Consider the following 72,089-nt stretch of genomic DNA (forward strand, 5'->3'; position numbering starts at 1 on the left):
ACTGATTGTGTTTTAAAGCAAATATATTCAGTGGCAGCATTGGTACTGTCGAATTTACAAATTATGAATTACTGAAAAGTAGAAAATAAAACAACTAAATAGCGGCGTATGATACGCCGCGGGTCGGCTCGTACATTTAAATTTAACGTTTTGATCATCTGTATGGTCAGGCACATTGATCAAAGGCAAGCAGCCGATAGGCGTGGTGTCCGGAAACTGTATAACCGGCTCCTACTGGAAGCGGCCCAAGTGTGAGGACAAGGGGAAAACGTACCACGGCGGGGAAACTACAATGTCCCTTGTCTCAGGTGAGAAAATTCTGAATCGGGTGGGTGGGGGTGGGGGGGCTTATATATGTATATGTATATATATATATATATATATATATATATATATATATATATATATATATATATATATATATATATATATATATATATATATATATATATATATATATATATATATATATATATATATATATATATATATATATATATGGTTATATCAAGTGAGGTTATACAAGACATTCTGGAGTAGGGGGGAGCATGTATACAGGGCCGGCGCTACCTATAAGGCGAACAAGGCGGTCGCCTAGGGCGCTGTCCGTAGTGGGCGCTAAAATGGGTTGGAAAAACAAATTGAAAGTTTTGAGGGGGGTGCAAATCGAAAGTTTGAAGGGGGGGGGGTGCAAATCGAAGGTTCGCTACGCCTCTGATAATACGGGGGCACAAAAAATATTGCGGGGGTGGGGTTGTTATTTGTTTATTTATTTTTTTTTGTTTATTTTATTTATTTATCTAACTATCTAGAAATGCTACTACCGGTTGAAACGTTTGGACGTGTGTTTATTGCTTTTGTCAACTGGAACCGGAAATTGCCGGCCTTGATATTTGCAATGGCTAAAGAAAAGGACACAACGCTCACCTATTACACGGACGAGAATGACGGGGCGGGCACGTTCCTTTTCACAAGTAATTTGGAATGGGTCAATGTAAGTGTGTGGTTTTGTGTGGGTGGATGTGTGCGAGGATTTTGTATCTGTGTGGTTGTAGCTGTGTGAGTGTGTGGCTAGGTTATTTGATGTGTGGGAGTTTTCTCAAGACGTTCCTGAGTCAACTCAGCTCTAATGGGTACCTAACTTCCGTTATGGAAATTAAACCTGGCTCAGCATAGTGTCGGTTTCACTATACATTCATATCCCGATATTAAGAAACTCGACTTAATGCTCTATCGATGGTTACATCTGAATGGGGGGTCTATTTATTTTTTTAAAGAATTGTTACATGTTAGTGTCTTAAACTTTATATTGCACTTGCCATCGAGACCCGTTCTGTGTGATTTATAGTCCGATATATTTTATGTTCTTTGGAGCGTTCATGTCACAACGATAAACACTTGTCCCAGTTGCATATTGAACGTTGTGTTTCTACATTCGAATAGGCCTTTACTATTATTATCCTGCTTTAAATAAAATAAGTGTATACGTTTAATGAATCTAGTATATTATTTTCAACAAAATTCGTATCTAGAAGTTCTCCATAGGTTGCTGAAGATACTGATCTCATAGCCTCCGAAAAAATATGTTGCGGACAGAGAGAGAAAGAGAGAGAGAGAGAGAGAGAGAGAGAGAGAGAGAGAGAGAGGAAGAGAAAGAGAGAGACAGAGAGAGAAAAAAAAGAGACAGGGAGTGAGAGAAAGAGAGAGAGAGAAAGAGAGAGAGGGAGAGAAAGAGAGAGAGAGAAAGAGAGAGAAAGAGAAAGAGGGAGAGAAAGAGAGAGACAGAGAGAGAGAAAGAGAGAAAGAGAGAGAGAAAGAGAGAAAGAGAGAAAGAGAGAAAGAGAGAGAAAGAGAGAGAGAGAGAGAGAAAAGAGAAAGAGTAAAAGAGAGCGAAAAGCAGAGAAAAAGAGAGGAAGAGAAAGAGAGAGAGATAAAGAGAGAAAGATAAAAGAGAGATAGAAAATAAAAGTGCGCACAAGAGCTTTTAAATACGCTTGTAAGTTATAACTTCATTTCCTCTGCCGTAGCTTGGGGAAATAGTCCAACGAGCTCTGTATGGGGAATGTTACAAGATTGAGTCCGATCGGCCCATCCAGGTAATGTTCGTTGAGAGGTCAGCCTGCTTCGTTGGTGGTGACGATGAACATGCTGGTGAGGTCGGAGATCCGGCAACATGTTTGATTATACCGAACGCTTTGTTTTACGATATGTATGTATTCAGGTAGGTTGCTGGGTTGGTGGGGTTGGTGGGGATGGGGGGTACTGATTGGCTGAGTTGATAAATGGATGAAATGATGGGTAAATGGATCGAAAGTTTTTAATATACCGTGAAGCGGGTGTTGTGGATAAATTAATGGATAATGGATAATTAAATATTGGGTGATAAAACCGAAATAGTTTTATAGTGTACAGGTAAAAGACTGGATAGAGTAATGGATAACGTTTGGTGAATTAATTAAATGCGTAAATAAAAATACGGATCTTAAGATAAATTTATGAATATTCGAAAAGATTTAGCGACCAAAAGATAAAATAGTACATTTTTGTAGTTGGTAAAATTGTACTGAATTGAAAGGACAAATACATTGACGGGAATTGAGGATGAATAAATTGAATGAAAATTAGTACTACAACATTACAATAGAAGTTTTTAAAAGAGGCATTTCTTACTCGAAGTGTGATATTTGTAGGCTATATATATATATATATATATATATATATATATATATATATATATATATATATATATATATATGTGTGTGTGTGTATGTGTGTGTGTGTGTGTTTGTGTGTGTGTGTATATATATATATATATATATATATATATATATATATATATATATATATATATATATATATATATATATATATATATATATGTATTCTCCTGAAGTACACCAGACACGACCAGGACTAAATCCACACACTACATGACACTAGTCATTGAGGAACCATACTTGGATATTTTGAGGTTCGATGATCAACCGATACAGCTAGATGAGAAGTAGGTCCCGTGTTTGTTTCAAACGTTTCATGTAGGTAAAGAATCAATTAACTGTGACAAAAAGTGTGGCTCAGTGCACGGTTTAATGTGATTAAAAAAAACAACTTATCAGTACTAATATTTCGCTCAATTATGCAGGCTGTAGCGTTAGGCTGCTATCCCGAAAGTCTCGAGTTCGAATACGAGTCTAAGTCAGTAGAACGCACCTGAGTCCACTCAGTTATGATGGGTACCTAACTCATATGTTGGGAAGTAAACTCGGCTATGCAAAATGCTGACCACACCTTCTCTTAATTAGCCGAGGTCAAGAAACATATGAACTCTACTTCATCTGCATTTTTTCTTTACTTACGCAAACATTGTTAAGTTTATTTTGGTGCACAATTCTTCTTTTTCTAACCCCCCCCCCCCCCCCACTCCTTTTGTCCAACGCACAATTCAAATTTCGTCCTTGTGAGGTAGAAACAAAATTGAAAACACTCATCTTGAGCTGCATTAAAAGATATATTTTCAAGCGAAGTTAAGAAATCAGAACATTATTCGGCTTTGCAGGCTTATTTAACTATTCTCTACATCTTTTATGAGAAACCAACATGAACTGTTCAAGACACAGCCTCTATTAAAATAGTCTTGGAAATTTCATAACAAAAGGGGGGGGGGGGGTTGGAGCTTTTTTGCCATGACGAATAACCACAATTGAGGGGTAGGTCGATAGCATAGCCACGGGAGCCAGATGACGACAACCTTACACCAACGGCGTAGCGAGGTCGGGTGTCACCCGGTGCGGCACTTAAAGGTGTCACCACCTAGAGGCGTAGCGACCCTTCCCGGGGACAAACTTTCAAGTTTTCGATTTGCACCCCCCCCCCCTCAAACTTTCGATTCTGACCCCCCCCCTCAAGTTTTTCTCTATATATTTTGCTATTTTTTGCCTTAGTGTCACCTCCCTAAATGGTGTCACCCGGTGCGGCCCGCACCCCCTCTCTACGCCTCTGCCTTACACCCAATTTAAACAACCCCTTATTTTGGTACAGCATTCCGTGGAAGTACGTGTTCGGTATGATGGCGTGGAAAGTGGGATCTGTGAAAGTCACCAGCGGCACCCACTCCCTGCAGGGGATCCGCTTGTTCTACTTCGGCTGCTACCTCTATGGCTACAACCAGGGTTATGGCTACATGCATCCTGCAGGCTTCATGGCGTCATCTATAGATGTTAGTAAACGGTGTTTTCACTACAGTTGTGTCTCATGTATATGTATATATATATATATATATATATATATATATATATATATATATATATATATATATATATATATATATATATATATATGTATATATATATGAATATATATATATATATTTATATATATATACATACACATATATATATATATATATATATATATATATATATATATATATATATATATATATATATATATATATATATATATATATATATATATATATAATTGTTATACAGGTAGACACTTGTGAAGTTACCAACGCTGATATGGTACGGGGTGACATCATTGACAACGATTGTGATGGACGAGTGGATGAAGAATATTTAGATGGCTGGGGTAAGTGGGCGTGGCTTATTAGTATATTGATTAGGTGGGCGTGTTCTTTTAGTGGATCGATTAGGTGGGCGTGTTCTATTATTGGATCGTTTAGGTGGGCGTGTTCTATTAGTGGATCGATTAGGTTGCCGTGTTCTATTTGTGGATCAATTACGTGTGTACAATATTTCACATCTTTCTTATACATTAATTGCATGATTTCTAATATAGTGAAGCTATGTTTTCTTCCTCTAGACAATGACCACGATGGGTATATCGATGAGGACCTCGCTAAACCAAATAGAGGTACGTCCTAACTAGACCGTAATTATGGCAGAATTAGTTAGCAGAGTTGTAGTGTTTTATGTTAAAACAACTTGTAATATCCATTTTAGAATGTGAAGTGAATATACATCTTACACTATAAGCAAACAATTTAAAAAATTAAAATTACAAAATAGAAGAAGAATCAACTACATTTTTAATAGAGCCTCTGCTTACAAATAGGTCACCTAAGCTATTTCTCTTTTTCGTACTTGCCAGCTAGTATTTTTCAAACCAAATGTGAATATTTTTTAATTTAATATTTTAAAAAATAATTAGAATAGCAAAAAATGATAATTATAGACTAAAAGATGGCTGGCTTAGAGAAGAATATAGCATCATTAAAAAAAATTTTTCTTATAGAAGCGTACAGTTTTTTATTTTTTAATGGAATTCGTAACAAGTTGTCGTAAACTTAGTTAAAATATGAATATAAATACTAATAGCCTTAGACCTAAAATATTTTAGTTGATTATATTGTTAGATATACTTTCATAATCATTGTAATTTGGGTACAATTTTTTTTATTCTTGAAGTCAGGTCTAGAAACAAATAGCCGTCATGTTCGTTTTTTTTAAAACGGTTATCATGTCCAAAACAATTAATTTAGTTCGAAAATGTATATCTCTTCCTGGCTAATGTGATTTCGAATTTAATGAAAAAAGACCGAGACTTATAAGTGCTATTACATTATAAACCTAGTGTAATAGTGTGATTAGTGTAATTATGTGATTGGTGTAATATTGTGATTAGTATAGCAGTGTGATTAAGTATAAATTTGTTATTAGTGTGATTAGTGTAATAGCGCGATTAGTGTAATTATGTAATTATTGTAAGCGTCTGATTAGTGTAATACTCTGATTTGTTTAATAGTGCGATTTGCATAAGAGTGTGATTAAGTATAATTGTGTTATTAGTGTGACTATTGTAATCGTGTAAGAATTGTAATCATGTGATTAGTGTAATATTGTGATTAGTGTAATTAATGTAATTAGTGTGGTTTTTTATTAGTGTAATTGTGTTATTAGTGTAATAGTGTGATCAGTTTATCATATGATTCTTGTACTACCACGACATAAAATGCTGATGTAGCGTGTTTGTCTTGTACTACCACGACATAAAATGCTGATGTAGCGTGTTTGTCTTGTACTTCCACGACATAAAATGCTGATGTAGCGTGTTTTGTTGCAGTCAATGGCGGCTGGCAAGCCTGGCGTGCTTGGACGTGTACACAGAACTGCAAGAGTACAGACATGGAGCGTGTCAGGTTTTGGCCGTCCAAAGTGTCGAATTTGTTATGTATCTTGTGCTATGGCCGTCCAAATTGTTTCTTGTGTCATGGTCGTCAAAATTGTTGTATCTTCTGTCATTGCCGTCCAAATTTTCGAATTTCGTGTTATATATCGTGTGTCATGGCCGTCCAAATTGTCAAATCTCGTGTTATGTACCTTGTATCATGGCCGTCTAAACTCTTGTACATTGTGTCCGAATTGTCGTATTCCGTATTATGGCTGTCCAAACTTCTATCTTGTGTCATGTAGCGTTTTTTTTTCATAGCCGTGCAACTATTTTATGACCGTCCAAACCGTTTTATCACGTGATAGCTACTCAGTCAAACCTCGCGCTCCTTGGGGCAGATGAAGTAGAGTACCCTTGCTTCTATGACCTCGGTACACGAAGATATAGCGTGATCAGCACTAAAAAAACAACCGCCTTCACTTTCCCCAATATAAGTCAGGTACCCTTTAGAGCTGTGTGATACGGGATTCAAACTCGAACCTTTCAAGTTAGCAGTCGAGTGCTCTACACTTTGTCACAGCCTCCATAGAAATTCCTCACAACTTTTACCCTCTCCCCACCCTCCCCCGATCTCTTCGGTTTCTCTTCTGGGGGAAGTACCACGCCGCATTGCGTTCATCAATCCCCCTCCATCCACCCCCCCCCCCCTCACCCACAGGCGAAGTAGAAAATCTGCCGCTATTTAGTGACGGGTGAAGGCTACCTGAAAGACACAGTTGTCCGAATGGGGTGGGTGGGTACACACTGTTGCGCATGCCTGAAGCAGTGTTTCTTCCAGACTTTTTTCTCCGGGGTGGGGGGGGGGGCACTTGAAATTTTCGTGGGGGCGGTAGACTTTCTTCGGGGGGGGGGGCGGACCACTTTTAAAAGTATATATTTTCTATATAAATTATATAAATTTCATTTCGTTCGGTGTGGGGGGGGGGGGGGGCGGTAGATTTTTTTCGGGGGTGGGCTTCGCACCCCCAGAAGAGATGCCTGGAAGAAACTGTGGCCTGAAGAGCGAGGGAGGGGGAGGGAGGAGGGTTAGAGAGTCGGCTTGCGTGCGTGGTGTCCCGCATGGTTGGGCGGCGTAGAGAATTATATATAGATATAATTGATATTAGAAAATATATAATCTAACTAGTTTTCCATTCCATCAGGAAAATAAGTTTAAAGTGAACCCCCCAACAAAGTGTTAAGTTACCGTCATCCCTTTTAAATAAAAAAATAACTCAAAGAAACCAAATTAAGATATCATGTTACTTGAAGCTAATCACATTTGATTCTCATCTGCTAAATCTAAAGAGATAATTGAAATGTACCAGCATAACATGTTGAAATTATATGTAGTTAAACTTACGGTATGTGGTAACCATAGCAACTGTTGATCGGTTCCCCCCACAGGCGCTGCGTCAACCCCCGTCCCGTCAACTTTGGGTCAAATTGTCTAGGGAAGGAGAACGAAACTAAGTCGTCGAATTGTTGGGTTAGGAAAAGATGTCCTACAAGTAAAATTTTGTTGGTTAAAATACTAGTTGAAGTTAACTAGCGCTCATGATAGCTGTTAAACTGTGTGTTGTTAACAGTTGCATGCTAATAGTTTCATGTTAGAAGTCTTATGTTAACAGTTTAATGTTAACAGTTTAATGTTAACAGTTTAATGTTAACAGTTTAATTTTAACAGTTTAATGTTAACAGTTTAATGTTAACAGTTTAATGTTAACAGTTTAATTTTAACAGTTTAATGTTAAAAGTTTAATGTTAACAGTTTAATGTTAACAGTTTTCTGTTTAAAGTTTAGCGTTAACAGTTTAATGTTAACAGTTTAATGTTAACAGTTTAATGTTAACAGTTTAATGTTAACAGTTTAATAATAACAGTTTAATGTTAACAATTTAATGTTAACAGTTTAATGATAACAGTTTAATGTTAACAGTTTAATGTTAACAGTTTAATGTTAACAGTTTAATGTTAACAGTTTAATGTTAACAGTTTTCTGTTTAAAGTTTAGCGTTAACAGTTTAATTTTAAAAGTTCAATGCAAAAACAAAATGCATGGTAACAGTTTTATATTAACAGTTAACAGTTTATGGTTTAAAGTTTGATGTTTAGATTTTAATGTTAGCATTGTAATTTTAGCTATTCCAATTGCAACAGTTGAAGATTCTAATGTTAACCGTGTAATGTTAAAATTTAACTGTCAAAAGTACACTGTTCAGTTATTTAAGGTTAACTGTTAAACGTTAACTGATTAGCTGTTTAACGTTAACAGTTTAGCTGTTTAAAGCTTGACAGTTAACGACAGCTAAACTGTTAACGATAGACAAGTTAACGGTTTAGCTGTTTAAAGTTAAATGTTTTGCTCTCAAACGTTAACGCTTTAGCGATCTTAAATGAACTAAATATATTTCTAATGTTCACAGTTTATCAGTGTACCGTTAACTATTTTGCTGTCTAAAGTCAACAGTTTAACTGTCTATCGTTAAGTGTTAAATCTCTAAACTTACACTTTAGCAGTCCGTTGTTGTTTAGCTGTCTTAAGTAACAGTTTTGCTGTCTAACGTTAAATGTCTATCTTTGGCTGTTTATCTTTCTAAAGCTAAGTGTTTAGCTATCTAAAGTTAACAGTTTATCTGTGCACCATTAACAATTGTCATGTCTAAAGTTAACATTGAAGCTGTCTAGCATCAACTGTGTAACTGTGTAGGCTAATGTTTACAAACATCACCAGCATGTCCTAAGATGAGTTACGGAGCCGAGTGTGCCCACACCTGCTCCAACTGCGTCAACGACTGCAACAAGTTCAACGGCTCCTGCTTAAAGAGATGCATCCCAGGATATCAGGATCTGGAGGAGGGGTGCACGACCCGTGAGCAGTTCTATGTTGTTTTAGATGTATTCGTGGTTTTAAGGAGGGGTTTGTTTTATGAGGGGTGCTCTGTTCGAGAGTAGTTGATGTTTTGTTTGAAGTATTCGTAATTTAAAGGGGGAGTTATTGTTTGAGGCTTTCATGATTTAAAGGAAGAATTTGTGTTTGAGGATTGTAGGATTTGGGGTAGTTGTGTTAGAGGCATTTGGGATTTAAAGGAGGCATTTGTGTTATAGGATTTTAGGATTTCGGGAAGTTGTGTTAGAGGATTTTAGAATTTAGGGAAAATGTGTTAGAGAATGTTGAGGATTTGGGGAAGTTGCCTTAGATGCTTTTAACGAATAGTAAGAAAAGTGTAGGATACGCTAACAGAAAAGTAAAGAAAAAGTTTATAATCCTCGTTAGACCTAGCGATCCATTGGGCAACAGAAGTAGAATTCATTTTTTTTTTACCACGGCATATCCCGAGGTCACAGAAACAAGTGAACTCAACTTCACTTGCCCTATAGACCGTCAGGTTTCAAAAGGGAACTTATATGAAGGGAACATGTGGTCGGCTTTTTACCCAGTCGACTAGTCGACTTTTCTATCCCTAACATAATTTCGGTAACCATGTGGACTGGGTGGGCTAAGGGGCGCTCTATTGACTTGCACTGGGAACTCGAGACTTCTGGTTAACAACATAGCACTCTACCTTTTAGGCCACGCCGTCCCATACGTGAACAGATAAGTCAGAGGCGTAGCGAGGGGGGGGGGGGCGGGGGACATATGTCCCCGGGCGCCGACCTTAGGGGGGGGGCGACAAATTGGGTTGGAAAAACAAATATTGAAAGTTTGAGTGGGGTGCAAATAAAAAGTTCGGGTGGGGAGGGGGGGTGCAAATCGAAAGTTTGTCCGCGGGCGCCGGGAAGGGTCGCTACGCCTCTGCAGATAAGTCAGACAAAAATGCCAAGGGTGAGATTGTTGTTTCATGTATTGAACGGCATTAAAGAGTGGTGTGAGTTATTGAATAGTTTGAATCTGGTGAACTCTACTGCTACAATTAGTTTTCGTGTCTCCTCGTTTCTTAACGTTAGGATTTAAAATGAACAGTTCATTACGCATGTTAAAGGGTATCGTGTACATAGATTTTATCAGTGGCGTCGCTAGGTCGGGTGTCATCCCGAGCCGGACCTTATGGTGTCACCCCCACTCCCCCTTTCTTTCTCTTTTGCAGTTGGTGTCAGTCCCCCCCCCCCCCATTAGTAATAGCTTTAAAGTATTCACATTTAATACTAATGATATTTATCTATAGTGGCTATTAATACAGCTGGGGGTACCCTTGTTTTCTCTATAGTTTTTACGTCATGGTGTTACCACCCCTCCCCCTGCACCTCTTTGTCGAGATCATCGATATGTAGTTAAAATGCTTTTTCTTTAAACTCAAATTAACCATTCATTGAACTGGTAAAAAACATATTTATTCTATATATCTTGCAATTTTTTGTTATGTTTGTATCATCCGGTATGGTACGCACCCCTCGCCCAGCCTTGCGATGCTTCTGGATTTTACATGTATACCTCTTCTATTCACATTTGTATTATATGCTTACAACACACGTGTAAAATTGCACTATAAATATATATATATATATATATATATATATATATATATATATATATATATATATATATATATATATATATATATATATATATATATACCGTGAATATGTTTGCTTTTTCAAAACCATTTTGTAAAGTCAGAAAATATCCAAAAATTACCAGTTATTCATTGTATTTTTTCTCTACATTACCTAATAAAACGTTGTAGATTGTAACTTAACTTTTATGTACCACATAAAAACATTGAATATTGTAACTTTCTGTACTGAATAAAAACATTGGATATTGTAACTTTTCTTTACTGATTAAAACTTTGGATATTGTAACTTTTCTTTACTGAATAAAAACATTGTATATTGTAACTTTTCTTTACTGATTAAAACATTGGATATTGTAACTTATCTGTACTGAATAAAAACATTGTATATTGTAACTTTTCTTTACTGATTAAAACATTGGATATTGTAACTTATCTGTACTGAATAAAAACATTGTATATTGTAATTTTTCTTTACTGATTAAAACATTGGATATTGTAACTTATCTGTACTGAATAAAAACATTGGATATTGTAACTTTTCTTTACTGATTAAAACATTGGATATTGTAACTTATCTGTACTGAATAAAAACATTGTATATTGTAACTTTTCTTTACTGATTAAAACTTTGAATATTGTAACTTTTCTTCACTGATTAAAACATTGGATATTGTAACTTTTCTTTACTGATTAAAACATTGGATATTGTAACTTATCTGTACTGAATAAAAACATTGGATATTGTAACTTTTCTTTACTGATTAAAACATTGGATATTGTAACTTATCTGTACTGAATAAAAACATTGTATATTGTAACTTTTCTTTACTGATTAAAACTTTGAATATTGTAACTTTTCTTCACTGATTAAAACATTGGATATTGTAACTTTTCTTTACTGATTAAAACCTTGGAATAATTTTAAAATTTCCCGCCAGCCTGCAGCTCCGGGTGGTACGGGGACCAATGTAAACTAAGCTGTGAGGAGAAGTGTGGGGGCGAATGTGCGGACCCGGTGGAAGGCGATTGTCCAAGTAAGATCCTCATCCCATTAGTGGAATTCTTATGTCTTACACGTCACAATCAGCTGTGTTTTTCTCCAACACAGAAACGTATAACGTGACAACATGTTATAGGCACAATATGGCCACTTGACTCCGATTGCAGCCTACTTTTTTTTTGGGTTGGTTGCAGAGTTTCTTCCAGGCATCTCTTTGGGGGCGCCCCCCCCCCCCCCCCCCCCGAAGAAAGTCTACCGCCACCCCCCCCCCCAGAACGAGATCGATTTTATATAGTAAGCATACACTTTTTCTAGTGTCCGACCCCCCGAAAAATGTTCACCGCCCCCCCCCCCCCCAAAAAAAAATATTCAAGTGCCCCTCCGGAGAAAAAAGTCTGGAAGAAACACTGGTTGGTTGTCCATACAAGAATAAATGACATGGCATTCGTTTTTTTTTTTTAATTCGGGTGATTTCTTTTATAGATGTGTTGCTGTCACTATTTAACTAACAAAATATAAGTAGGCAATATAATTGTATATATATATATATATATATATATATATATATATATATATATATATATATATATATATATATATATATATATGTATATATGTATATATATATATATATATATATATATATATATATATATATATATATATATAAGCTAATATCATCGATGTTTTGATGATATGCAGTACGGTACTGGCTGATACTCATGATTGTGGTCACAGTCCTTGGTGTGGTTGGCGGTGGTTATTACTATTGGAGGTAAGCAGATCAATCCTAATATATAAAAGCCCATGTGCGAACTTTTCTCTATCTCTTTCTGCCCGAAAGTTTTTTTTTTAGCCGATGTGATCAGTATGTTCAGCGATATATGGAGAAATTAAAGATACCGACTTTTGTTAAAAATAATATAGTGGATTCTATAAGTGTATAAGCTAAATTTTATTTAAAGAAAGAAAATAAAAATAAGGCTTCTTCAGATGAAGAAGCACAATTTTTGATTATGCAACCGGAAAAGCGTTTGTTGAACGTAATAAACAATCACGTCACATGTCATAGGTTTAAACTACGAAAAAAATACAACTAATGCCGAATTTTGTATTAGATCTATGTATAAGTAAACCATCTTAAATGAATGAAAGTAGGCTACAAGTAAGAAAGAAATACTACTACTGTAAATCTGTATCAGTCCTCACAAGCCGATGATGAAAACTGTAATACTAAAGCGAACAAGCAAGGCAAACTGACGCTGTAAATTACATGACTGGGACGAAATAAAAATGGCGAATATCGTTCAACGTGTAGTAAAGAACATTGCGTTTTGACCAATAACTATTTCATAAAATATTTTTCTCAAACAAGTATTATATATAGGCCTATAATTCACGTGTAACGAGTACCGACGGCTAGTTAACATAGATACTACTAAACTACTTTACTTTATAAAATTAATCAAGTATTTAGAGCTTGTAATCTATCTTATCTTATCATAAAATGCTATGACCAACGGTTTGAAATAATCCTTACAATAAGTTAATCAACGACACGCAAATAATAATGCGATTTAAATCCTAAACAAAAAAGACTAATCATCGCTAGAACTTAATAAAAAAGCAGTTAGTTTTTATCACATTACTTAATAGTACTTTTTTTTTGCCTTTTCATAATTGAAGTAATACATTGTATAAAATGTACACTAATTTATATCGCAAATTATTGAACCTAACTAAAAAACTACGGGCTCGAGTATGTAAAACACCTTGTATCCATCCAACGCTGGTGCCTACCCGACTTCCGTTAAGGGGGTAGGCTCCAGTAAAAAAAAAATTAATACAAGATAGCAAAGAAAATTTTCTCTACCTAATTTTAAGGTACATCTGAATATGCGTATCCGCTTAAAAAAATTTTGGTACATTTTTTTTGGTAACATTGACAACGGAGGCCGTCTTGAAAAATAAAAGTTTTTATAGGATTTCCACCATTTATAAAATATTAAATTTAAAGCCCGTTAAACAATTAATATATAATCTTCTACCATATTTTGGGGTACTCATCTAAAATTTGAAGTGCAGATCTAATATGCTATGAATTTTCATAGTCTCGAGTTCAAATCTGGGTTCAAGTCAGCAGAGCTTAGATGGGTACCTAACTCACGATAGGGAAAATAAAGTTGGCTGGGCATAATGCTGAACAAACTATCCCTTTATATGCCGAAGTCTTTAAAGTAGATAAACACTACTTCATCTGCCCTCTGTGTCTGGGGCACAAACGTCGAAACGATGAAGATAAACTAACTACATTTGATACAATTAAACAAATATTAACATTTATAAATACTCTTTTTTTCACAAAAACTTTAAATTTATTTATAAAGGTTTGTATGATTTTTTAAATATTTTAATATCCTTAAGAATATTCCGTTCATTTCTACTGAAACCATTTCTATAATACCAAATGTAATTATATGACAGATGTAAAAAAATTGCGTTAATTAGATCATAATTAATTAACCAATTCTTTTGTTTTCCAACTTAGATGGAGACAAGAATATAGGGGTTCTGGATCTTCTATGTTCACCTATGCATAGAATTCTGAAACGAGCTGATGAATGATTTTCGCTGAAATAAATCCATGTCGAGAAATCTATATTTCACGATCCCGATCTATATATATATATATATATATATATATATATATCTATATCTATATCTATATATATATATATATATATATATATATATATATATATATATATATATATATATATATATATATATATATATATATATATATATGTATATATATATATGTATATATATATATGTATTTAATTTTATTTATAATTCAATCATGAATAAAATATATAAATGAATTTGAATATTCAAATTTTTAGAATATTTAAATCGCAACATTAGGAGGTGTAGGCCCTATGTACTGTTTTTTTTCATTACACTTTTTCACAAATATGTTAAACGATTTATGAATGTAAAAAAAATGTTGAAACTGACTCGTGTGATTTATTTTATATATGATATAAAATATGTATATACCCCATGTTCATAGCTCATTTCATTGTTCGTGAAAATGTTATTGCTTCGAATTGCATGCGTAACTGTAATGGAAAATCATTCAATGTTCGATCCAAATAGTTTGCTAGTAAATATATTGTTACTAAATAGATTACTTTACAAATTTAAAATTTATCCAAACAAGTTTCGTAAATTAAAAAAAAATAAACTTGTGTAAAATAAAATTGAAACAAGCTACATTTACTTGAAAATCTTAGTTAAAATTAATATAGAATAACTTTAGATATTGCATCTCAACAGCATGTTTATTTAGATTGTATTAAAGTAAATAAGATAGCGTGGGTCGTTTGTTGTATGTTGTATACATCATTTTCAAACACATTTTATTTTAATGTTCTTATTATTAAAAAAAATAGTAATAATTAATGACATTTTATATTAATTATTTGTGCTTTAGTTCGATTTAATTGTTTCTGATTTATAACGTATTTTCTTTTCCTGTTCATACATTATATATATTTTTACTTTTAATAATATGTTTAAAATTATTAAACTACTGTTGTTAAATTATTTATAGTTTAGTAAACTGTATCAACCGCCCAATACAAAGTACTTATTTAACTGTATACTAAATCAATGAGAGCCAACATGCAGTTGGTTTTTCCCTTGCACCGAAGCGCACCATTCAGTGACAAAACAATGATTACTTCAATGTTCTACAAAATTCTACAGCTGTTTCCGAACGAATAGATTTGTTTTTCTTGTCGTAAGCAATTATTATCAAAATGGTAAGTTAATTTCTTTTGTACTGAGCAACCATACTTGAAGTTGTTTGCCTTTGGTGTCTAGGATTGTGATTTCAAAATACTGGAAATGCGACCATGCATAAAAGTAAAATACAAAAACAAAGTTTTCATAAAGATGTTTTTTTAAATTATAACTTGTTAAAGGAGTTCATAGCATAGTTTCACAATGTGCTGAAAAAATATACAGATCTAGAACCATGTGCAGGTTTACGGTACTTGGGGAAGGTAAAGTATAATGTTTTAATGGCTTAGGTGTGTAATGAACGGATAATGTGGTCAGCGCTAAGTCTAGCCGACTGTACGTCTTCAACCATGAGCCAGGTACTTATCAGCGCTGGGTGGACTCAAGGACGTCCAACGGACATGAGTCAATCGCTTAATTAATTAATTGGTCCACACCGTCCACGTGTGTGCTGCGTGAAACAACAAACATCAATAATAAGCATATGCACACATATATTATATATGTATATATATACATATACATGTGTGTATATATATGTATATATATATATATATATATATATATATATATATATATATATATATATAATAATATATATATATATATATATATATATATATATATATATATATATATATATATATATATATATATATATATATATGTGTGTGTGTGAGTGTGTGTACGTGTGTGTACGTGTATTGTTTTTCATGTTGTTTTTATTGTATTATGCTTTGTTTTATTTTATAGGTTAAACTCGGTCTGTTACTTTGTGTGATGACAACACCCTTGACAGTTTTAGGTAAGGCTTAAAATTGTACAGGCTAAGTAATTATGATTTAAGATTTAAGAAAACTAATAATTTATATATAGGTCTATATATATATATATATATATATATATATATATATATATATATATATATATATATATATATATATGTATATATATATATATATGTATATATATATATATAAATATATATATATATGTATATATATATATATATATATATATATATATATATATATATACAACTGCTACAAATGTTGGAACAGTTTAGTTATATAACAGATACAACTGCTACAAATGTAATCTTCATGTATATGAGCTTAGTTATATAACAGATACAACTGCTATAAATGTCGGAAGTGTTAAGTTATACATGCTACAAATGTACTCTTTATCTATATGGGTTTAGTTATATAAAAGATATAACTGATACAAATGTTGGAAGGGTTTAGTTATATAACAGATACAGCTGCTTTAAATGTAATGTTTATGTATATGGGTTTAGTTATATAACAGATACAACTGCTACAAATGTAACACTCTTCTAGGTGTGAGCACACAAATGGGACGTCTATTCCTCTTTATTCCGATAAAAATGCACGATGAAGGACAACACCTTGCGATCTTCTTCTTCACCATGGCCCATAACAAAGTGTCGGTATGGTTTGTAGTTTTTAATTGGCCCATAACAAAGTGTCCATATGTTTTGTATTTTTTAATTGGCCCATAACAAAGTGTCGGTATAAATTATATTTTTTATTTGGCCCATAACAAAGTGTCGGTATGTTTTGTATTTTTTAATTGGCCAATAACAAAGTGTCGGTATGTTTTATATTTTTTAATTGGCCAATAACAAAGTGTCGGTATGTTTTATATTTTTTTATTTGGCCCATAACAAAGTGTCGGTATGTTTTATAATTTTTATTTGGCCCATAACAAAGTGTCCGTATGTTTTTTTTAATTGGCCTATAACAAAGTGTCAGTATGTTTTGTATTTTTTAATTTGCCCATAACAAAGTGTCGGTATGTTTTGTATTTTTTAATTAACCCATAACAAAGTGTCGGTATGTTTTGTATTTTTTAATTGGCCCATAACAAAGTGTCGGTATGTTTTGTATTTTTTAATTAGACCATAACAAAGTGTCGGTATGTTTTGTAATTTTTAATTAGGCCATAACAAAGTGTCGGTATGTTTTGTATTTTTTAATGTGCCCATAACAAAGTGTCGGTATGTTTTGTATTTTTTAATTTGCCCATAACAAAGTGTCGGTATGTTTTGTATTTTTTAATTAACCCATAACAAAGTGTCGGTATGTTTTGCATTTTTTATTTGGCCCATAACAAAGTGTCGTTATGTTTTGTACTTTTTGATTGGCCCATAACAAAGTGTCGGTATGGTTTGTATTTTTTTATTGGCCCATATCAAAGTGTCTTTTTTTTAAATGGCCCTTAACAAAGTGTCGGTATGTTTTGTATTTTTTAATTGGCCTATAACAAAGTGTCAGTATGTTTTGTATTTTTTAATTGGCCCATAACAAAGTGTCGTTATGTTTTGTACTTTTTGATTGGCCCATAACAAAGTGTCGGTATGGTTTGTATTTTTTATTGGCCCATATCAAAGTGTCTTTTTTTTAAATGGCCCTTAACAAAGTGTCGGTATGTTTTGTATTTTTTAATTGGCCTATAACAAAGTGTCAGTATGTTTTGTATTTTTTAATTGGCCCATAACAAAGTGTCGTTATGTTTTGTACTTTTTGATTGGCCCATATCAAAGTGTCGGTATGTTTTGTATTTTTTGATTGGCCCATATCAAAGTGTCGGTATGTTTTGTATTTTTTGATTGGCCCATATCAAAGTGTCGGTATGTTTTGTATTTTTAATTTGACCCATAACAAAGTGTCAGTATGTTTTTTTTTAATTCGCTCATAACATAGTGTCGTTTTTTTAAATGGCCCATAACAAAGTGTTGGTATGTTTTGTATTTTTAAATTTGGCCCATAACAAAGTGTCGTTATGGTTTTTTATTTGGCGCATAACAAAGTGTCAGTATGTTTTACATCTCGGCTCATAACAAAGGGGCGGTATGTTCTTTTTTCAGGGATATTTTGTCTGAGAACATTGGTCATGTCACCCTTAAATTAAATGTTGTTTCCCTAGTGATGAAACAATGCACCAGTGCTCTAAAATTTAGATTTTTTTTAGACTTGCTTCTTTGCTAACGTGTTTGAGAATGTAAGAGTGAAAAATTTATTTTATTAAAGAATGCAAACTGGTTTTATTTTCTTATTTTCAGTATTATTTTCTTATGTTTAGTTAACCGTTTTTAAGGAAATCGGCACTAATTTTTGTCTACGACTAAAAATGTATGCTTTAAAACCCGATTAAAAAGATAGTTATCTGCCATTTTTTTATCGACGTTCGTTTGGGAAGTCCCATCCAGATCTAAAAGAGGTTTTGTAAATTATTTTTACCAGGTTAAAGTCACCTTTCCCTGGTATAAAGGTGAAGAAGAGCACATCTCTAAACAACCTGACCACCAGACTGTAGATGTAGACAGAATGGGGACTTCTAGTTTGATGCTACATCAAGATTACTAGTAGGTTTAAATTATTTTATGTGATATATTTTCAATAACCAGAACTTTAAAAAAATCTTTAGCAATGCGATTTTTTTTAGGCTTCAGCTGTAAGTAAAAAAAAAATGTATAATGCTAGTCAACCCTGTTATCCGATGGACATCGGTTGGTATGCAAAGTTATCGGCACTACAACAGCTCCATAGCTAAGAACGAACAAATCAACAAGAATAAAGTCATACGAACGGAAACAGAAAGTATATTATTTTTAACTATTTTAACATCATCAGAGATAACTGCGGACTGAGTTTCACAAAACTGTTACTCCGATGAACTACTCTCCTTCTATAGAATATCAGTAAATTTCTTTATTTTTTAATTGCAACTATTTTATCAGCCTCAGAGACAACTGCGGGCAGAGTCTCACACCACTATTATCCTATGAACTACTCTCCTATAGAATATCAGTAAATTTCTCAATTTTTTAAATTACAAATATTTTATCAGCATCAGAGAAAACTGCGGGCCGAGTTTCACGTACAAGTTTGAGGCCACCGACGACTTTGGCATCAACGTTTTACTGGAGCAGAATCAATATTCAGTGGACACGTTCACAGCCGTGCCGATCACGGGCTGGGGGAAAACCTATTACACCATGCAACTGGAGTAGGTATCACACGATTTTTGCCTTTGTCAGATTTTTAGGGTGCAATGCATCAGAGGCGTAGCGATTTGGGGGGGGGGGGGGCGCCGACCTTAGAGGGGGGGGCGCCAAATTTGGGTTGGAAAAACAAATTAAAATGTCATTTAAGCTGCATTTTCGCCTGATAAACAGTTTGAGGGGGTTCAAATCGAAAGTTTTAGGGGGGGGGGGTGCAAATCGTAAGTAATTGTTGTTTTTTATCGTACATAGGCCTATATCAATTAAATCGGATTATTTATAATCCTCGACTGCTTTTTTTTTTTTTTTGCTGCTACAAGGAAGTAAGCATTTTTCTGTAATTTAATATCTAAGTGAACTAATAACTATATTTATTTAAGCGGTTTAGTACTTGTACATTTCCCAGTGAACAGATTACAATATTTTACAACGCTATTCCGTTGTTGACGATCTCTATGCCAACCAAAGCCAATAACTGCCAAAGAGGTCTCTTATTTTTAAATAAATTTGATAGCTTTATATCTTGATATCTTCTAGTGAACAGCAGGCCTTTACGGTAGCTAATGGCGAGACGGAGAACAAAGTTAGCGTCACCTTTAAGTCCTTAAACAAAGACCACAAAGTGGATTACAAAGGAAAACAGTACAAAGATGGAGAAACACTGGAGGTCGATCTGAAAAAGTAAGTTAGTAACAACAAACCTACTTAATTTACAGATATTCTGAAAAAGTAAGTTAGTACCAACCAACCTACCTAATTTACAGATATTCTGAAAAAGTAAGTTAGTACCAAGCAACCTACCTAATTTACAGATATTCTGAAAAAGTAAGTTAGTAACAACCAACCTACCTAATTTACAGATATTCTGAAAAAGTAAGTTAGTACCAACCAACCTACCTAATTTACAGATATTCTGAAAAAGTAAGTTAGTAACAACAAACCTACCTAATTTACAGATATTCTGAAAAAGTAAGTTAGTACCAACCAACCTACCTAATTTACAGATATTCTGAAAAGTAAGTTAGTAACAATTAACCTACCTAATTTACAGATATTCTGAAAAAAGTAAGTTAGTACAACAAACCTACCTAATTTACAGATATTCTGAAAAAGTAAGTTAGTACCAACCAACCTACGAACAGTCTAAATAAGACTTTACAAACTTTGAGTTTATCTGCTGGAGAATGTACTGTTTGTGCAGAGTTTTTTTTTTTTGCGCAAATCTCCTTGGTCAAAACTAGAATAAAGTATTTTTTGTTAAATACTAGTCACCTTAAAAGAAGAGGAAATGCAACCATTATCTGTGTATTAATTTTGTAATAAAGTAGAACATGATGTAATATTTTGAGTTTTTACCTTGGTAATGGTGGCCGTAGAAAATTTTAAAAAATCTATAATTGTGTTATATAATATATATATATATATATATATATATATATATATATATATTATATATATATATATATATATATATATATATAATTATATATATATATATATTGGTAATTGTGTACGAAAGAAAATATGATAAATTACCTGTCGAATTAGTTGCTTATATAAGTTGCATAATATTATATTGCAACCCATTAACTATCAATGTAATTTGGGTCATGGGAAAAGCATCTAAATGTTTTCGCTTAATAAAACTTTTTTTTTAAATAACATATATTCCAAGATCTAAATCATTTTGAAAACTTCAAAATTAGAAAATAACACTTGCGTACTTTTTTTCTACTGATTGTTTTTTTCTTTGATTGTTTAGGTAGATACAAGCCTTGGTGCACTATTGTTTATGATAAGTGGCGTAGCGAGGTCGGGTGTCACCCGGTGTGGTACATAATGGTGTCACCCCCCAGAGGCGTCGCGACCCTTCCCAGGGACAAACTTTCAAATTTTTCGATTTGCACCCCCCTCCCTCAAACTTTTGATTTGCAACCCCCCCCCCCCCCCCCTTCAAGTTTTCCTCTATATATTTTGCTATTGTTTGCCTTGGTGTCACCCCCTAAATGGTGTCACCCGGTGCGGCCCGCCCAGCCCCCCCTCGCTACGCCTCTGATGTGCATTAAAATTGTCGTTCAAATTGTGTTCCCAGGTTTGAAGGATTTTCCATTCAGCTGTGCTGGGACAACCGGGAACAGTGGGTCAGGTAGGTCTAACAATAATTGGGATTAGTGTTGGAAAAGTAGATTTGGGATTAGTGTTGGACAAGTAGATTAGGGATTAGTATTGGACAAGTAGATTTAGGATTAGCGTTGGACAAGAAGAGTTGGGATTAGTATTGGACAAGTAGATTTGGGATTAGTGTTAGACAAGTAGATTTGGGATTAGTGTTGAACAAGTAGATTTGGGATTAGTGTTTACAAGTAGATTTGGGATTAGTGTTGACAAGTAGATTTGGGATTAGCGTTGGACAAGAAGAGTTGGGATTACTGTTGGACAAGTAGATTTGGGATTAGTGTTAGACAAGTAGATTTGGGATTAGTGTTGAACAAGTAGATTTGGGATTAGTGTTCCAAGTAGATTTGGGATTAGTGTTGACAAGTAGATTTGGGATTAGTGTTGGACAAGTAGAGTTGGGATTCGTGTTCAACAAGTAGATTTGGGATTAGTGTTTACAAGTAGATTTGGGATTAGTGTTGGACAAGTAGAGTTGGGATTCGTGTTGGACAAGAAGAGTTGGGATTAGCGTTGAACAAGTAGATTTGGGATTAGCGTTGGACAAGAAGAGTTGGGATTAGTGTTGGACAAGTAGATTTGGGATTAGTGTTAGACAAGTAGATTTGGCATTAGTGTTTAACAAGTAGATTTGGGATTAGTGTTTACAAGTAGATTTGGGATTAGTGTTGACAAGTAGATTTGGGATTAGTGTTGGACAAGTAGATTTGGGATTCGTGTTGGACAAGAAGAGTTGGGATTAGTGTTGAACAAGTAGATTTGGGATTAGCGTTGGACAAGAAGAGTTGGGATTAGTGTAGGACAAGTAGATTTGGGATTAGTGTTAGACAAGTAGATTTGGCATTAGTGTTGACAAGAGACCAACAAGACTTTAAGGTTTAGATGAAATCGCTCCATTAGTAACTAGACTATCCAAAATTAAGTTACAAGATTTTCGAAAACCCTAATGAGATATTCTTGCAATGTTAATATAAACGAAGGTAACTTGTAAGTTGAACAGAAATAGCTGCATTAGAAATAGTTAAAGTTACACAATTTTACAAAACCCCACCAACAAATAGATAAATATATTAACAAGCATGTTAAACTTTTAAATAAAGATTTTAAAATTGCTGTGTGATGTAAATTATAGCCGGCGTAGAACAAATTACACAATCAAATTCAGCAAAATGGTGGCATAAGCTCAGTGGTAACACCTTCAATGAATTGGTGACACACTTGCACGACGGTGACATTAGTTTTTCCCTTCCTCTTTTAACCATACAAAGCATCCAAAGATTCCTTTGACTGACCGGCAGGTACGAAAATTCAAGGAAAGGAGAACATTGGAGTGGTTATAGGCAACTGTGTTGCCAAGTCCCAAAACTCTATTCCCAAGTGCGAGAACATGGGGAAAGATACTTGGGACAAAAAGGCCTCGATGGATGTTTTGGTTGGTGAGTAAAATGGAACCCAGTGTTTTGTTTGAGAATCCTTTAATTTCATTACACCGTATGTGTTGAGCCTGGTCGAATTGGTAATGCTTATGTCTGTCAAACTGAAAAGCCTCGAGTTCAATCCCTCGGGTTACTGAACTTCTACAGCTGGGGACAGCAGCCCATCTAGGATAGAAAACTTTAAAATCATTCAACTGCTGTCTTAAACTTTTGTTTCGACAAAGGCTATGGAAGCGAATCCTGAAAGAAAAGTAGGTTGAAATCGGAGTCAACAGCCTATTTGGCGCATAACCAGTTGACACTTAATACTTAATTCTGTTGGGGGGGGGGGGGAATGGTGGAATATCTTCCAAAATTATTCTTAAAAACGATAAAGAATCAGCAACGATAAAATTATTTTAACTTTCCAAACCTATGGGGGTATAAAATGCATAGTCTTCTACGTACTTAATGTGAAGTCTGTTTATATATATATATATATATATATATATATATATATATATATATATATATATATATATATATATATATAATTTCTACTTAATATTTAACGTAGAAATGCTCCTGCCATCTGAAACATTCGGGCGAGAGTTTATCGCCATACAAAACGCCTACCGACGCCTGCCCTTGACTGTGATGATACTTGCCAGAGAGTTGAACACTGTCGTCACTTTCTACATAGACGACCAGGGTAACACGGAAACGTTCAGGATACAAAAGGAAAGAGATTGGATATTTGTGAGTGATAAATTGAAACGGATAAATTGATAGTTGTTGGATACACAAGCGAATACACAAAAAATATATATTTATTCAGATTCCGCCAAACTAACCCATAAAAACATGTTATGATTTAAAAGGTAGAATTAAAGTGCAGCCTTTAAATTACTATGTATGATTTTCATAATTATAAGAAATCTGTCTTTTTATTGCTGTCTAATTTGATTTTAAAAAAAAAACAGTAGTTAGGAATAAGATGGTACAATTGCAATCCTATCCTTTTAAGAGAAAGAGAGAGAGAGATTTAGAAATATATTTACTACCTATCCTAACGATCTTTGACGTAATATCTTTCAAAATAGTATCATTTTTTTTAAACAGGCACCAATTTGTCAGAATTCAGATGCTGTAAACGCATCTTTTTTTATTCCTATACGCTAACACTGGATTAAAAAATAAATTGAAATAACCTTGCGATCCAAACAATAAAATGGTTTTTATATTTAAAAAACAACAATAGCATCGCCAAGTGAAATGTTCTTTGGTTTGTAAGAGAAATTCAGGGGTCCCTGGCTACTGCCTAATCAGCCCCCCCCCCCCACCACAGCCCCCCCCCCCTCCCCTTAATCTGCTACTACTGATATTGCTACGTCCTAAATTATTTGCTTATTAGGGCGCTCGCCTGCTAATCCAAAGGTCGAAATAACGAGAACAGATGAACCCTACTTCTGCAATCAAACCACTAACTTTTAATTTTAGAATTACAACAACAAAAAATGTAATTTTCTCATTCCCCCTTTTTTTACTGCCCCCCCCCCCCCCCACCCTCCGTATAGTTTGATGATGTTAAAATGTACGGGAAAGTCATGAAGTTCGAGACCGACAAGCCCGTACAAGTCATGTTTCTGGAACGTTCTTCTTGCAGTGAGGACGGTGGGGATAACCCGGGTGAACCCGGGGATCCCGCAATGTGTTTAGCCATACCCACAGCATTGTTTTACGATATGTACATTTTTAGGTGAGTTTTTTTTTAACGTGTGCATATTTTGTTACTTTAAAAAAAAAATCAACACTTTATTTTTTCTCTATAACCATGCTTCGTTTTAGAATGACTATATCTGTATGCAATTAATGCTTATTATTTACTAGCGTACCCGTCCACGCGCGTTACCGTGGGAATAGAAGAAAGTATGACGAAATATATAAGAAGAGTTTCATTCATGCGATACCAATCCTATAGGGCTATTTTTAGACGCGTGAACTTGTTTTCTAAAAGTGCGTTATTTAAATGTAAACAATGCCTGCGTTTGGATAATAATTATTGGGACACGGGTTTACCTACACTCTATAACTCTGTGCGCCAAACCGTGTATTGACGAAAATTGTACCCTCCATGGCGCCGCCCATAAGAAATTTTGGTTTTCTTTTTCGCAGAAAATTTTTCGGGAGTATTCTCATCTACTCTCCAAAGTTTCATGGCACTCGGATGAACCGCATCCAAGTTTTATATTTTATATACCATGTATAGAGAAAAAATCGCTCCCTCGGGGGGCGCCGCCCTTGCAAAATTTCAAAAAAATATTTTTTTGCAGAACCACACCCTTGTGTGTTCTAATCGTCTCCCCAAAGTTTCATGGTACACGGATTAAACGGTGTGAAACCGAAATCGACTTTTATGTTTATATACCGTATATAGAAAAAAATCGCACCATCACTTGGTGCCGCCCTTGCGTAATTAAAAAAAAGGATTTTTTACAGAACCCTTTCTTAGAGTGTTCTAATAAATTCACCAAAGTTTGATGTTGATCGGATGAATGGTGTGAAACCGCAATCGACTTTTATTTTTATATACCGCATATTGAGAAAAAACAAATCGCGCCCTGCTGGGGCGCCACCCCTGCGAATTTGAAAGCTTTTTTGCACAGAAACCTCCCCAGGAGTATTCTCAACAACTTCCCAAAGTTTCACGGCGATTTCGTTAGAGGTGTGGTAATGCACAAAAGCCACACACACACACACACACATGCATTGATATATATATATATATATATATATATATATATATATATATATATATATATATATATATATATATATATATATATATATATATATGTATATATATATATATATATATATATATGTATATAGGAATTTGACCGTGGCATAAATAATTTCCAGAATAACACATTTCTTTTGATACGTTAAGTACCAACGTTACATTGATACAGTTATACTATATTTCATGCAGCACTCCCAATACTAAACAAGTGATACCGGAGAACTACCTGACCCTGGTCATTGAGGAACCCAACAAGGAAATCCTTCAATTTGACGATCAGAAATTCCCCCACGATGAGAGGTTAGACTTAACGTATACAATGGTTAATGCAGTTAGGACGACGTCAAGCCGATTTGTGTTCTCTAATTGAGCTAGCGTTGTATAGCTGTTTCATTCAGCCGTCTCTTCGGGGTGATTCCTCCTCCCGCCCCGCCATCCCCACGGAGCAGATCCCCCATCACAACCAAACAATATAATTTGTTTTAAAAAATATATACTTTTACCAGTGTCCGACCCGCTGTAAAAATATATCTCGCCCCCACGCACTCCAAAAGTGTAATGTGTCCTCCCTCTCCCCACCCCAGGAGAGATGTCTGAAATAAACGCTGAACAATATTGAGAAGTAAAATTAATGCAATTTTCAGAGGCCTTTAATAATTCAGTCATGAATATGGAGCTTGATCTTTGGGTGGTAGTCTTGTACTACTGTGTTAGGGAAGGGCTGTATTTATAATAGGGGTAACGACATGGTTATATGTAGTGTCAAGTGAAATAACATATAGTAATTGACAGTGGGTAAAGGTGTTCTTTCTTTGCGTAAATAATGAAATAAATAACATTTTTTTAAAGATAAAGATAAAAATATGGGACGGCGTGACCTAGCAGTGGAGCGCTAGAGTGCTAACGCAATAGTTTCGAGTTCGAATCCGGGATCAAGTTAGTGGAACGTCCTTGAGTCCACCCAACTCTGATCGTTAGGTTTAAAGAGGAATCTTTCCATACTTAAAGATACAAATTGTAAAAAAATAACATCTATAATCTTTCTTTTAATTTTTATCAAAGCCTACCGAATTGATTTATTTTTAAATATTCATAAACAATCGCAGTAGTGTGATTTCTTTTAAAATGACTTTTCTGTACTTTACTTAATTACTGGCGAAGAAGAAATTTATTTTAAAGTTTCATTTGTATTTTTATATTTTGTTTTCGGTACATTAAAATCTTGGTCCTATATCAATGTTATAACCTCCATCTTGTTCTACAACTCAGCACTCAAAGTTTTTAAATATACTTCCTACGGTTCCCAGCTTTTTTCTGTATGCGCTTTTTTTCTGTGTGCGCTTTTTTCCGTTACGCTTTTTGTTTTGCGCTTTTTTCCGTTGCGCTTTTTTTCCGTTGCGCTTCTGTCTGGTCACCACTTCCTACAGACAAGCTATCACTTATAGAAGCATATTTCTTATTTTTTTTGTTTTTAATGTGACAGCGTTGTGTGGAAACCAGTCTTAGGCATGGAGGAATGGGTGGTCGGGTCGATAAAGACTAAACCTGGGACACATGCACTTCAGGGTACCCGAATGTTCTACTTTGGCTGCTACCTGTACGGCTACCATATGCACTATGGCTACATGCAGCCAGCAGGATTCATGTCGTCACCCATCGATGACGTAAGGAACGTTTTCGGTTATTTTGACCAAAACAAAAGCACACACAAACACGCGGAACAAAACCCATATGAATATTATTTTTACTGGCTATAGAGATTACAGCGGACGGAGTGGCCTAGCAGCAGAGAGCTAGACTGCTAATCATTGGCAAATTAAGCTTGAGCGGGGCAGCCGGCTGAAATTTTTTTGGGTTTGGAGGCCCCTATATATATGTATATATATATATATATATATATATATATATATATATATATATATATATATATATATATATATATATATATATATATATATATATATATATATATATAAGGAAAACCAATAATTAATTAGTAAATTTGGTGGCCCCTAAAATTCCGTGGGCCCCTGACTGCATTACTCTAAGCCCCTCCCCCTTAATCCGCTACTGCTGCTAACACCTAAGTCTCGAGTTCGAATACGCGTCCCTGAGTCCACCCAAATCACGTTAGTGCTGATCAAACTGTATTTCTCTTGCCCCATATACCGTCAGGTTTTTAATGGGAGCTTGTCTAACTTTCTTTTGTATACATAACGAATTATTAAATGTAAATATTGCTTATGCATTATGCATGAAGTATATTATATTATATTGATATGTATATATATATATATATATATATATATATATATATATATATATATATATATATATATATATATATATATACATATATATATATATATATATATATATATTTATCAGATGTTACATTTATGTGTATACCACAATAATATGTAACTAGGTTGAAAATTGTGAAAACACGCAAAAATCTAGTTCAAGAGGAGACCTAATTGATAATGATTGCGATGGTCGCGTTGACGAGGAGTTGTACGATGGGTGGGGTAAGTGGGCGTGTCTTGTACCTTGATGGTGTGAGTGGGCGTGTCTTGTACCTTCATGTTGTAAGTGGACTTGTATTGTTCTTTGATGTGGTAGGTGGGAGTGTTTTATCCTCGATGGGGTACGCAGGCGTGGCTCGCACATTGATTATGCGGACGTCTGTTTTACATAGATTATCATTTTTTATTTTATTTGTTAGTTAGTTTGGGTTTGACGTTTTGTAAAGGATGGTAATTTCATTGCTTTTACACGATTGGATTTGATACATTGGTCTGTCGTATAGATAGACAGAATGCCAAATCTTAATTGTGAAAGATACATTTTATTCCAAACATATCCACTCCTGACAAAAAAAGCTGTAATTTAAAAAAAAAAAATCTTTACAGACAACGACCATGACGGCGCTGCTGACGAGGATTTAGCAAAGCCTGACAGAGGTAGTTTGTGTTGTGTTTAGTTTTGTTCTGTGCCCAAGTTGATTGGTACATTTTAAAAAGATTTACCGTGGTGGAGCACGGGATGCAGCTAGTATATATATATATATATATATATATATATATATATATATATATATATATATATATATATATATATATATATATATATATATATATATGTATATATATATATATATATATATATATATATATATATATATATATATATATATATATATATATATATATATATATATATATATATAATTCGGATAACTATAAACGAGCAATTAAAAAATTGGAGTGTTTGGAATTTTGTTCAAACAATATCAGAGATAATGTATTAATTAAAATGTACTTTAGAAACAGACAGCTTTAAAAGATTGTTTGAGTTAAACTATTAAATTAAACATGTTTCTCTACTCAGCTATGTATTTTATATTTCTACAAACAAATAAAACCTTAATACACATAATCCAACTTAAATTATATATATATATATATATATATATATATATATATATATATATATATATATATATATATATATATATATATATATTTCGTAACAGTTAATGGTGGATGGGCTGAATGGCGTGCCTGGGGCTGTACCCAGAATTGTTCTGTAACTGATGAAGAACGTTTCAGGTAGGGTCGTTTGATTTGTTTGACCATAAAATGTTCCGCTTTAACAATTGATCTAATGTTATATGGAATACATTCTCTGTATGAGATTAAATGCTTTATCAAGTTATTCTTTTTAAATATACCATCTCTTTTTTTATTGCCAGTCGAAGAAAAAAACAACAACGGATTCTTGAAGGGAAAAAAAGTTAAAAAATGATCATATTGTTTGTAAAAAAATATTATATTTTTTACATAACGCAATAAGACATAATAATATCTAGAAATGTTCTATGACTCGTTTCAACAAATTAAATTCATTAATTACCTAAAAGTTTAAAGTTATTCAAACTTCAAATGACCAATGAACTTAGCTATTGCAATTTAAAAAAGCCTTGCATACATTGGCAGTTATAAAATGTTAAACTCTACCTTAAACTGAAAGCAATGCATGAATAAAAAAATCATAAAAAACGTTTTAATAACAAGCTTTTATGTAATAATGCACTAAATAGTAGAAAATAAATTATACACTTCTATTTAAATAACTATAAAAAAAGCGTTGGTCACTTAAGTACCTATTGGATACGTTTACTAATATTTGAGAAGAGACACACGCTTTTCTTTATAGTTATTTAAATAGTAGTGTATAATTTATTTTCTGCTTTTTAGTGCATTAATACATAAAAGCTTGTTATCAAAACGTTTTTTATGAATTTTTTTTCAGTACTTTACATGTTTTATTTACAATAGAGTTACATGAGTAAAACCATTGTCAAGTTTATAGCTAAAGTTTCAGTAAAGTATTATGGAGTGGCGAAGTCTAGTGGTAAAGAACTTGACTGCTGACCCGACTAAAAACCATTGCGCGCCTCTCGCTCCACGCCCAAGACGGCCGTGATGACGCGTGTGGATAGAACTGCCTACTAATTCGGTCCACTTTTTAATTAATTCATAAAAAAATTAATTAGGCGACCGATTAAGTCAAATTGAATGTCACGATGCATTGTCTTCATGTCTTGACCCACGTACCAACTACGAACCGTATCTTTTAGTTAGAAGTGCCTGCAATTTCACACGGGCGTTTCGATCTAGACAGACAGACGGACTGACGACTGACGAGGAAGTGAGTTAAATAAAAGCTTGTAAAAATATAGCTCCTTGTGTATTCCAGCAACTCAGTACTTACCCTTGTAATTTTTTTGTGAACCCACAATTTAAATTTATTTACTATACATTTGTTTAAAATCAAATTAAAATAAAGAAATATTAATATTTTTTTAAATTTTAAAATAAATAAAAGAATCAACTTTGAACTATTAAACAATCTTCTATATTATTAAGTTAAATAAACAAGTAAATACAAATTATTTATAAAATTATATAAATTATATACGTATATAATACATTGCTTTACAGGTTTTTAAATTAATAAAACTTGATAATTATTAAATACAAAAAAGACGATGAATTATAATATATATTAAATTATGTTTTACAGAAATCCACTTATCTAAAAAAACTTAACATGTATAAATATAAGAGGAGAACTAGGAACACCCATTTCGCTTTATTTACATTAAAAGCGGTGATTTAACATTATTCCAGATACTTTATTTTCTTAATGTTAATGCATACTTTATATAAAAGACTCTTATAATGAAATACAACACCATATAATACAATAATATGTCCTCAAATACGAAAACCCATTTTATTTATTGAATCCTCTCCAGACGTTGCACCAACCCCCAACCGGTCAACTTTGGGGCCAACTGCCCGGGTTTTAACAGACAGCCCCGTAAAGGAAAGTGCTGGATCAAGACGAGGTGCCCCACAAGTAAGACGATATGGTGATTTTTTAAAAGTTGTCTGTTCGATTTTCTGACTGTAAGATGGTCTGTCTTTTTGTCTTTCTGACTTTCTGACTTTCTGTCTTTCTATTTTTCTATTTTTCAATCTTTCTGTTTTTCTGTCTTTCTGCCTTTCCGCCTTTCCGCCTTTCCGCCTTTCTGCCTCTCTGCCTTTCTGCCTTTCTGCCTTTCTGCCTGTCTGCCTTTCTGCCTTTCTGCCTTTCTGCCTTTCTGCCTTTCTGCCTTTCTGCCTTTCTGCCTTTCTGCCTTTCTGCCTTTCTGCCTTTCTGCCTTTCTGCCTTTCTGCCTTTCTGCCTTTCTGCCTTTCTGCCTTTCTGCCTTTCTGCCTTTCTGTCATTCTGTCATTCGTTTGAAAAATTAATCAATTGCTCATTTATTACGTACTTATTTTCTGCTTTTATTATTTAAAAACATACCTAAAAGTTTAGAGGAGAACCTTCACGTTTTATTATAAGAAAAGTTTATTTTAACAATATAAATGCCCCCCCCCCCTCCACTTTCACTTACGTACTGTGCTTAAGATAATATGGATTTAGACCGTTTTCGGCGTGCCCAAAATTTTACTTTTCGCAACATTTCCAGCGTGGCTTAAAATGTTTCTCAGCGTGCCCTAAACTTTACTGTAACATTCCCAGCGTGCCATAAAATTTAACTTTAACATTCCCAGCGTGCTCTAAACTTTACTTTAGCGTTCCCATGGTGCCCTAAAATTTTACTTTCTATAACATTCCCAACGTGCCCTGAATTTTACTTTTAGTAACATTTCCAATGTGCCTTAAAATTCGGCTCCTGTAACATTCCTAGCGTGCCCTAAGTTTTACTTTAACATTCCCAGCATGCCCTAAACTGAGATTTGGATTCGAATGCGCTAAGTCTTGCGCCAACTGTTTCACCGACTGCAACAAGTTCAACGGCACGTGCAATGGCACGTGTGTCATAGGTTATCAGGATCTGGAAGAGATGTGTTTGATTCGTGAGTACCTCGTGTCTTTTGCGATTTTATTTTAGTGCTGTTTAGGTTAATTAAAACAAAACAACTAATTAAGCATTTTATTCATTTTGACTTAGATTGTATTTTTTGTTTATTATCTACTTTGAGTAGATGTACAAGTTTCTTGTGTCTCAAGATACTTTTTTTTTACATTTTCCAACGCTCTCAAAAATAAAGTTTCTTCTAACATTCCCAGCAACCTTAAGATAAACATTCCATATTTTTTCAGGGTGCTTTATTTTCGTTCACTAGTCTTTTAACCAAAGGCTCTATAATTATTTTTGTTAAACACATCAGTTAAAAAGTGACATTACATTATTGCAAAATATGAAAAAAAATGTGTTTTCGGCAAATTTTTAAAAACCTAACTGATTATAGTCAAATGCGTGATTAATATTTAGAGTTCCACAAAGGAGGCAGTGCCTAGTTTAGTATCTTCATTCTGCTGAATTATTTTGTGTTTAATATAATCGGAGATGATAACCTTAATGACTGTGCAGAATATTGCCTATCGTCAGTGCTTGTATACTCAATCACACCGAATACTGATCTACATTATTTCTGCTTCATTAATGTTAATGTTACGTACGTCATGTATCTTATAATAACAGGAATTGAATATTTTTTACCAATAACGAACCACATTTAACTCTACTAAACAGCACCATACATAATGTGTATGAGTGCAATAAACTACATACACATTTAGTGGACAATGAAAAGACAAAATGTTTTTGGACAAAGTTTGTTTTTACAAAATAAACTCTTACCATTTATTCTCCAAAATAAATATTTTGAAAACCTATCGTTACTGTACGTCTCTTGGAAATCAAATCTTAAAAAAGAAAAAAAAACTAGCGGTAAAGAAATGTTTAAACTTGTTAATTAATTAACTCGTCAAAGACTGGTGCGTGTTTTTTTTACTTTGTATTTTAGACATAACATAGGCTTGAAAAGTCTAAGTAATCATAATCTTTTTTTTATATAATCTCAAAGTATTTGGCAAGCGATACAATTATATTTGTAAAAAAAAAAATAATTTGGGAACCTTCGACTAGACTTATTTTCATAATTTTGTACTGAATATAATCCATTGCAAAGCCGTTTAAATTATTTTATCAATTCTAATATTTATTTTATTTTTTTTTAAAAGGCCCTCTACCTCTATTCATGTCAAACGGACTGGCCAGGGAAAGTAAATTAATGAAAGTCACAACAATTTTTTTCCATTATAAAATAGTGTTCAGGGGGGTTTAGCCTAGTTGTATATTTATATTAAATAATATAACATCTCCTATCATTACAACACCGTGACTAAAGTATCCAAATTGAAAATAAAATTGTTTCATAAATTACTATTATATCGCTTACTATTATTTGTTAGAATATTTCTAACCTTAATAAAATCGGAAGTTATTTTGTACTTATTTCAAAATTGTTGCTAAATAATCAATTTTGGTTGATAAAAATATGCCTTCTGGAAACAACAATTTAAAACAAGCTTTATAGGTTTATTGTATATAACACTTCTAACATGCACACCAAAATGCAGTAAACAAATAAAATACACACCATCCTCTTTATTTTATGTGTATAATATGAGAAATGTGTGTACAACCCAGCCTGTAACTCCGGCTGGTATGGTGAAAACTGTGAAGAAAGTTGTGAAGAAAAATGTGGGGGAGATTGTGCTGAAACAGTGGAAGGAACTTGTCCGCGTAAGTTTAAGTAGCCTACACATGGAACTAATTTTATCCTAGAGGCATTATATATATATATATATATATATATATATATATATATATATATATATATATATATATATATATATATATATCAATTATAATGATCTTGTACATATGTATATATATATATATATATATATATATATATATATATAATATTTATAATGTAAGTATGTTTATCCAGCTCGATACTGGCTGGTTGCCTTGGGTGTTTTGACAATATTTGCTATTGTGGGCGGCTCAATATACTGGTGGCAGTAAGTAGAGAGATAAGAAAGTTTGAGTTCAAGATTTAACAGAAAATTTTATGCAATTTTTTTTAGATGGCTTTTAAAATGGAGAACGCTTGCACTTATTAACGTTTTAGATTATTGATTACAATTATAGTAGGTAAAATGTTAAACTAAAAGTAACTTTTACAAAGATAGTGTGTCGATTAGACAATGTTTGATTTATCAGACAAAACAACAAAAAACAACACGATTACAAAGATCCTGTTTAAAAAATATGAAATTTTTAATTACAAACACTTTGATTTATGTTTATATATATATATATATATATATATATATATATATATATATATATATATATATATATATATATATATATATATATATATATATATATATATATATATATATATACATTTTTACTTTACAGACAGAGGGAGCCCTCACAAAAAGTTGTATACGGGGAAGACAACAGGAGTTACGTGGCGCATTCAGGATCGTCGGCGTTTACATTCGCGTAGAGTCCCTGGGTACATGCTACGTGCTGTGTTATTGAGCACATTACAGACAAGCACATAGACTGGTTTATGTTTTACTGAAAATTTGTATCGAAGTCTGTGTGTTAATTTGCATCGAAGTCTGTGTGTAAATATGTACATAAATATAAGCGGAGATTTATGTTACGCAATATCTATTTGATCTATCTTATTAAAGAGAATATTTAAAATGTGAGTGTGTAAATATTTATTAAACTTAACATTTAAGGGAATGTCTCTTTGTGTATACTGTAATATTTCTTCTTCTTCTTCTTCGTTCCTAATTTTAGTGTTTCAAGGAATCTACTCCAACACAATTAAATTTAAGTGTCCATTGATTATGCGCCATTGAAACCATTGACTCTGATTTCAGCATGATTTTCTTTTTTGGATTTGCTTCCATAGCCTTTGCCCAATCAAGAACAAACTACAAGGCAGCAGTTGGGTTGATTTTTGAGTTGTCTCTCCTAGAAGAGGGGCTGTCCCCAGCTAACGAGCCTCATCTGCCCGATGGTTCGAACTCGGGACTTTTCGATTTAGCAACCTATACTGAAATACTATGTATCTTTAATGGGCTTTTCCTGCAAAACTTTTGGAGACGAGGTCTTACCGGTCACAGTTTGTTTTATGTGTGTTTCACATAGTAAGAAAATAGACGAAACAAATAGAAATGTTCTGTCTTAACGATATTGGACAGTTAAGACACGACAGTGCTTAGATCATAATATTTCAAACCACGTCCGCTCTAAAACAACATTCAGCCGGATGGGCATTGGACTTATCATGTTATTCCTTAATATGCCGAGATCAAGAAACACATATACTCTACTGCATCTGCCCAATATAGAAAAAAAAATCTAAATCAGCCTTCTGATTATCTTTGATTGACCACTTAAGAAATAATTTGAAAGTAGCATGAATTATTTTACCTTAAACAGCTTGCATTGAAAATAAACAAAACGGTATGAGGATTAACACTCTTGGCGGTACGTTTAAACGATGTGTACTGCTGGAGAAAAAAAAACGAACAAGCAAACTTCAAGCAACTGGAATTCAACGAACACTTAGAGCTTCATCTGCCTCACTCTCACATTGCTAGCAACAACTACAAAAACAAACACTCCGGTTGAGCCAGTGGAGTATAAAAGGGGCGGGGGGGGGGAGGGGTGTTAGGGGGTTATAACCCATCCCATGGACTCACACCCCTATATTTATATATGTATATATATATATATATATATATATATATATATATATATATATATATATATATATATATATATATATATATGTGTGTGTGTGTATGTGTGTGTGTGTGTGTAGGCCTAAACATCAAATCTACTATAATTTTCTTCTCTGACAACTTTTGTTGAGTCGCACTTGCCTACGCACCATTAAGCACCATACTTTCGCACACAGTAATAAAACAAATACTAGTTTAAGCTCTATCTTATTTTACGAAATTCGAAAGATGTTTTTGAAAACAAATTTTTCTTGTTAAAAGTAAAATGGTAAGTTAAACTGCAACAAGTTATAAACTCAAGATAAAAGCATACAGTAATGTTTGTCGACTTTGGTAAACATTAGTTACCGTAAACAATGTTTTATTAGACTTTTTAAATGTATATAAAATCTAGTGTACTTAATTTAAAATGTTTTAGCTTAATTTTAAGTTTAATCGACAGAAAATTAGCAACACCTAGTAGATCTAGATCTAGATATAAGCAGAGTATATACATAATATAGTTGAAAGTAGTAATTAATCATTTTTAACTTTAAATAAACAACAACACAGAAATGAAAACATTCAGAAGATTTGCTACATTTTTTCTCAATCTTCATTATTGTATATACAAGGCGTATCAAAAATAAAAATGTAGAAAATATTAAAAATGATCTGAACAATGTTTAGTAGCAGCAATAATTAGCAATACCAAATGATTAACAAAAAAGTATTTAAGGGGATATGCTATGTTTTTTCTATTTTTTACAGTTTAAGATCTAAAACTTTTTGAATACTTTAATCATATTTGGCATAGAAAAGTAAGTATTAAACAGCAAAAAAAAAGGGTCGAAAACAATTTGGTTGTCATGGAAACCAAAAAACCTCCGCCATTTTGAATTTTTCGGTACTTTTAAAAATGCTAAGGCTTTTTTATTTATGCATCTATAGCAATCAAATTTAAACTGCTTATATTTCAGTATATATTAAAACTTTTGTCACGACAACTTTTTGAAATAATTACTAGTAAGAATTTTACAAGGTCTAAAAAATCGTACCCTTTTTAGTATTCAAAAGTTTCAAAATGTGCATATTAATTACCAAATACTTTTTTTCTATGAAAGCAATCACGATTCCCTCGTGACAAAAGTTGTATTTTCGCATCAAGAACATTTACTGAAAATATGGTTGGCATTGTTTAATAAATAAAAAAGTAGTAGGCTTTTTAGTGTTAAAAACCTGCGAACTGAGAAAAACAGCCAAAAGTACCGAAAACTAGGTCAGGAAAGTACCATATCTGTGTAAACTGCAAAGCCGATTGTAAGCTTTGGGTGTTTCCGAGATGTAGGAAATTAAGTTTATTAAATACATGAGAAATCCAGCTTTCCAATGATGTCAAATACAATATAATGACGGATATAAAACTTTTCATAGAGAGCTTGTAAGATTGGGAAAAATTGATTATTTTTTAATTAATAGGGTCATAAAAATCGTAATTCAAACACATAAAATATTTGTTTCTCTTTAAAGTTATTATTTTCTATATACAAAAATGGACAAATTATCTAAAAGTGCAAGAAACCCATCATGACGAAAATCAAGAAATTTTGTGATTTTTTTCCGCGCATATCCCCTTAAACTGAAACTAAAATTAATCTATTCACATATATTTACGTTCTACATTTTAAAAACAGCAGGGGGAATCTCACCTAAACTTTCTCACTTTATATGTCACTAAGAGAGATGGCACTTATTAATAATTGATTTTTAATTGCTTTAAAAATAACTATACATATACTAAAACGATATTTTAAAATGCTTACAACAGTAACCATTGACAGTTTTTCTTTCAATTTTCCGTTACGAAAGAATAAAAATATTTTAATAAAGTTCGAAATAAAGAAATGATGATTACCTATTTATTTCACATTAATAGAAAAGAATGGAATCAGGATAGAATAGAATAGATAAATGAGTTAAGTGTTGCGATATCTGTAACATATATTTCTTACAATAAACACACGTACTAGATAAATGCTCAAAATTATATTCAATTGGTTGCTGTGCATTTTTATATAAACAGTACTTACACTATGATCTACACCCCATCATTTATTCCACATCATACACATGAGCCCCCCCCCCCCCCATATACCACAAAAAAGATCACCACACATACACACACAATACTAGTATATAGAAACCAACATATATACGTTTAATACCTATCAGCACATTACCCTGTACCACACCTAGAACGACACTACGAATTAAAAGCTATACAAACACAAAGAAAAAAGAATCGAACTTTACTCTTAACTGAAATGTGACATGTTTAACATGGTCTAGGTGTCAACTCCTAAATCAAACAACTGCTGCCTTGTAGTTTGTTCTTGGTTCGACAAAGGCTATGGAAGCAAATCCATAAAAAAAACAGGCTGAAATCGAAGACAACGCCATAATGTTCACCTATACTTAATTCTGTTGGAGGGAATCTCTTCCAACACTAGAATTAACAACGCAGAAGAAGAAGATCTACATAGTGCATAGCATTATTTGCACTTAGTATAATGTACACAATTATTAGGTAGCTATTTATCACACTGTGCCTGCAAGTATAAAAAACACATGCTATTTACTTTAAAGATTACGCTGGTTCTGGCATTCGTTATGATAGCGACGCCCTGTTCCGTTTCCGGTAAGACAATATTTTATGTTTTTAACAAATATATTTAACAGTACATATACGCATATGTACGTGTGTGTGTAGGTGGGGATGCTGGAGTAAGTGTGAATGTGTGTGAACTCGTTGGTGTGTGTATGTGTGCGTGTGTTATAATTCACATATTATGTTGTTGTCCGTGTGAGATTCGATAAACATGTGTGTAATCTAATACGTTAAGCGAGCGTTAGTGTTAATATTCTGAAGTGCCCTTTAAAACGCTCATGTTATGTCTAAAACCTATGATATATTATTTACGTTTCATGTCGTATACGTTCTTCATATAGATGTGTTTGACAAATATATCAGAAACGTGTTCTTTAGAAGCATGTTATGTATTATGCTCCTCTGAATGTGTTCATGTAAGAGTCGGGACGGAATAGTTTAGTTGTACAAACTAAAAAAACTTCTACACAACTTTGCAGATTATAGTCATGTATTGAACTGTAGATGTAAAACTACTAACACATTTGTCCTGATATTTTACCCACGAGCTCATTTGTCCTGAAAACATTTGTCCTAAGATCATATTTCCGTGACATAGTTTTGCCTTGGATATTTTGTCTGAGATCATTTGTCATGGAACCCTAAAAAAATTGTCAGAAATAAACCCTCTTCAGGAGTGAGCACACAAATGGGACGTCTTTTCGTGTTCATACCGGTGAAAATGCACGATGATGCGCAACACGTTGCAATCTTCTTCTTCACTATGGCCCATAACAAAGTGTCGGTATGTTTTTTTTTATCTTAGTCACACTCACATTGTCGGTATGTTTTTTTTATCTTAGTCACACTCACATTGGCGGTATGCTTTTTTTATCGTAGTCACCTTCACAGTGTCGGTATGTTTTTTTTATCATAATCACCCTCACAGTGTCGGTATGTTTTTTTTTATCGTAGTCACCTTTAAAGTGTTGGTATGTTTTTTTTTACCCTAGTCACACTCACATAGTTGGTATGTTTTTTTTATCTTAATCACACTCACATAGTTGGTATGTTTTTTTTTATCGTAGTCACCTTCACAGTGTTGGTATGTTTTTTTTCATAGTCTAGTGCAAAGCGTCTAAAAATGTTTTAATTAGTCATTGTCGTAATCACCAAAATAATATGTATAAATAATAGCGCACATAGTATTTAGATTCTATTGTAATCACCAAAATAATATGTATAAATAATAACGAACATCTCTATACTACTAAAACTCAACTTTGTTTACATGATTGAATATTTATCTGTTTGTCTGATTTACTACTGGAGAGAATCTACCGTATGTGTAGACCTGTAAAATAGTATGTAGGTAGAGAACAATTTTTCTTTTCAGACAGACTGTTAATCACACATTTATTTAAAGACGTTAATTAATTTATTGATTTATTCATTGGTAGATTAACCACATTAATTTTAAAAGTTTCAAACAATACCTTTATTTTGACTAAATAGTGACGTCACATTATTTGTTTACTTTTTAGTACAATAAAATGGCGGCTTCTATCGAAGAAGATTGTGTTCCCATTCCAATGTTTAACACGTTCTAAAGCTAGTTTTCTGTCGGCTATAACTTTAACAAGACGTCCGTTTGCTGTATTCATTACGTTCCAACACTTATATCAATTTTCAACTGTCTTTTTCATTTAGTTTTACAATACATTTCTCTAGATCTACAGATCAGCTGTCGAAGGAAGAAAAAGTTTTTAATCTAGATTGAGATCTAGATCTAACTCTAGGTCACTAGACTTAACGTAAAGTCTAGATCTAGAGTTAATGTAAATTCTACATCTAGAATCTATTTCAAGCCTTAATTATTTTATATTTAAATCTTTTTTTAGCTTCAATGATCATCTTATTCGAGAATGCATGGGATCTATGTATCTAGGTTCTAGATCTAGATATAGTAGGATTACTCGCTAACTTGGAGGCGTGGTCGCTTGCTAAAAACAGTATGGCGTCCGGACCGGACGCATGACTTCCGACCATTTTTAGGCCATGTTTACCCCGTGCAAAATGGCGGGTTTTCACGTTCTATAAACATGCTATAGGTGGCCAGGGCTAGATATGACAGAAAAGCATTTTAAAATTTGCTTTGGAGAATGAAGGCTAAATTTTAATGTCGGTGTGATTAAAATTAATAGAACTTTAAAAAGGTCATCTGCGACGTCAGTATTTAAAGGGACAGTGTGGTCAGAGACATGCTCAGCTGAAATCGGTGTTTTTAAAAGATAAAAGTATTTTTGAATATCGGGTCTGGTTATTTTGTGATAAGTCACAGACGTGATGTCATTTTTGGATGACCCTCGAAACCCACTGTTATCTAACTAGATAACAGATAGTCTAGTAGTATTTAAATTCTGTCGTAATCACCAAAATAATATGTATAAATAATAGCGCACATAGTATTTAGATTCTGTCGTGATCACCAAAATAATATGTATAAATAATAACGCACATATTATTGAGATTGTTTCAATGTTAAACAGCTGTTAATTTTACCAGGTTAAAGTCAGCTTTCCCTGGTACAAAGGTGAAGAAGGGCACATCTCTAAACAACCTGACCACCAGACTGTAGATGTTGACAGAATGGGGACATCCAGCCTTATAATACATAGCGATTACTTGTAAGCCTGCAATACATAGCGATTACTTGTAAGCCTACAATACATAGCGATTACTTGTAAGCCTGCAATACATAGTGATTACTTATAAGCCTGCTATACATAGTGATTACTTGTAAGCCTACAATACATTGTCATTACTTGTAAGCCTACAATACATTGTGATTACTTGTAAGCCTGCAATACATTGTGATTACTTGTAAGCCTACAATACATAGTGATTACTTGTAAGCCTGCAATACATAGTGATTACTTGTAAGCCTACAATACATAGCGATTACTTGTAAGCCAGCAATACATAGCGATTACTTATAAGCCTGCAATACATAGCGATTACTTGTAAGCCTGTAATACATAGCGATTACTTGTAAGCCTGCAATAAATTATCTAATTTTTATTTTGTCAATAACCAGAACAGATGAGAAGATATTTAACGCATTTGGCACTGCGATCATAAACTAGTTATTATGTAATTATAATTATAAGCTACTAGTCAACCCTGTTATCTGATGAACAAGTCTCCTGCAGAATAACAGTGAATTTCTTTTTTTAAATTTCAACTATTTTAACAGCATCACACAAAACAGCGGACCGAGTTTCACGTACAAGTTCGAGGGTAACGATGACTTTGGCATCAACGTTTTACTGGAGCAGAACGAGTATTCAGTGGACACGTTCACAGCGGTGCCAGTTACTGGCTGGGGAAAGAAGTATTACACTATGACTTTCAAGTAAGTTTGGTACAATAATTGTGTAATAGTTTACACAGTAATAACAAACGTTTAAGAGCACGTTAACAGCCATCTAAAAGTTTTACTATATACCAAATTTTTATTTTATCTAATTGATTTAGATGGAATCCTTTTTTTTTTTAAATTAACATTTTTTTTTAAAACAAAAGACTAGGATTAATGTATTACCTTCATTTTTACTTTCTTGTATATACGAAGTATAGAGAAAATTTTGTAATCGTGCAAAAAAATCGAGGTTTTTGCAAATCTCGACGTTTTACATCTCCCTGAGTCGGAAAAACATAGTTTTGCAATCGTGCCCGTATGTCTGTGTGTGTGTGTGTGTGAGTGTGTGTCTGTAAATACGATAACTTGACTACCGTTACAGCTAGGTTGATGAAATTTCATATATAAGTATTATATCAAAATCGTAGATCCGTATCAGCGTTTGAGCGATTTTCGATAACCAGAAGTGGAATTTTTCAAAAGCCTATAACTTGAGTACTATTACAGATAGATAAATGAAATTTCACATGTAAGTAAAAGATCTAATTATCTACCTTATGTCGAATATTGAGTAATTTCTGTTGATAGGAAGTACTAATTTACGCTATTTTTTGATTTCGCAAAAAACGCTTGTGAATTTATAAAGTACTAATCATATTCTGCACTATAAGCAAATTTTATTTGGCGTTCCCTTGGTGTGCAATTCTTTTTTTCTACGAAATTCTAGTTTATTTTTTTAAAGTTTAAATATTTAAAATGGATTAAAAATCAAGTCTATATCCCGAGTTGCCATCCCCTGTTGTTTTATATAAGAATATTCGAGAAAGTCTAGGGTAGATCACTCCCGGTTAACGTAATGTTGCAATAAAGTAAATATTTCTCTAACGGCATGATAAGACTTGTTGCCCATGGGTTTAGTGCCTCCAAATCTCTCAATTATAGCATATTTCTTTTTCCACCTAGGTGACGCCTCTGTCGCGCATATATTTTAGTGTAACCGAGTAATATCTTTCCTTAATCAGTAAAAACAAATAATTAAAATTCCGTCACAAATGAACGTACCAAGCGCGGTAAGAAGTGGCGGAAATTGCGAACTACTGATATATTTTAAAGCTAATATTTTAGTTGTATATGGTGTCAACTTTAATAATTAAATCATCCCAAAAAAGTAATAATAATAAATAAATAAAATAAAATGCACTGAAACTAAGACAATCAAATAAACATGCTATCGTTAACCAAAGCTCTGTGCGTTCATGAGAATATTGTATTGACCAATGACTTTTTTAACAACGCGAATTTCTTTTATATTCCTATATTCAGTACAATTTAAAACTTTATTTTTGTAAAACATGTTTATACTTGTTTGCGTTAAAATAAGCCTCCATTATTGTGCAATAAAGTAATTATTGCTAATTCAGCTTCGAAAGGCTTGTTGTCTATGTTTTGTAGTGTATAAAAATGTCTGAAACAAAGCATACTTAAATTTCAGACTAGGTGACTATTACACCACAAAGACATTTTAGTTTAACCCATTATTTTCTGAACGAATTACCTAGTTTATTTTTGTCATTAAGCAATATATTGTTGTCATTTACCTTTTAGCTCACTAAAATCATAGGCCGAAGGATTAATATCGTAAAATTGTTAAAAATAAAAATTATAGGTGCTAATTAGTATCGTCATTAATTTTAGGACATAGAGAGAACAATTCTATAAAAAATGTCATCATTTAAAAGCAAAGAGCAAAATATGTTAATCCTCACAAAAAAACTTATTTTTTTATTTCCACACATAAACACCGCACCGAAAGTAAATTTTGAAATCGTTGTGAATGGATGGTACTATCGCCCAAATTCTCGAACCTTCTTTTTTTATTGTACCTCCACCTATGTGAAGATTCCTTCTCATAAGCGTGTTGGTTTAACTGTGTAAAACAAACATTCATCAATAAACAACTCTTTATTGACACCCATGTACCATTTAAGTTACAACACTGGGTGTTGACAACAACTTTCCTCCATGTTCTTTTAAAATCTTTACTAAAATCTTCCGAGTTGCTCACTCGAGTTTTATCTTACAGAGAACAGGTGGCAATCAACGTCGCAAATGGCGAGACGGAGAACAAAATTAGCATCAACCTCAAGTCCCCAAACACTGACCACTCTATAGAGTACAAGGGAAAACAATACAAAGGTGGAGAAACCATCGAGCAGGATCTGAAAAAGTAAGTCAGTAGAAACCAACCTACCTATTTTACTGACAGTCTGATAAATACTTTACAAACTTTGAGTTTAACTTCTGGAGAAGTTGTTGTGTGTGCAGAGTTTTTTGCGAGAAACTTCGGGGATAGTGAAGAGAAGATGAGACCATTTAATTTTGAATATCTTTTATTCAACAAGTAACACTTTAAAGATTTCAAGAGTAGCCGTTCGTTTTTGTTTTTAAGAATGGGTATCACCTCAAAGAAAAATATCTTTTGTTTTTAACATTCAACACAGAGGCGTACCCAGGTTTTCGGTGTAGGGGGAGCGAAAATAACAAAAAAAGGCGCCGAATTTGTAATATCTTCTATATAAATAAGTATATATATATATATATATATATATATATATATATATATATATATATATATATATATATATATATATATATATATATATATATATATATGATATATATATATATATATATATATATATATATATATATATATATATATATATATATATATATATATATATATATATGTATATGTATATAGGGCCTATATATATATATATATATATATATATATATATATATATATATATATATATATACATCACACACTACAACCAAAAACAATGAACGCAGCATAATCTGTTTCGTAACCCTTGTAAAAAAAAAACTACATTATAATTCCTGGGACAAGCGAAAAGGGGAAATAATCAATATCGTAATATAAATATGTATATTCTACACATTTTATTATAAATATCAAAACAAATCAATAATTACTTATGAATCTAATAAAGTAGCTTAACATTATTTGTTTTTACAAAAGTGTTTTGTCTACAATCAGATCTAAATATATTGTCATCATAAATGCTAAAATATTACAGCATAATGAAAGTTTTTTAAATCAGAGTTGGTATAAAAACTAGCTTTACAAAGAAAAAGTTAAACATTCGGAATAATAGTCTACATACAACTAAAATATTGGTCATCCATTACATATCATTCACTTTTTAATTAGCTACTGACTTTATGTGTTCTTTAAAGATAATTTTTTAACATTATGAGAAGGTATGGGTTAGATCACTGCTCACACACCTTTTACTGGTAATTGCAAAAACAATATTCACAGAGATTTACGTTTCAATAGCTATGATTCTGGCGGCATGGTACTTTGGTACATCATTACGCGTTCCAAATGTACTTAACAGATCAGTTCGTTGCTGGTTGGGAGGAGGGGTTCAACTTCATTCACCACTGTCCGGTCACTTTAGGTCAATTATCCAATCCAGCGTATACCAAGGTGTGACATTAATGTCGCTCTACACAATTGTGGTGGTGAGGTGGGTGTGGATAACCAACTCAGAGTGAACATAGCGTCAGTTTTTAGATGACTGTTCTAAACATAGGGGTCATCCATAAATGACGTCACGCTTTTTTGACGATTTTTACCTCCCCCTCCCCTCCGTCACACGTCGTCCCAAAAAGCCAGACCTCTCCCCCCCCCCCCTAAAATGACGTCACACCTCAGCCTACAACCCCCCTCAAAATTGCAGTTAAATTTTTTTAAACAGCTATATTTTCCCAAAATCTTGTCTGAACTCTGTCAAAATATAATATTTTAATCAATTGTTATTACAATTTATTAAAACAGTTTTCTAAAACGCAAAATAACGTCTAAACTTCGTTTTCTAACATTGCTTTTTTATAATGCAAAAGTGTGACGTCGCACCATCTGAACCCCCCCCCCCCCTTCCCCTCATCACACACCGTCATAAAATTTCGGACCCCCCTACGAGTGTGACGTCATGTATGGACGACCCCATACATATTCAATTACGCATGTATACTGATTCAAAAGTAGATTTAAATAAGTAGCGGATAATTAACTGTGCGATCAGTGTAAGTTTAAATTGAGTTGTTTTTTTTATATATATATAAAATATAGCATTGTTCAAATATAATATAGATCTAGATCTAGTAAACTAAAATAATTATTAATAGAAAGTTGATACTGTTTCATTTAATTTGTAATCGTAATCAAACTGTCATAATACTACCACTTCATCGTGATGATGTCGATGACCTTGTCAAAATTTCCCCACCGCTACGCATTTCGACCATAAGTAAATGGTGCCACATTAGTTGTATTTGTGTCTGTATTGTAATTTTAAAAAAATAAATTACACGATTTAAACTGTATATATAAAGTAATTATGATTGAAGTTTTACATGTAACATTTTCTAATTCAATTATTCGTAAGCAAATACATTATACAGTTGCCTTAAACTTAACACCCCTCTTGCCAAGTGGTACTGCCTGTAGAGGTTTTTTAAACAGTGCAATGCATCGTAATGGTTATTTTTAGAATGACAAACTGATACAGCTGCTAATACGTGTTGTAAACGTTGACTCTACTAGTCTATTACTGTTATAATTAATTGCTGCATGAAATAAATCATGTGATTTGCATAGATGTGCCGACCAAAGATAAGTTTTTAACAAATATCAATGTTTAAAACTTTGAGTTTAAAAAGTTTCCAAAAAGGCGCCACTTTGCTAAAAATGGCCAGAGGGGGAGCGGCCGCTCCCCCTGCTCCACCCCTGCGTACGCTACTGATTCAACACTAATATTTTTACATATATACTTAGTATATTAAAACTTGGTTAAAATATAATGCAAAATGCCCATGACATACTGTTGACCATGAAGATTGTCATCGTTGCTATGCAAACTAACATTTTAAAGATCACAATAGGCATGAAAAGTCATACTAAATTTTTGAAAACATCTTTTGAAAAATATGGCAAGCGATAAAATTATAGTTACATTTTTAAAAATTAAAGCCATTTGAGAACCATGGATTATACTAATTTTTTTTATTTTTTTACCAAATATAAACCGTTGAAAAGCAGTTAAGAATTATTTTATTTATTTTATTTATTTTATTTATTTTATTTATTTCATTTATTTCATTTATTTCATTTATTTTATTTATTTCATTTATTTTATTTATTTTATTTATTTTATTTATTTTATTTATTTTATTTATTTTATTTACTTTATTTATTTTATTTATTTTATTTATTTTATTTATTTTATTTATTTTATTTATTTTATTTATTTTATTTATTTTATTTATTTTATTTATTTTATTTATTTTATTTATTTTATTTATTTTATTTATTTTATTTATTTTATTTTTTTTATTTATTTTATTTATTTTATTTATTTTATTTATTTTATTTATTTTATTTATTTTATGTATTTAATTATTTTAATTATTTCATTTATTTTATTTATTTTATTTATTTTATTTATTTTATTTATTTTATTTATTTTATTTATTTTATTTATTTTATTTATTTTATTTATTTTATTTATTTTATTTATTTTATTTATTTTATTTATTTTATTTATTTTATTTATTTTATTTATTTTATTTATTTTATTTATTTTATTTATTTTATTTATTTTATTTATTTTATTTATTTTATTTATTTTATTTATTTTATTTATTTTATTTATTTTATGTATTTAATTATTTTAATTATTTCATTTATTTCATTTATTTCATTTATTTCATTTATTTCATTTATTTTATTTATTTTATTTATTTTATTTATTATATTTATTTTATTTATTTTATTTATTTTATTTATTTTATTTATTTTATTTATTTTATTTATTTTATTTATTTTATTTATTTTATTTATTTTATTTATTTTATTTATTTTATTTATTTTATTTATTTTATTTATTTTATTTATTTTATTTATTTTATTTATTTTATTTATTTTATTTATTTTATTTATTTTATTTATTTTATTTATTTTATTTATTTTATTTATTTTATTTTATTTATTTTATTTATGTTATTTGTTTTATTTATTTTATTTATTTTATTTATTTATTTTATTTATTTTATTTATTTTATTTATTTTATTTATTTATTTTATTTATTTTATTTATTTTATTTATTTTATTTATTTTATTTATTTTATTTATTTTATTTATTTTATTTATTTTATTTATTTTATTTATTTTATTTATTTTATTTATTTTATTTATTTTATTTATTTTATTTATTTTATTTATTTTATTTATTTTATTTATTTTATTTATTTTATTTATTTTATTTATTTTATTTATTTTATTTATTTTATTTATTTTATTTATTTTATTTATTTTATTTATTTTATTTATTTTATTTATTTTATTTATTTTATTTATTTTATTTATTTTATTTATTTTATTTATTTTATTTATTTTATTTATTTTATTTATTTTATTTATTTTATTTATTTTATTTATTTTATTTATTTTATTTATTTTATTTATTTTATTTATTTTATTTATTTTATTTATTTTATTTATTTTATTTATTTTATTTATTTTATTTATTTTATTTATTTTATTTATTTTATGTATTTAATTATTTTAATTATTTCATTTATTTCATTTCTTTCATTTATTTCATTTATTTCATTTATTTCATTTATTTCATTTATTTCATTTATTTCATTTATTTCATTTATTTTATTTATTTTATTTATTTTATTTATTTTATTTATTTTATTTATTTTATTTATTTTATTTATTTTATTTATTTTATTTATTTTATTTATTTTATTTATTTTATTTATTTTATTTATTTTATTTATTTTATTTATTTTATTTATTTTATTTATTTTATTTATTTTATTTATTTTATTTATTTTATTTATTTTATTTATTTTATTTATTTTATTTATTTTATTTATTTTATTTATTTTATTTATTTTATTTATTTTATTTATTTTATTTATTTTATTTATTTTATTTATTTTATTTATTTTATTTATTTTATTTATTTTATTTATTTTATTTATTTTATTTATTTTATTTATTTTATTTATTTTATTTATTTTATTTATTTTATTTATTTTATTTATTTTATTTATTTTATTTATTTTATTTATTTTTATTTTTTTTTATTTATTTTATTTATTTTATTTATTTTATTTATTTTATTTATTTTATTTATTTTATTTATTTTATTTATTTTATTTATTTTATTTATTTTATTTATTTTATTTATTTTATTTATTTTATTTATTTTATTTATGTTATTTATGTTATTTATTTTATTTATTTTATTTATTTTATTTATTTTATTTATTTTATTTATTTTATTTATTTTATTTATTTTATTTATTTTATTTATTTTATTTATTTTATTTATTTTATTTATTTTATTTATTTTATTTATTTTATTTATTTTATTTATTTTATTTATTTTATTTTTTTTATTTTTTTTTATTTTATTTATTTTATTTATTTTATTTATTTTATTTATTTTATTTTTTTTTATTTTTTTTATTTTTTTTATTTTTTTTATTTTATTTGTTATTTATTTATTTATTTATATACGAGAAAAATGGCCCGTTGAGGAAGGATACAACGGGCGCTAGGCTGATAGTGCTATCTCTTTTCTCTAAATTAAAACGTCATATTACTGTGTGCACTCTCCGGCTTGAGATTATTTTCTACTCTGTGCTAAATGTGACGACGTCATACTTCGTTTTTCGTTTCACTATGAAAGTTTTTAAATTGCTTGTGTTTTCTCTAGAGCGTTCTTGTCAGATAGATAGATACATACACAGACAGCGAAACTATTAGTATTAATTTTTGAAAACATTATTTATTTATTTATTAATATATTTATTTAATTATTTTTATTTTTATTGTTTTATTTATTTTTATTTTTTTTTTACATTTTTCTTTTTTCTTTTTTATTTTTTTTAAATTTATTTAGACAACGATGATATTTCAAGCTTCTGATCATGTTTTAGGCAAACATTTTTTAGTCGTAGCGAAAAAAAATACCCTTTTTTTTAAATTAAAAACTTTGGTGGCTAAATAGATATAAAACATCTCAAGAATGACCGTTAAATATATATTTATTTAATTATTTTCGTCAAAAATGCAGAAATGCTCCTGCCATCTGAAACATTCGGGCGTGAGTTTATCGCCATACAAAACGCATACCGACGCCTGCCCTTGAATGTTATGATACTTGCCAGAGAGTTGAACACTGTCGTCACTTTCTACCTAGACAACGAGGGTAACACGGAATCGTTCAGGATACAAAAAGAGAGGGACTGGATAAAGGTATGTTTACATGCATCTTTATACTAACGTGCGTGTACTCACATTCTAATTGAGTACTTTAACGTAAATTTTATTTAATTATTTTAAAATTATTTCAGTTCATTATATCAGTTTATTTATAATTTACATATTAAAGGTGTTAATTTATATAATAAATTTCATATTAAAGGTGTTAATTTATATAATGAATTACATATTAAAGTTGTATGGAACTTTATAGTCTGGCGATAGATCTCAAGACTTCTAGTCCGAAAGTCCAGAGCTAAGACAATGGATAGAGTTGTCAGACGCGGCTGAGTCCATTATCTCTAGTTTGTACGGAAAAAGAAGACATCAACTTCATTATAGGGGTCGGCGTTGTCGAGTTGGTAAAGCTCTTGTAGAAGAGATTACTCCAAGATCAAACAACTGCTGCCTTGTAGTTTGTTCTTGGTTTGACAAAAGCTATGGAAGCAAATCCAAAAAAAAAAAAAAAACCAGGCTGACCGCTATTCTTGGTCTGAGACAAAAACTTATATGTTTAGGATTACATTAAAAATGAAATTAAACATTCTACTCTCTTTATGTTTTTACTTTTTAAAAAAATCTGTATGTATTTTTTTTTTTTTTTTTGTTGCATGGCCGTTGAAATAGTTTCGTGAAGATATGGTTAACATGTACGGGAAAGTCATGAAAATCGAGACTGACAAGCCAGTGCAGGTTATGTTCTTTGAACGTTCCGCTTGCAGCGACGACGGTGGCGAAAATCCGGGTGAACACGGGGACCCCGCAATGTGTTTAGCCATACCCACAGCATTGTTTTATGACATGTACATTTTCAGGTAAGTACATTATTTTTATAATGTACTTCTGCATATTATACCTTTCAGGCTAAAGAAGTAAGTTTGTTTTAATTATACATTTTCAAATCAAAAGCTATTACAAAGATTAAGTTTAATAAATCTTTTGAAGCTTTGATAAGTTTAACAAATTTATTTTATTCACAATTATTATGCGTAAAAATGTAAACAAAACCATATTGACAGTCAATTTTTAAAAAGTTCAAATAAACTAAAACCATTGTACACACTATTAACATTTTGCTGTGAGATATTTTGTGTGAGATATTTTGTCTGAGATCAATTGTCTATGGTATCATTTGTCCTGAAATATTTTCTCCTGGTATCTTTTGTCCGTGAGATTATTTGTCCTTGGGATCATTTGCCCTGTGATCATTTGTCCTGAGATCATTTTTCCTTGAGATCATTTGTCCTGAGATCATTTGTCCTGAGATCATTTGTTCTGTCACCGTCTGCATATTACTTTCTGTTTAATTATTCTTTAAATCGCACTTAGTATCTCCATTATTTTATGACATTATTTTATAATACATGTCTGCATATTACTTTTTTTTTTAAATTATTCTTTAAATCGCACTTAGTTTCTCCATTATTATATAACATCCACATAATTAGGTAAATACTTTGATATTTCTCAAAATTATCTCCGCGTGTTATATATTTTTATACGCTTTTATTTTGTTCACAATGCCTACCCATTTATTAGTAGATTTATGGCAATTCCTGTAACTCAATTTTTATCCGATTCTAATCCCGCGCTTTCTTACTAATTGTTAATATATAAACGCGTCTCCGATGACAATGCAAGAATATTTGTATTTTAATCCAGTTTAATATTAGATTAGTCATAAAAGGTGATAATAAATGAATTTTAAATTTAACAAAAAAAGGAAAGAAAAACTAAATTAATTAACTGCGATTGCTAAGATCAGCTTTTTTAACGTTTTTTTAATAACGTTTTTATTTTTATTTTTTTATTTTGCCTAATTGAGAATACTGTCTTTTAGTGATTGCAAGATCTTGTTTTATTTTAGACTAAATATTTTAGTCAACTTCAGTGAGAACGAATTACTAATTTAAAAATATATAAATCATGGCCATAATAAGCTTGTCATTAAAAATGCTCTCAAAATTTAACTATCACTCTTGAGATCTTTTACACATTTTAGCCACCAAAGTTTTTATTTAAAAAGCAAATAATAGGTATTTTAATTTTCAATAGGCCTACATGTAAATCTGATTAAACTACGACTAAAAATGTTTGCTTTAAAATATGGTCAGGAGCTAGGAATCTCAGGAAGACAATTATCTGCCCCTTAGCTGTTAACGTCACTCACCTTTGAAAAAAAATTCACATCGATGGACAATTTGTAGAAAGATTTTACAAGTTTTTAACCTTGTTTTCTTACAATTTATACTTAAATTTAGTGATATTTTCATAGAGTTTTAACAAATAATCTAATGTCACATTAAGTAAAAAATGTAGAAATTGTTTTCAATTCTTTGAAGACTATTATATATGTAAAGTTTGGACGAAACCGGTGCATTAAAATTGCGAAAAATCTAGTAAATAGATTTGTCACACAACAGCAGAAAGAAAACAAACAGACATCGTCAACATCGTCAACTAAATGAAAATTTATAAAATTGCAAAATGAAACTAGTGGAAAAATAAACCTTCAAAACCTTAATTAAAAACAAAACGAATTTGCTTTCTTTAATAAAGGCATGTGTCTCTGTTGAAAGATCATACACATTTGTGTTAATGTATAATATATTTTTAAAAATTAAAATTTCTCGTTGTCTCACCTCCTTTCTTCCTAAAACTGTATTCCCTGTATAATACCAGTTTTCTTTTAATTAGTACACATTAAAATATCTAGCCAACTTGCTTTATACTTTTAGCAGTTGAGTGTTGATAAAGCCTCTATACATGTCATTGCAGCACACCCAATACTAAACAGGTTAAACCAGAGAACTATGCGACCATCGTCATTGAGGAACCCAACAAGGAAATCCTTCAATTTGACGATCAGAAATTTCCCAGCGATGAGAGGTTAGACTAAAGTCAAATAGTATTTAACAATATTGCTAAATGGTGTCTTTCCTGACTACATTACTGATGAAATAGTATTATAAGTGGCTTTTAACATATTTTATGGGGTTAGTCTTCAAACGACTTAAGGGAGTTTGCGAATCACGTAGAGGGATGTACACAGTTTGATGTTACAAGCTTTAATTTAACTTGCGTCCTTTGTCTTTTTGTCTTCATTTGATACTTGCGTCCTTTGTCTTTTTGTCTTCATTTGATACTTGCGTCCTTTGTCTTTTTGTCTTCATTTGATACTTGCGTCCTTTGTCTTTTTGTCTTCATTTGATACTTGCGTCCTTTGTCTTTTTGTCTTCATTTGATACTTGCGTCCTTTGTCTTTTTGTCTTCATTTGATACTGATGATCGTAATCTCAATCACTTCTAACGGACCACTTTCTCTAAAACTCAGCTCGCGTTTAAAGACTCGATGACAGTCCTATCTGATATTAAATTTAACTTAATCTGTTGCTTAATTGTATTTTTAAATTTAATAATTGATTAAAATTTCCTGTATAAAAAATCTATTTACCGTACTATTTCAAGCAGTTTTTCTGTTTAAATAAACTAGCCAACTGACTCTATCGATGTTTCTATGGCCGATAAATATGTTAGTTGATCAAATTTTAGAACCCCACAAAAGTTAATTTTTTTTAAGATGGCCACAGTTGCCACGGCAACCAGATTTTCAGAAGAGTCCCTAACGCATGCAAATAATTCCCCCTAAGTTCCTTAACTTATATATCAACAAATAAATTAAAAAAATGTTTATTATTTAAGAAGTTTTTTCCCCTTTTTTTCTGGAGCCTACCCCTTTAAACTCGTGACTCACACGCTAGATATCACTCATTTCACCGGTACCCCAAGCTGTCTCTTACTTATTTATTTATTAAACTAAATACGGCTTAACTGATACATAATATTAACCTACATCTCCAATGTTGCATTTATCACTACTCTATTTTAAAAATACTTCCTGCCGAAGTGCTAGCTAAGATAAAAAAATATTCAAACTTTCCTCATTTGAAACTGGCAGCGTTGTCTGGAAACCAGTCATGGGCATGGACGAGTGGGTGGTTGGGTCGATAAAAACTAAGCCAGGGACCCATGTGCTCCAGGGTACCCGAATGTTCTACTTCGGTTGCTACCTGTACGGCTACCACCAGTTCTATGGCTACATGCACCCCGGGGGATTCATGTCTTCACCAATCGATGACGTAAGGAAAAGTTTCAGACTTCTATCTATATGCTACTAACACTCAAGTTTATTTACATGTTTGAATTTTTTTTTTTTTTTGGTTGTCCGTTTGGTCACAGGAGAGAATCTGTGTAGAGCTCTAAAATAGTAATTAAGTAGAGAACAATTCTTGTTTTTAGATAGTTAATCACAATTTTTTTTAAGGACGTTAATTAATTTTTTGATTTATTCATTGGTAGATTAGCCACATTAATTATAAAAGTTTAGAACAATAACTTTACTTATAGTGAATAGTGACGTCACATGATTTATTTACTCTTTACAGCAATAATGGCGGCTTCAATCTAGTGTTAAGGCAAAATCTTGACTTAACCAAATTAGCCGTAGAATCTAGATAACTCTAAGTAGATCTAGATAATAATAATGAGTTTCTATACTAAACTATTAAAGACCTTCATTATTTTATATAAATCTTTGTTTGTTAAGATATAAAATTGTCTAATATAAGTTAATTTAATTTGAAAGATTCTATATCTAGGGCCTATTCGCGTAAATAAAGTTTATATATAGCACAAAAAATGTCAGTGACGTCACGAGTCTAGATAGCTAAGTTGTTAGTGTAATAGACATCCATGCGGGTGGTACGGGTACTAGATACATCATGTCAAATGTTAATTTCTTTTATCAATTTACGTCTTTTTTAAAGTGGGGCCTGGTTATTTTGTGATGATAAGTGACATACTTGATGTCATTTATGGATGACCCCCCTCCTCCGCGAAAGCCACAGTTATCAAACTAGATAACGGGTAGTCTAGTAATCTACTAAAATTCAGCTATGTTGACAAGTTTGTATATATATATATATATATATATATATATATATATATATATATATATATATATATATATATATATATATATATATATATATATATATATATATATATATATTATATATATATATATATATATATATATATATATATATATATATATATATATATATATATATATATATATATATATAATAGTTTCGCTGTCTGTCTATCTATCTATCTATCTATCTATCTATCTATCTATCTGTCTGACAAGAACGCTCTAGAGAAAACACAAGGAAAATAAAAACATGCACAGTAATTCGAAAAACGAAGTATGACGTCGACACATTTAGCGCACAGAGTAGAAAATAATCTCAAACCCAGAGAGTGCTCACAGTTATATGACGTCATTGATTTTCGCGTTAACATTGAATAAAAAGGAAATGTTGTCTAATCTTAATGGTTTGCGTGAAGAGTTTCTTGCATACAATTCTTCGGGTAGGGGCGAAGCCCCACCCCCCGCGTAAGAACGTCTGAGCCCCCCCCCCCCTCCCCAACTCAAAAGAAATTTCTTCATCGATACTCTATAATAAAATTACCGCCTAATTAATGTGTCTAATCTAAAAAGTGGTTTTCTTTAATGCAATTCTTCGGGTAGTGGCTAAGCGCGACACCAGTGTTTCTTTCAGACTTTTTCCTCCCCGGAGAGGGGTGGGGGTAATTGAAATTTTCGAGGGCGGGGTTAGAATTTTCGGGGAGGGGGGGCGGACACTGGAAAAAGTATATAATTATATTTCGTTGAATGGGACGGTAGACATGTTTTTTTTTGGGAGTGGGGGTGGGGGGGGTGGGGGGGGGGGGGGTGGGGAGTGGGGGGGGGGGGAGGTGTGAGTGGGGGGGTGGGTGGGGCGGTGGTTTCCTCATCGATACTCTATAATAAAATTACCGCCTAATTAATGTGTCTAATCTAAAAAGTGGTTTTCTCGCAATTTCTTTAATGCAATTCTTCGGGTAGTGGCTAAGCGCGACACCAGTGTTTCTTTCAGACTTTTTCCTCCCCGGAGAGGGGTGGGGGTAATTGAAATTTTCGAGGGCGGGGTTAGAATTTTCGGGGAGGGGGGGCGGACACTGGAAAAAGTATATAATTATATTTCGTTGAATGGGACGGTAGACATGTTTTTTTTTTGGGAGTGGGGGGGGGGGGGGGGGGTGGGGGAGGGGGGGGGTGGGGAGTGGGGGGGGGGGAGGTGTGAGTGGGGGGGTGGGTGGGGCGGTGGTTTCCTCATCGATACTCTATAATAAAATTACCGCCTAATTAATGTGTCTAATCTAAAAAGTGGTTTTCTCGCAATTTCTTTAATGCAATTCTTCGCGTAGTGGCTAAGCGCGACACCAGTGTTTCTTTCAGACTTTTTCCTCCCCGGAGAGCGGTGGGGGGTACTTGAAATTTTCGGGGGCGGGGGTAAAATTTTCGGGGAGGGGGCGGACACTGGAAAAAGTATATAATTATATTTCGTTGAATGGGACGGTAGACATGTTTTTTGGGGGGTGGAGGTGGGGTGGGGGTGGGTGGCGGTGGGTGGGGTGGGGGGGGGGGGGCTGGTGTGTGGGGTGGGTGTGGGGTGGGGGGTGGGGGGGTGGTGTGTGTGGGGGGGGGGGTGGGTTGGTTTTAGTTTAGAGAAAAGAGACAGCACTATCAACCTAGCGCCCGGTGTATCCTTCCTCAACGGGCCATTTTTCTCGTATATATATATATATATATAATTTATGCATGGCATATAATATTTATGTCGAGACTGCAACAATACTTACATAGATTGAAAATTGTGAAAACACGCAAAAATCTAGTTCACGGGGAGACCTCATTGATAATGATTGCGATGGTCGTGTTGACGAGGAGTTGTACGATGGGTACGGTAAGTGGGCGTGTCTTGTACCTTGATGTTGTAAGTGGGCGTGTCTTGTACCTTGATGGTGTGAGTGGGCGTGTCTTTTACCTTAATGGTGTGAGTGGGCGTGTCTTGTACTTGATGTTGTGAGTGGGCGTGTCTTGTACCTTGATGGTGTGAGTGGCGTGTCTTGTACTTGATGTTGTGAGTGGGCGTGTCTTGTACCTTGATGGTGTGAGTGGGCGTGTCTTGTACCTTGGAGGTGTGAGTGGGCGTGTCTTGTACGTGATGTTGTGAGTGGGCGTGTCTTGTACCTTAATGGTGTGAGTGGGCGTGTCTTGCCTTGATTTGATAATTGCGAGTGTTTGTGTATCTTGATGGGGTAAGTGGGCTTGTTTAGATTAAGTGAGGTTGGTTGCACTGTCGTTTACATTTGTAAGCAACCTGGGGCGTTTTTTTTTTATATTTGTGAGGTAGGTGGGGCTGTTGTTTTTATATTTAGGTTGTTTTCGCCATTCCATACACTTATGTAAGATACATTTTCAGGTTAGACGGATTAATTCTATACGTATGTCTCTACTAAGGAAAAAAATTGCATTTCAAATTATGCCACTCCTGAAAAACAAAGCTGTAATTTTAAAAAAGATTTTTATTTTTACAGATAACGACCATGATGGCGCTGTTGACGAGGATTTAGCAAAGCCTGACAGAGGTAGATTATGTACTAATACAACATGACTTTAAATATATATATATATATATATATATATATATATATATATATATATATATATATATATATATATATATATATATATATATATATATCACGTAACAGTTAATGGTGGATGGGCTGAATGGCGTGCCTGGGGCTGTACCCAGAATTGTTCTGTAACTGATGAAGAACGTTTCAGGTACGGTCGTTTGATTTGCTTGACCCCTTAATTGGCGCATACCATTTGTATTTTTTTACATTGGGAAACAAACTTTCAAAACAATACCGGTGATTCACTTATTCAGAATCAGAATCATAATAATTTCGACAAGCTTTCTTTCTAGCGCGATCCATTAGTAACAAATATATAAATTATTAAATCAAATGTAAAATAAATTGCAATAATTTAAAGCATTCGCATTTTATTTTGATATTTCTCTCATTCCATGTTCTGTTTTAATTAAATTATATTATAATTTAACATCTTCCTAATGCTGCGTTTGAATAAATTATATTCTAATTTAACCGATTCCTATGTTAAGAAACAAAGATTAATATAAAATATTTAAGGGCTAAAATAGTTCAGTAAAAAGTATATTTTTGTTGTGTAATCTAGTATCGGCTTTCTTCGATTGACATAACACAGATGTAACAAATGACGTATATTTTTTATAGCTTAAATTCTTGAATAAGATAAATAAAAACAATCATATCATTGAAGCTATAGCCTAAATCTATTAATGCATTCAAACTCTATTATCTATTGCGGTTATATAGGACTAGATATTAAATCTAGAATCGAGTGTTTTTTCCGACATACCAGCCATCTTTATTTTCAAGCGAAGCCTTGACCTATGACCTAAGTTCAAAGCTCACTTTGGTTTCTTAGCCGCTGTCCTTACATAAGTAAATTATTTCTAAAATAATAATCATTAAAAAAGTTTTAAAAAACCCACGTTTTCTGATTGAACTAAAAAGTAGAAAATAAATGCTATACATCACAATAATGCAAGCGATCACTCTACTATAAGCGATGAAAAAAAAAAATACAGGTCCAATACGTCCGCACTATACGAAAGCTAATTTTTTTTAAAAATTGAATCCTCTCCAGACGTTGCACCAACCCCCGACCGGTCAACTTTGGGGCGAACTGCCCGGGTTTTAACAGGCAGCCCCGTAAAGGAAAGTGCTGGATCAAGACGAGGTGCCCCACAAGTAAGGCGATATGGTGCTTTTTAAAAATTGCCTGCTTGTCTGTCTCTATGTCCGTCTGTCTGCCTGCCCGTATGTCTGTCTGCGGAAAGCACGAACACTTAAGTACTTAAGATAGTCTACATAGCATATTTAGTTACCAAATTAATTGTGTAGTACTCTATCCACTTTTTAGCGATTTTCGGAAAACGAAAATGAAATATAATCTAACTCTGGTTTCGTAAAAGCCAATATAGAGCACCTTTTAATTTAATTGGACGTAGTTTAACATTTACGTACTACATCTCTTACGCTGGTTTCTTTCAATTTTTCAACCATTTCCAGAAACCGGATGTGGCACAATACTTTATTTCCGTATGAACCCAATAAATTAGGTAGTGTTTTATACGGTAGACACAATGTAATATATTATTATATAAGATTTAATTCTTTTATAATGTTTAATTGACCGATAAACCAATGCGTAAATTGTTTTAAGTTCATATGTGCATAATTCTTGAATTACGTATAAAAATGTAATAAAAACATATCTACAGCTGGATTGAGGATGTATTACACAAAGTTACTATTTAAAATGATAATAGGTGAAAGTTTTGATTTGAGCCCTCCCGCTTTATTTTAGTAACATTTATTGTAAAAAATGTATCTTCTCCTCGATGTAGCGTTTCTTCAGATTTTACTTTTTGTAACATTTCAGCGTGCCCTAAAATTTTACTCTTGTAACATTCCCAGCGTGCCCTAAAATTTTACTTTAACATTCCCAGCGTGTTCTAAATTTTACTTTTTGTAACATTCCCAGCGTGCACTAAATTTTATTTTTAATATGCCTAGCCTACCATTAATTTTACTTTAACATTCCCAGCGTGCCCTAAATTTTACTTTAACATTCCCAGCATGCCCTAAACTGAGATTTGGATTCGAATGCGCCAAGTCTTGCGCCAACTGTTTCCCCGACTGCAACAAGTTCAACGGCACGTGCAATGGCACGTGTGTCAAAGGTTATCAGGATCTGGAAGAGATTTGTTTGATTCGTGAGTACCCCGTGTCTTTTGCGAGTTTAATGTTATTTATTGGGGGAGAGTGATTTGTTAAAAAATGTAACGCTATCTTCACATTAAATTTTATTCATTTATGCATTTTAGTGGACTTATATCTTAAAATGTTTACACACTTTATGATTTAAAAAAAAAATTCTAACTCTCATTACATTGAAAATTTTATTCTAATGCAAGTTTTATAGTTGTTTTATTTACAACCCAGCCTGTAACTCTGGCTGGTATGGTGAAAACTGCGAAGAAAGTTGTGAAGAAAAATGTGGGGGAGATTGTGCTGAAACAGTGGAAGGAACTTGTCCGCGTAAGTTGTTGGACTCCAGTATAAGTAGCCTACACATGGAACTTATTTGATCCTAGAGGCTTATTGTATTGTATTTTTGCAAATATAATATTTGTGTATATATGTATATATATATATATATATATATATATATATATATATATATATATATATATATATATATATATATATATATATATATATACAGAGAGAGAGAGATACAGAGAGATAATAAAGCTTAATAACCCATTAAAAGAATAATTAACTTATTTTATAAATAGCTTTTTATTTTGAAAGAGAGGGGCCACCACTGGAGAATCACTACAACAAATGCTTTGTTTGCATGAGCACTAAGAAATACTAGGCTCAGCTATGACCATTATCAGTTACATACACATTTGTCATCTGATCACTAAGGTGTGACCGAAATACAACAATTGAGGGTTGTATTGGGGGTCATCCATAAATGACGTCACGCTTTTTTGGACGATTCGTACCTCCCCCCTCCAGTCCGTCACACGTCGTCACAAAAAGCCAGGCCCCCCCTCCCTTAAAATCACGTTACACCTCAGCCTACAACCCCCCCTCCCCCTCTCAAAATTGCAGTTGAATTATTTTTTTTAACATCGATATTTTTCTAAAATCATGTATGAACTTTGTCAAAATAGAGTATTTTAATCAATTCCTATTACAATTTATTAAAACAGTTTTCTAAAATGCGAAACAACGTCTAAAATTCGTTTTCTAACATTGCTTTTTTATAATGCAAAAGTGTGACGTCGCACCATCTGAACCCCTCCCCCTCCCCTCATCACACACCGTAAAAAATTACAGACCCCCCCCCTATCCTCCCTACGAGTGTGACGTCATTTATGGATGACCCCTTGTCTGCGGAAAGCGGATATCTTCTCCCCTAGGGCCTGCCTCCACCAACAAAGCATATCGCCACTTTGCGTATAATGTTTTTACATAGCCTACTAATTAGATGAGCAATATCCCATTTGATCTAATTTCGTGCACCTAATGTGACAAGATTGTCACATAATCATCAAGCCCACCTACACTGTCTATCGAATGTATTTGAAATTTTATAATGTTGAATGTAATGTGACAAACCTATGCGATGAGACTTTTCTTACATGTATTAGGGCCTATGTGTTAAAAAAGTAAATAAACGTAAATAAAAACCACATGAAAATTTTACAAAAAATGTCCAAATCTACTATAATCATCCAAAATACTAAAAATATTTTGTCGTTATATATTTTGTATGAGATTTTTCCCCCACGATATCATTGTCCTAAATATTTTGTTCTTGAGATATTTTGTCCTGAGATCATTTGTCGGTGAAATATTTTATCTAGGATATTTTATCTGAGATCAGTTATCATTGAGATAGTGTGTCCTCCACCGTATATATTTAGACGTATACGCAAACGTTATTACAGCATGCATATGTGTTCACGAAGTACTACAAATAAACCGGGAGTGATCTCCCCTAAACTTTCTAGAATATTTATATATAAAATAACAGGGGATGGGAACTCGGACTATAGACATGATTTTTAATCAATTTTAAATACTTAAAGATTTAAAAATAGAATAAAATCTCGTAGACAAAAGAATTGCACACCAAGTGAACGCCAAATAAAATTTGACAGAAGGTAGAGAATTAGATCTTTTACTTACATGTGAAATTTCATTTATCTGTCTGAAATAGTACTCAAGTTATAGGTTTTTTAAAAATTCAAAGTAGAAAAAGTACTACTTCCGGTTATCAAAAATCGCTCAAAACTTGATACGGATCTACGATTTTGATAAAATACTTATATATGAAATTTCATCTCGATTTTTTTTTGTGCACGATTACAATACTTTCTCTATACTTCGTATATACGAGAAAGTAAAAAATACACGCCCATATTTATGTTGTGTGTAATTACACTTTTTCTTTCTAATCCAGCTCGATACTGGCTGGTTGCCTTGGGTGTTTTGACGATATTTGCGATCGTGGGCGGCTCAATATACTGGTGGCAGTAAGTAAATTAGCAGAAGGGGGACAACTCGTGTCATCATCGTTTCCCAATCGTACCCAACACAAAAAAATGGGCAGATGAAGTAGGGTTCATCTGTTTCATAAGCCTAGGAATATGAAGGGATAATATGCTCAGCATTATGCCAAACCGTCTTTACTTTCCTTAACGTAAGTTAGGTACACATCAGAGCTGGGTGGACTCAGGGATAGTCTACTGACTTGAACCCATATTTGAACTCGAGACATCTTGGTTAGCAGATTTGCTTTCTACCGCAATGAGTCGCTGCATACCTTTATGCAATTATTTAGATAGAAGGTTTGCCGTTGTTTTGTCCTTTAAGTGTTAGTTTCATTTTTTTAACATTATTTAGAGCTGTTTAGCGCATCATTCAAGTATTATTACTTATGATTGTTTATTTTAAAAAACCAATATGTTCCTTACACCGTGTGATAATTTCTAAATTTAAAATATATTATTAATCGGTGCAGAATTTTTGTTTTTCAAAAATTTTCCCAACAATATATAACATAATATACTAAAGTTGGAGTTTAATATAAAATAAGCAAATTAGAATCTCACCAACACGTGTGTTACAAAAAATGGTAAAAGTTTTGCAATTTCTTTGTGAAAAAAAAATACAAAAAGTTTAAATTTAAATTGTCTTATAACGTAGACACGGGACATTATATTATAGGACAACTCGCCACTGATGGGGACCGCTTGGTTTTTAGAGCTTATTATTGTATGTGGAATTCCAACCAGCTCTGATGGATACCTGACTCATTTTAGGGAAGCTTAGGCGGCTGAGCATAGTACTGACCACACTATCTCCCAGACATTGAAACAGATGAACTCTACTTCATTTAACCCATGTGTGTAGGGCACTAAAGGGAAAATTAGATTACGCACCAGATAGCTATCAGAGATATGAGTTCTGGAACCTTGTTTAACATATGTTTCTGTTTCTGCGGAAAGTAAAAAAATCAAAATGTTCTTTGATTTTTATTTCACAGACAGAGGGAGCCCTCACAAAAATTTGTACACGGGGAAGACAATAGGAGTTACGTGGCGCATTCAGGGTCGTCGGCGTTTACATTCGCCTAAGATTAGTGTTGTACAGTTTAAGTGTTGAAGTGCGATGTACAGGCAGACATGACATCTTTGTTAGTTGTTATAATCCTTTGTTTTAATTTATAAAGGCCGCTGTAGAAACATTGTTAGTTATAATTTATATTTTCTTATTTATAAAAGCCACTATGTAAACATTGTTAGTTATAACTTATATTTTCTAATTTATAAAGGCCACTGTAGAAACATTGTTAGTTATAATTTATATTTTCTAATTTATAAAGGCCACTGTAGAAACATTGTTAGTTATAATATATATTTTCTAATTTATAAAGGCCACTGTAGAAACATTGTTAGTTATAATTTATATTTTCTAATTTATAAAGGCCACTGTAGAAATATTGATAGTTATAATTTACATTTTCTAATATATAAAGACCACTGTAAAAACATTGTTAGTTCTCATAATCTTTTGTTCTAATTATAAAGGCCACAGTATAAACATTGATAGTTATAATTTATATTTTCTAATTGATAAAGGCTACAGTATAAACATTGTAAGTTCTCATAATCTAATTTATAAAGGCCACAGTATAAACATTGATAGTTATAATTTATATTTTCTAATTGATAAAGGCTACAGTATAAACATTGTAAGTTCTCATAATCTAATTTATAAAGGCCTCAGTAGAAACATTGATAGTTATAATTTATATTTTCTAATTTATAAAGGCCACAGTATAAACATTGTAAGTTATAATTTATATTTTCTAATTCAAAAAGGCCACTGTAAAAACATTGTTAGTTCTCATAATCTTTTGTTATTATTTATAAAAGCCACAGTAGAAACATTGTTAGTAATAATACATATTTTCTAATTTATGAAAGGAAACGCAGAAAATTGTTAGTTATAATTTTTTAGCGCAATTTCCATTCTGGAGAATTGCGTTTATTAACCCGTCATTTCTGGATGTATGAATGAATGAATGAATGAATGGATGGATGTGTGTCCGCAGCTTTAAGTCGTATCTCCTCCTCAACGAAGCAATATCGATGACTAGTTCCAAAAGCAATTATGTTAAGCAAGTTACGAGGATGAACATAGGCTATAAAAAGTCCGGGTTTCTTTCATGGTTTTCCCGGAAAAGCCAAAAAACCTCGAAAAAAAGCAGTTTTTTGCCCATATCTCGGCAACCAGACCACTTAGCGACTTGAAACATGTACCAATCGATTCCTGCCATAATTTAGAACAATATTGTCGAAGAAAGTTTTCAAAAATATCCTTTCGTTCGGTCACAAAAATTTTTTTGAATTAATTAAAATTTGGACCGAATTAGTAGGCATTTTTTCCAACCACACCACACGCGTCATCACGTTCAATAGCTGCACCATCACGTTCTATGGCTTCGTCATCACGTTCAGTAGCTAGGCGCGCAATGGTTTTTAGTCATGTAACTCTATTGTAAATAAAACATGTAAAATACTGAAATTTATTTTTAATAAAAAACGTTTTAATAACTAACCAATGGTTTTACTAACCCTGCTCTTGATTTACGCTACGACAGAGCTATTTTTAGATAACATAAGGAAATTGCGCTAAAATTGTCACTAGACTTTTTAATTAACTTGTTTTCTTCTAATTTATAAAGAGCAACGTAAAATCCTTTTTAGGTATAATAAAGAATCATTCTTTTTTACCCTTCAAATTTATAAAAGGGCAACATAGAAAATGTTAGTTATAATTATTTACATGTTTCTAATTAATAAATGGCCACGTAAAAAAATTGTAAGTTATAGCCTACTTATTCTTTTTTTTTTAATTTATAAAAGGCACGTAGAAATCTTGTTAGTTATAATTATCTTTTTTTCTAATCTAAATAGGGCAACTTAAAAGCCTTGTCAGTTACAAGTATCCTTATATTTAAAAAAATAAAGCAAACTCTACACTGATGAATCGAGCTGGTTTTTATTGTTTCACGTTCTTAAAATAATATTTATTTTCATTTGTTAATTTTTTGTTTTCGATCATAAATAAAATTTAACCGTTCGGTTGCATTGGCTTCAATATGGATGGAATTTTAGACAAAAGATATTTAATAACTTTTTATGTATAGGTCTACATATTTCGAAAATACAAGTTTTGAAACAATTTTACTAAATTTACAAAGTTTTTTTTTAATAATAAGTAGGCCACATGCATAGATTGTTTTGATTAGGTTAAGCAATCGTATTGACGTATTTCACGAAAAGATATAAAAGTAAAAAAGTTGGGATTAGAGGACTCATGAATAAAGATAAGAGTAATGGGAAAAAACAGAAAATTAGGAAAAAACAAAGACATTGAATTTTCTAATTGGTTTAAATTAAGGTTTGTTTAATGATATTAAATTTAGTCATTGTTTAAGCTAAGAAAACAAACAGTTTGTGTATAGCCCCGGTTAATGTAACCGCTCAGTCTCCATAAACACATAATGTGTATCATTAACTAATCACAAGCTAAAAGACATGTAGTTTATTTATCAAAAAGCAAACACAATCAGTTACTTCTTACGTGTTTGATTACTTTAGTCATATACTTCAATACTTCAATCACATATCACAATTTTTAAATCACATTTCATACAATTATATTTTAGTAATTCAAAAATATTTAACACTAAATCAAATGGACAATTGTATAACTTAATCATTAAATTAAAAACACAATTATTACAGTTAACTAAAAATATCATATTTATTAGCTGTCTAAGATAGTATGAAAGATAGAAATAATTACTTGTGATTAAGCTAAATTATTATACACCTCAAACAAAAAAAAATAACTTTTCCATTAAATGGAAAATGTAACGTAATCATTATGAGTTTTAAGTTCTTTTTTTTTTAATAAAATAAAATGAAGACATATTGTGGGTTAAAAATTTACGTTAAATTGATTATAAAATTAGTTTGTGCAAGGTTGACTAAATCGCTTTAATATGTTGCTCGATGTTTTAAATAAAGAGAATGCAATTCTAAGTGTGTAACGTATCTATTTATAATGTGATATTTTCAATTGAAGATGTGTGTGATAGTTATGTGTAAACATTGGTTTGCTGGAAAAAAAATGTATGTTTTGCTAATGGACTTGCGACGACTTTTGCATTGAGTGTGTAACAGGAGACTGCACATCCAAAGTAAGTTATTAGTGTGTTCATTGAGTAAAGTGTGCTATACTGTATCCAAAGATTGCTGTACTTCTGAAGAGTGCTGTGTTGCATCTGGAGCTTTCTGTGCCGAGTGTGTAGTGTGCTATTAAAGACGACGTACCAAGTGTGTAGTATGCTACTGTGCATTTCATGATTTCTATGCCGAGTGTGTAGTGTGTAGTTTGTCACTGTACTTCCGAGGACTGCTGTGTTGACTGTGTGAAGTGTGTCAAGTGTGTGGACGCCTCGCTGCCTGTCTCCGTACCAATCGTGCTCTTGTCTTCGTCACGTTGACTCGCCGTGTCGCCATGTTCGCCAGAGTCGTCATGTTCGCCAGACTCGCCAACCTCATCTAACCTGTTCTCCGCCCGTCGCCTTATAGACCTGGTCAATGGCGTGTTTGTTATGGTTACATTACTATCTCACTGTTAAAGCGGAGATGGATATAAATATATATATATACATATATATATATATATATATATATATATATATATATATATATATATATATATATATATATATATATGTATATATATTCATTAAAGAACTTAAAAAAATATTTATAACTAGATATCTCATCACATATGATCTGTATAGCAGCCTAACAATTCTTCCACTTACTTGGTTGTGTAAACTATCAGTATAGGCACGAGCCAGAAGAGTATCAACAATGGAGACCAGTACAGCAGATTTACTTTTCAAGCCGTTTTGGACAAGATGCAAATATAGACAAAATATTCGACTTAGTTTTTCGTTGAAAAATACGAAATGTTAGGGTTTCAGATAACTATTTGAAAAATATATTCTTAATCGCTTGTAAATTGTGTAGAAAAAAAAACGATGATATATATAAAAAAAAATAATCTTAATAACCAATTAAAAAAAATGAAAGAAAAAGAACAAATTAATCTTTATAATATTTTCCCCACTATGTATAAATAATAAAAAGTCTAGTGACAATTTAAGCGCAATTTCCTTATGTTATCCATAACAATTTTTTTATTTTTTGTGACCGAACGAAAGGATATTTTTTTGCGCTAAAAAAAAGACAACTATATTAACCTATATCAACGGAAATAGTTTTATTTTAACGAGTAGGCCTACACGATGCTCAGTAAAAAGTAGTAAATATCATCATAGGCTTACACGATGCTCAGTTTAAAATATATTAAAAAATTCTTTTTGATCGAACAAAAGGATATTTTTGAAAACTTTCTTCGGCAATATTGTTCTAAATTATGACAGTAATCGATTGGTAAATGTTTCAAGTCGCTAAGTGGTCTGGTTGCCGAGATATGGGCAAAAAACTGCATGTTTTCGAGGGTTTTTTTGGCTTTTCCGGGAAATCCAGGAAGGAATTCCGGGAATTTTTTTGACCCACAATCATCCTTGCAACTTGCTTAACATATTTGCTTTTGGAGCTAGTCCTCGATATTGCTTCGTTGAGGAGGAGATACGACTTAAAGCTGCGCACATCCATTCATTCATCACCAGAAATGACGAGTTAATAATCGCAATTGTCCGTATGGAAATTGCGCTAAAAATGTAGGATGGCGTGGTCTTAATGTATAGCGCGCGACTGCTATCTCTAAAGTCTCGAGTTCGAAACTTGAACCAAGGCATCTCTTTAAATGTAGAAATAATTGGAAAGTATAAACGTTACCTCATACGCCGCCATATATTCGAAACTAATATAAAAAGATGATATAAAAATAACGCTAGCAATATTACCTAATACGATAAAAGCAAAATGAGGACTTCAAAGAAAAAGAATTAAAAAAAAAAGATACAAATGAAGAAAGAATTTTTAAAAAGAAGAAGAAAAAAAAAGATACAAATGAAGAACGAATTGAGTGTAATTGTATAAACCTACTTGGGCACTGGCCTGTCTCTCTCTCTTGACAGTCTTTGCCACATTTCTCTAGACAACTGCCTTGGCAATTTTGACCATACTCCATAAAATCACAATCTACGCGTTAAATTTGAAGAATGGCATTGTCTATAAAACAACAATCACATATTAATCACACCCATAACTTGTGTGCAAGTTTCAATACTATCCTCACTAGACTCTTACAACTAATTAACAGCAGGCAATGTATAGAGTCATGTGACGCGCACATAATCTTATAAGAACGATTCAAATGTTCGTAGTAATGGGAACAATGATTATGGGCTTAAATCTAATAGGGTTGATTCAGAGACCTAATACTGATATAATGAGTGGGAGGGGGGGGGGTGAGGGGGTAGGAAATCAAATTAATAGAATCACGAGAATGTCGCTACACACACACACACACACACACAAATGATCCATCACATAAACATGCCTTTTAAACACACACACACACACGAATCCTACATACATGTCGCCAACCCCAAACAACAACCACCAATCCCACACAAATGCCACCAATCCCACGAATACCACACAGCTACCACCTACCACCCACACCACACACTTTCCACTAATCCCACACTCTTACCAACAATCCCACACACCAAAAATCAATCGCTCAAATTTACCACATACCACCAACCTTACATACCTATCACCAATTCCAGACACCTACTACAAATCACACATACCTACCACCAACACCACACAACTACCACCAACTCTACACACCTTCCACAAACCCCTACACCTACCACCAATCCCACACACCTACCTTTACTACACGAAGCATTCGGCCACTTGAAGCCGCTCTTACAATTCTTGCACGTGCCGTCAAACTTGTCACAGCTAAATATACAGTTAGAACACTCTCCTATACAGTCTATCCCCCACTTAAAATCAGGGCATCCTGAAACATATGTCATATAACATACAGTTAGAACATGTCACATAACATACAGTTAGAACATATGTCACATAAGATACAGTTAGAACATATGTCACATAACATACAGTTAGAACATATGTCACATAACATACAGTTAGAACATATGTCACATAACATACAGTTAGAACATATGTCACATAACATACAGTTAGAACATAAGTCACATAACATACAGTTAGAACATATGTCACATGAGATGCATAGCAGATTTCGTACGCGCAGGGAAGATATTGTTATATAGCTCGAGACATCACCAACCTGTCTAGCATATAACACATTCACTACCTGTCTGACCTATAGCAATCCCAATCACCCACCTATCTGACATATAACAATCCCAATCACCCACCTGTCTGACCTATAACAATTCCAATCACCCACCTATCTGACCTATAACAATCCCAATCACCCACCTATCTGACATATAACAATCCCAATCACCCACCTGTCTGACCTATAACAATCCCAATCACCCACCTGTCTGACCTATAACAATCCCAATCACCCGCCTATCTGACGTATAACAATCCCAAGCACCCACCTGTCTGACGTATACCAATCCCAATCACCCGCCTATCTGACGTATAACAATCCAAATCACCCGCCTATCTGACGTATAACAATCCCAATCACCCACCTATCTGACCTATAATAATCCCAATCACCCACCTGTCTGACCTATAACAATCACAATCACCCACCTATCTGACCTATAACAATCCCAATCACCCACCTATCTGACCTATAACAATCCTAATCACCCACCTATCTGACCTATAACAATCCCAATCACCCACCTATCTGACCTATAACAATCCCAACCACCCACCTGTCTGACGTATAACAATCCCAATCACCCACCTGTCTGACCTATAACTATCCCAATCACCTACCTGTAGGACACATCCCTTTGATGTAACATTGCCCAGGACCTAACTCCGAGCTATTCCCTGCACACAGGTCTCCATCTTGCGTAGGCACTGGATCGTCACAAAACCTAGAATAGTGGGAACAATGACGTCATTGTTTGTGGGATGAGAGAGTGGGGAGAGAGAGAGAGAGATGGATAGAGAGAGGATGAGAAAGAGAGAGACAAGGTACCAGCAGAGATATAAAGTAACAGACAGGGTGAGAGCTAAAACGATTCGTAAATAATTGCGTCACAAAAAACCAGCAGTGGATTCCCTTAGGTTTGGATGACTACATGTTTGTATAGACAAACCTTAATCTTTTCATTCTAGTATCAGAGCAGTTGTGTAGGCAGGTCCATTCATCCCAGGTACCCCACCGGCCATCAGCTGATATAAAATGTCGTGAACACACACATATATATATATATATATATACATATATATATATATATATATATATATATATATATATATATATATATATATATATATATATATATATATATATATGTATATATATATATATATATATATATATATGTATGTATGTATATATATATATATATATATATATATATATATATATATATATATATATGTATGTATGTATATATATATATACATATATATATACATACATACATATATATATATATATATATATATATATATATATATATATATATATATATATATATATATATATATATATATATATATATATGAATGAGAAACTATTAGCCTATAAACACATGAACGTCAGCAACACGAAAACAGATTCATTAAAACCCAAAACACGCTTACGTAATAATTATCTACAACTACAGTTGTCAATACCTCTCCCTTTCTGGCCAATATCTTCGTCGGTTCTTCCATCGTTGTCATTATCTTTAGGTAGAATAATACAAAAATTAGATGTTTTAATTAGAGTAAAGACAGAGTTGTTTGATTTTGCTCAAACTTTTTTAAAGTTAGAAGCATGTAAATATTAAAAACACATGCAGCTTAAGAACAATTTATAATAATTTGTTAACTGCATTTATTCGTACCATTTCATTGAAAACAGCAGAGGCGTAGCGAGGGGGGGGGCACCAATTGGGGGGATGACACCAAGGCAAAAAAATAGCAAAATATATAGAGAAAAACTTGAGGGGGGACGGGGTGCAAATAGAAAGTTTGAGGGGGGGGGGGGGTGCAAATCGAAAACTTGAGGGGGGGGGGGGTGCAACTCGAAAGTCTGAAGGGGGGTGGGGTGCAAATCAAAAGTTTGAGGGGGGTGTGCAAATCGATAATTTGTCCCCGGGAAGGGTCGCTATACCTCTGGGGGTGATACCATTAAGTGCCGCACCGGGTGACACCCGACCTCGCTACGCCACTGGAAAACAGTACATCTTTT

The 72,089-nt window shown here is 32.3% G+C and overlaps 5 protein-coding genes across 5 annotated transcripts; all 5 read left to right on the forward strand.

Moving 5' to 3' along the window:
• The first annotated feature begins 2,033 nt into the window (after positions 1–2,033).
• Positions 2,034–14,361, forward strand: LOC131929932 (uncharacterized). Its single transcript, XM_059286321.1, has 11 exons — positions 2,034–2,221; positions 2,894–3,004; positions 4,039–4,216; positions 4,491–4,590; positions 4,825–4,875; positions 6,085–6,160; positions 7,579–7,682; positions 8,906–9,043; positions 11,627–11,722; positions 12,391–12,463; positions 14,237–14,361. The coding sequence occupies exons 1-11, from the start codon at positions 2,100–2,102 to the stop codon at positions 14,286–14,288; spliced, it is 1,101 nt and encodes a 366-aa protein (XP_059142304.1). The 5' UTR covers positions 2,034–2,099; the 3' UTR covers positions 14,289–14,361.
• Positions 14,362–15,452: 1,091 nt separating this feature from the next.
• On the forward strand, positions 15,453–21,678 carry LOC131929939 (uncharacterized). Its single transcript, XM_059286326.1, has 7 exons — positions 15,453–15,518; positions 16,252–16,303; positions 16,842–16,951; positions 18,768–18,889; positions 19,375–19,533; positions 20,066–20,209; positions 21,621–21,678. The coding sequence occupies exons 1-7, from the start codon at positions 15,516–15,518 to the stop codon at positions 21,676–21,678; spliced, it is 648 nt and encodes a 215-aa protein (XP_059142309.1). The 5' UTR covers positions 15,453–15,515.
• A 3,023-nt stretch (positions 21,679–24,701) lies between these two features.
• On the forward strand, positions 24,702–32,800 carry LOC131929940 (uncharacterized). The gene is made up of 9 exons (XM_059286327.1): positions 24,702–24,877; positions 26,111–26,221; positions 27,405–27,585; positions 28,350–28,449; positions 28,834–28,884; positions 29,457–29,532; positions 31,245–31,348; positions 32,218–32,355; positions 32,775–32,800. Exons 1-9 carry the CDS (start codon positions 24,711–24,713, stop codon positions 32,798–32,800), a joined length of 954 nt encoding a protein of 317 aa, XP_059142310.1. The 5' UTR covers positions 24,702–24,710.
• Positions 32,801–39,449: 6,649 nt separating this feature from the next.
• Positions 39,450–44,408, forward strand: LOC131929941 (uncharacterized). The gene is made up of 4 exons (XM_059286328.1): positions 39,450–39,561; positions 41,322–41,443; positions 42,013–42,171; positions 44,261–44,408. The coding sequence occupies exons 1-4, from the start codon at positions 39,466–39,468 to the stop codon at positions 44,406–44,408; spliced, it is 525 nt and encodes a 174-aa protein (XP_059142311.1). The 5' UTR covers positions 39,450–39,465.
• Positions 44,409–51,194: 6,786 nt separating this feature from the next.
• On the forward strand, positions 51,195–63,784 carry LOC131929943 (uncharacterized). The gene is made up of 11 exons (XM_059286329.1): positions 51,195–51,370; positions 53,334–53,444; positions 54,514–54,694; positions 57,310–57,409; positions 58,044–58,094; positions 58,221–58,296; positions 59,209–59,312; positions 60,203–60,340; positions 60,570–60,665; positions 62,608–62,680; positions 63,694–63,784. The coding sequence occupies exons 1-11, from the start codon at positions 51,195–51,197 to the stop codon at positions 63,782–63,784; spliced, it is 1,197 nt and encodes a 398-aa protein (XP_059142312.1).
• Positions 63,785–72,089: the final 8,305 nt, after the last annotated feature.

The sequence above is a fragment of the Physella acuta genome, unplaced genomic scaffold (assembly GCF_028476545.2).
Source record: "Physella acuta isolate Inbredline_101_S28 unplaced genomic scaffold, ASM2847654v3 ptg001697l, whole genome shotgun sequence".
In the NCBI taxonomy this organism is placed as follows: Eukaryota; Metazoa; Mollusca; class Gastropoda; family Physidae; genus Physella; species Physella acuta.

Excerpts from the sequence above, each read along its gene's own strand:
- LOC131929932 (XM_059286321.1), top strand. The coding sequence starts at position 2,100 with ATGTTCGTTGAGAGGTCAGCCTGCTTCGTTGGTGGTGACGATGAACAT. Across the intron at positions 6,161-7,578 it reads ACAGACATGGAGCGTGTCAG|GCGCTGCGTCAACCCCCGTC; the intron begins GTTTTGGCCGTC and ends TTCCCCCCACAG. Across the intron at positions 9,044-11,626 it reads GGAGGAGGGGTGCACGACCC|CCTGCAGCTCCGGGTGGTAC; the intron begins GTGAGCAGTTCT and ends ATTTCCCGCCAG.
- LOC131929939 (XM_059286326.1), top strand. Across the intron at positions 16,952-18,767 it reads TGGCCCATAACAAAGTGTCG|GTTAAAGTCACCTTTCCCTG; the intron begins GTATGGTTTGTA and ends TATTTTTACCAG. Across the intron at positions 19,534-20,065 it reads TATTACACCATGCAACTGGA|TGAACAGCAGGCCTTTACGG; the intron begins GTAGGTATCACA and ends GATATCTTCTAG.
- LOC131929940 (XM_059286327.1), top strand. The coding sequence starts at position 24,711 with ATGTACGGGAAAGTCATGAAGTTCGAGACCGACAAGCCCGTACAAGTC. Across the intron at positions 27,586-28,349 it reads TGTCGTCACCCATCGATGAC|GTTGAAAATTGTGAAAACAC; the intron begins GTAAGGAACGTT and ends ATATGTAACTAG. Across the intron at positions 29,533-31,244 it reads ACTGATGAAGAACGTTTCAG|ACGTTGCACCAACCCCCAAC; the intron begins GTAGGGTCGTTT and ends AATCCTCTCCAG.
- LOC131929941 (XM_059286328.1), top strand. The coding sequence starts at position 39,466 with ATGGGACGTCTTTTCGTGTTCATACCGGTGAAAATGCACGATGATGCG. Across the intron at positions 39,562-41,321 it reads TGGCCCATAACAAAGTGTCG|GTTAAAGTCAGCTTTCCCTG; the intron begins GTATGTTTTTTT and ends TAATTTTACCAG. Across the intron at positions 41,444-42,012 it reads ATAATACATAGCGATTACTT|CATCACACAAAACAGCGGAC; the intron begins GTAAGCCTGCAA and ends CTATTTTAACAG.
- LOC131929943 (XM_059286329.1), top strand. The coding sequence starts at position 51,195 with ATGGTTAACATGTACGGGAAAGTCATGAAAATCGAGACTGACAAGCCA. Across the intron at positions 53,445-54,513 it reads AAATTTCCCAGCGATGAGAG|CGTTGTCTGGAAACCAGTCA; the intron begins GTTAGACTAAAG and ends TGAAACTGGCAG. Across the intron at positions 57,410-58,043 it reads GGAGTTGTACGATGGGTACG|ATAACGACCATGATGGCGCT; the intron begins GTAAGTGGGCGT and ends TTATTTTTACAG.